A 72089-nucleotide genomic window follows, 5' to 3' on the forward strand; every position below is an offset into this window, starting at 1 on the left:
AATAAAAACCAAACCCGCAAAATTATAATTTGCGTAATCACTGGTGGTAGGACCTCTTGGGAGTCCGCACGGGTAGGTACCACCACCCCGCCTATTTCCGCCGTGAAGCAGTAATGCGTTTCGGTTCGAAGGGTGGGGTAGCCGTTGTAACTATAGTGAGACCTTAGAACTTATATCTCGAGGTGGGTGGCGCATTTACGTTGTAGATGTCTATGGGCTCCAGTAACCACTTAACATTAGGTGGGCTGTGAGCTCGTCCATCATCTAAGCAATAAAAAAAAAAAGTTCACGAACTTAAAAAAAAATTTTTTTTGTCTTTTTTATGTAACATTATTTTAGGGATTTGAGGGACTATACATTATTTATAATATAATTAAACAGAATCACCACCCATGGGTTAAAATTAATCAACAATCATATTTTAATAACGTCTACTAAATCTATGTGATTGCCACTTATTTACACTTGAAGATAAGAGAATGAACCTACAAATTTACACAATCTGAATAATCGCTTAGCTAAATTTAAATGTTGTTTCAGGTAACATTTCCCACCGGTTTCCGGTGCCTTGTTTACAATGTTAAGATAATGTTTCGAAAAACAAACATGCATTTAGGAGGGTCGGCCCGTTTATCTGATGCTGAGTGAAAAGATTTAGTGTGTGGGTAATCAACATATATCTAGGAGGGTGAATACACGAGGTAATCAGGCAATACATAATTATGTTGAGGGTCATTTGTGGATTAAATTAGACCCTATTTACCCTTACTGGTTGTAAAGTATATTGTGAGCACTCACAGGTACCACGGCACGGTAACTTTATCATACTACTATACTTTGAAGCTTGTGCTCCTGTTTGGCGGTTAAAAACAGCCAGTATTACAATAGAAATTAGATTTAGATCTCATATCACAAAATTTGTTATTTAAGGGAGACTCCATGATATTATGACATGAAAGTAACAGATTATTTATTAGAAGAAACGGATATGTAACTCCGGACTCTTTAGAGTAGTTAAGATGAAATGACCAGCAGCCCACTGAGTTTTTCGTCGGATCTTCTCAGTGGGTCGCGTTTCCGATCCGGTGGTAGATTCTGCGAAGCACTGCTCTTGCTAGGGCTAGTGTTAGCAACGTCCTCAGGTTCGAACCCCGGGAACTCACCTACTTGTTAGGTTACGCTAACATAACCTCACAAGGCTATCAGCTTAGGTAGGAAAAAATAAAGAAGAAAAAAGACTAGACGTGCTTATGTCCCGTCTATCGGAGCTTATAGACATCACAAATTGAATATAGCCTTGATATGTGGTCGATGTCTCAATTGTATTAACGGCTGGTTGGTGTCCTTCAAAGCGGAACGCATCGCTTTGTGGTAGAAAGTTGGATGGTGATACCTACCCGTGCGGAATCGTTTTACGGTCATTTAGAATGTTTGCGACTTTGATTTTCATTATATATGTTAAAATAAATAAATAAATATATATTTACTAACGATCACGCCACGTTAACTGGTCCCGTGCTAAGTTCGGAAAGAACTTGTGTTACAGGTACCAGATAACGGAAATAAATGTAAGATTTTTATTATACACATACATAATATATTTAATATAGGTACATCCATAATCCTGCAAAATACATTTTATATTTATCATACAAATATTTTCTCTTGGCGGAATTTGAACCCATTAAGTTGGTCCTTCATTGTGAAAATTGCTACCTGCTTGTAGAATTTCAATGTCTAAAATGTGTTAAATAGGTAGAATGGATGCATAGAATGGAACACAGTGGTAACTACATTAATAATTCCTCTTCATTAGGCAATGGCAGAATAATGTGCCTATTTTCTGCTCCTTAGTAACAGTAATGCGTTTCTGCTTATAGAATTTAGGAGTTATAAAGCTTAGGTATATAAATGCTGAGAGATCTCATTTAATTTTGTTAAAAATCGTTACCGAATTTTTAAGGACCTAATTAGGCTTGTCTTTGAATATTGAAGTGAATGGACCCTAAAATGGGGGGAATCGGGATGCTTTTTAAGTTAGACATTGATTTTTATCGTTTTTTTAATTGTAGTTATAGTAATAAAAAGGAGATCATAATGGTTCCAGTACTTTTTTCATTTATAATGCATTAAGACATAGTTTATTAATACATAGTTTATAAGACATAGTTTAGGAATAATCATAAACAGTTACAAAACTCATTTGTCCCTATTCACCCAGGCATCGGGACGAATCGGGTCGCTTAAGGGAACAATAAGAGTTTTTCAATAGGGCTGGCACTGTTTAGTTGTTAGGTAGGTACCTAACTTTAGGAAATTAACTTTTTGATGTCTTTAATGAGTTACAAAAGTTTGATGACTCAATTAAACTATTTAATATTCGTAAACACTAAATTAAAGTAATTTTCAGTTCAACAAAGTTAAATCTAACAACTCAACAAAAGTATTGTGACTTCCCAGATTTGTCCCTATTCCCCTCAATCTAGCGTATTCGAATTGCACGTGTGCAATATCGGATGCGCTGAAACAGAGGGTCCGCGAGATGCTGTGAAAATGCCGGCACCGAGCTCCCCATAAGAGTATATTGCCGCTCAATAGCGGGACGATATTGGAATTCCTAGCGAGATAATAATGTATACAAGACTTCATACGACAGCTTGTTTTGAATACGTAAAATGTATTTGCATAATTTGTCTTCACTGTTTACTTTCAATTATTAATTCATTTCGTTCTAATTCGAGTTTACCTATACATTCGAATTGAATAGAATTGTGTGTATCGATTCTCCGTATACGTTTCGATGTTCATTATTGTCTGATTACATTTCTATTGAAACGTCTCAGCTGAACGCGATGTGATTACTAACTTCCTCCTAACGTCTTATCTTAACATCCTTCGGGTATTTGTCCGCAATCCTTTTCTCTGTCTATTCGGTTTTCAGATAAAATAAATAAAAAACACAGTATGTAATTAGATAATTCTTTTATTAAAACATCTCTTGAAACCATCAAATAAAATCATTCCGAATCGTCTTCGATGACGATGCGACGTTTTTTTGAATTTCGCTTCACTGGTACTATGTCTTCGTCGTCGCCACTGTCGTCTGCAAATCAAGGAATTAATTTAAGTGACAAACAGTAAAGGTCATTAGAAAGGTCAGTGTGATCTTCCCCCCTACTCTCGGGTTCGGACTACGGGCAGAGATCGGACGTAGGTTGAAAAGTGTAAGAGTAATCCTTAGCAGTGTCCTAAAATATCCTTGAGCCCGTTCCAAACATATGTAGACCGTCAAGTAAAGGAAGCAAGCCCGAAAAAAAGTGTAATCGGAATTATTAGTAATTACACAGCTATAAAACAATAGAAATATGTAAACAAATTCAATCTACGGTATATCATTAAAATTTTTGCAGTTACCCAATTGGTCAAAGTGGTTAAACTATAAAATTTTTAACCAAAACGAATTTGTTTTTTTTTTAATAATCTTTTAGTGCATAAATCTTACCGCTGGTCAATTTAGATATATTGTTTAAAATTTCTTCAGTGTCCGGTGTGTCTTGTTGCAGAGTTCTCTTCGCAAAGGAGAGTACGTCCTCAGAGTCCTCCGTGAGCTCGTGTTCGTAATCCTCATCGATTTTGGTTAGCTTCTGTCTTCTGTTCTCTTGATTCGACTCCGTGCGACCGCGCTTCCTGTAGTTCGGTTTAGTAATGTCGTTGGCAGTCTCCGTACGTATGACTTTCTTCGTATCTGCATTTATTTCTCTAAGCTTTCGCAAGTTATTGAAGAGATCATCGTCGTTGCTCGATTCGTCTACAACAATTTCATGTAATTGTTTCTCAGTTTGGTCTTCATTTAAGGGACCGATTATTAGTTCCTTTTGAACTGCCCTTATAATTATCTCACGTCTTTTTCTGATCGTCTCAAAGTGTAAACAGCTCGGTATTCTCCAGTAGGATTCCTAAAAAAAATATGAGAAGTTTTCAAATCGTTATAACGCTACGATCTCTACGGACCGAAGATACTTTTATAGTTTAGTGATTCCTTTAAATTATTTATTAGTCTTATTATTAATAAAATATATCTCTAAGCTGTAAGACATAGTTATGTGTCTATATTTTGTATGAAATTTTGGAAGGTGCCGGCAAGCTTTCATTATTTTTGAAATATTTTTTAATAACTAAGATAAATTGTTCTATCGTTGAACTACATTTGTACTAACCCTAAACTGGCCTAAACTGTCAGCTGTCGAATTGTTTTTTTAGGGTTGCCAACACTATTCTGCACAAATGGCGACAAATTCAAATCTTACGTTAATTTTGAGACACCCTTTACTTATTATACCATGTTTGCATTTAAACCAATATGATTGAGTGTACTCAATTACAATGTTCAACCGGTTTTTTAAATTATTAATTGCGTAGACAAGTGAACGAGCTCGTGGCCCACCTGGCGTTAAGTGATTATCAGAAACCATAGACATCACAACGTGAATGGGGTCATCTAGCATAAGACTCTAAATCTATTCACGATTGTTTAGTAATTACGCATATTACAATTTTTGCAGATTTGATTTTTATTAAACTACATATTTATATTACGCCTTCATTGTGGAAGTCGTTCTTGAGCATGTGTCGAGTTCCTATTTTATCAGAAAAACCTGGTACATGTCTGCGGTTTTCGATCCCCGGGACAATCGAATCGTTCGATACGAATGCAGCGCGCGACTTGTTCTTTAGGCGACGACGACTTCAAATAAGTTTCATCTTTATTATTAGATATAAATCTAGGAATGGATATTTGAAGAGAGACCTGAAATAGTGAACCACTACACGTGAAGCGTTTAAGACGAAGGTTCGAGAACTGTTTCTCAGAGAGTTAGCAGAGTCGTCTAATTGATAATATTTGTTTATATATGTTTTTATATGTATATATTTATATATATATATATATTTATGTATATGTATTTATTTCAGTACTATGTATTATGTATGTTATATATACACATAATATATGTTTAAGTAACATCCCCTACACACTACACCTACCAAGCTTCATCTCTGCACTCCCCTAAGGTAGACTGTTAGAGAATGCCTATGGCATTAAGTCCGCCTTTATACTTTCTAGTATAAGAAGTTATAAAAAAAAAAAAAAATAGCCTCTAATAACTGCTATTTTCTTTAACAATAATCATATCTTGGTTCGTATCTCCGGTTGGCGTCATCAAAGTGACGTATGCAATTTTTTTAATTTTATTCTTAAACTTGTAAACAAAATTTACATACAGACACACTTCTGTTACAATTTAACAGAGATTTTGTACCACAATTATCCGTGAAAACGAAGAGTATTCGAAATATCATAAATTATGATGTGTACGAAATAAACTTCCTTTTTCTCCATCTTATCCCACTAGATGGGGTCGGCACAGCGAATTTTTCTATTACATTCTCTTCTATCAGCCGTCATCTCAACACTCACTCTTCTCTCTCTCTCTCTCTCTCTCCCTTTCATGTCGTCATTCACACACTCCATCCTCTTCCCCTCTACCTTGCACTATCATTTCCATACATCTCCTAGTCACATGCATCTTCTCTCTACGCTTCACATGTCCATACCACGCTAACCGTCGGCTCTTTAATTTGTTGCTTACCGTGGCTACTTTCACACTTCCTCTGATATACTCATTCCTTATCTTATCCACTCCTGTCACTCCTTACATGCTTCTTCTCAACATTCGCATCTCCGCCGCATGTAAACGCTAGATTTATTCGAAAAGTATTTCAAAATACCTGTTCATCATTAGGCGGGACCACACCGATCCCCAGCAGTACTTGTTTGAAGAGTTCGTTGTCCATGGCTTCGGTTGACTCATCGGTTATGGGCACCAGCGGTGTACCTTCAGAGTTCGGATCGTAGCCCTCCGCTTCTTGGTCCAGGGCTAGTTCTTCTAGATTTTCCGCCAGCCATTTTAATGCTTCGGATAATCCTACAGAGGAATTTAATTTTTCGATATTGTCATTAAAGAAATGAAATAGTATTGTGGCACTTTTTTATTGCATAGATTGGTGTGGACGAGCTCACAGCCACCGGGCGTTAAGTGGTTACCGGAGCCCATAGACATCTACAACGTAAATGCCGCCACCCACCTTGAGATATGAGTTCTAAGGTCTCAGTATAGTTACAAGTTAGTTAGAAGAAGTTAGAAACTTTATTCACAACTTGCTGAGTTTCTTGCCGGATCTACTCAATGGGTAGATTCCGAACCGGCAGTAGATTCTTTTTTTTTTCCTACCTAAGCTGATAGCTTTGAGAGGCTATTTCAGCGGAACTTTAACTAGTAGAGCTCACGGGGCTTAAGCCGGAGTGATGCTAACACCGGCCCTAGCAAGAACAGTGCTTCGCAGAATCTACCACCGTATCGGAAACACAACCCACTGAGAAGATCCGGCGAGAAACTCAGTGGGCTGTGTCTATGGGTTAATTCGAAGGGTTCGCGGTCTGCTCTCAACATCTGCAGATCGTTGAGTCTCACATACCATGCGCGCCCCCTAGGCGCGGGGACCTCGTAGGAGGCTCGGCACTCGGCCCGAAAAAAAAAAAAATTTAGGGTATAAAAAAAACTTTTGATGCGAGTACCAACGATTTACAATTATCAGAACGGACGAAACATGTGGGAACACAAACAAACTAACGAATGTTATATCAATAACGTATTAAGTTTGATTATTTTAGGAGGATCGAAAGTTTTTGTTCGGTCCTGGGGCAGGTATCGGCTTTCCAAATTAATTCTGTAACTAACGCACGTTCACGAACGACTTTAACTGGGACTATAAGAGTTACACTAACGAAACTGTATACTACCAAGACTGTATGATGAATATACGTGACAAAGCTCCTGTGACAGTCAGTGAAAGATTTACGCTTAGGTCCGTGAGGTCCGGCCCTAGGACGGCATGATTTGAGGTGCGGCAAAATTTTTGAAATGCCAAAATTTCAGAGACGAATACTAGTAAAGTTATTTAAAATATAAAATATAAATATTGGATAAAAAATTTGTTGTAAAATTAAGGGCGGCGCGATAAACAAGGACTAGGGCGGCATCAAGCCTAAATCTGTCACTGGTGACAATAGAAACAAACGTAACAAAACATTAAAATAATTGTTGTGAAATTCGTTCTCCAAATGCGAATTTTAAGAACGTCTATTCAAATAATTTGATCAAATTGGCTCGCTCAAATAGTTTGATCAAATTGGCATGATCTTCTAAGCAACCACAAACCTTCACGCAGATTTGAAGCGGCGTCAGTTCAATATCAAAGCGTCCAAAGAGTTGTTGTGCTTCTTTAAAAATCTCTAAAGCTGATTAAATATAATGATTACTGATAAATCTAGGCTACGGTCTGCACTTGGGTATATTTCTTAAAAAAAAATATTAGTTTACGATAAGTAGCATTCCGCTTATCTCTATTATGGAGGTGTTTATTTTTTATATTCTATAAACATGATTCACTTCTATATATTTGTATGAATTCTTCTAATACATAGCGGTTCGACATTATGCAATGTAGCACATCCGCACAGGAACACGTCCGCAACATCAACTGAGCGCTCGGAACACACAATCTCAAATTTTTAATCAAACAGTTTGATCAAACTGTTGGACCAACAAAAATACGAAAGTTCATATTTTTTCAAGCCATTTGATTGCTCATTAAATTTGATCAAAATTTCCAATAGACATTCATGCCAATTAGATCAAACTCTCTGAACAAGCCAATTTGATCAAATTATTTGAACGTCTATGGACCCATTAGGCGCTTATTGGTGGTGGGGTGTGAAGTGGCCTCGTGTTAGTGATTTTAATTTTGTTGAGTGATTAATTATTGCAGTCGATTTTTTTGTCCTACCTATTTGCTGATTGCCTGAGGGGCTATTCCAGCTACGCTATGTCTATTAGGGGCGCTCACGGATTAAACCTCAGAGAGTGAGCTAACACTGGCCCTAGCAGGAGCAGTGCTTAGCAGAATCTACCATCGGATCAGAATCGCGACCCACTGAGAAGATCCGATCAGAAACTCAGTGGCTTGTTTGTGGTTACCTAGCCGACGTTCCAAGCCACTGGACGATCGGACTATCAGGCTATTATTATAATTTTCATCAGTTTTTGCTACTTACCGTTGTCGACGGCGCTGACCAACAACTTGGCGACTTGGCTCGCATTCAATTCCACGCGTTTAGCTTTTGTCTGATTTTTAGTTTTGCGGGGCTTTGGTGCCGTCTGTTTGGACGGGAACGACGTGCGTTTGGTATCGCTCTCCGATTCGGATCCCGAACTAGAAGATTCATCGTCTGAAACATAATATTTCTAGTGATTTAATTTTAGTCCTATTTGAAAATTTCAGATTAAATAACGCGAAAAGTTTCGCTGCTAGAATTGCCAAAGAAAAAAACATAGATGAAATTTGATTAAACTCGACGGTTACAATTTCAGGAAAATCAAGTTTTTGAAGGTTTTGTTTAAATTTTGGTTATTATCAAAATTATTATAGTTATTCAGATATTCCTCGAAGTTAGTAGTAAAAGGCATATTTACTATTACAAAAATCCTTCGCTTTGTTTTCATTTTCCATTTATTAACATAAACAAATATGTTTAAATTGCTCAATAGTCATAAAACTTGAAGAGCAACGCGCCATGTCGTTTTCAAGATCCCATTTACGTTGATAATAAGATAGAGAAAATATAAGGAAAGTAAGGAACAAATTTCACGCAGGATTTACTTTCCAATAGTCTATTTGAGACTTATTGGAAGGCTTCAGAAAAAAAAGTTTAAGCCTGTACCCGCCTAATGAGAGAACGGAAAGACGAGCCACGGGCTCTGAAACGAAAATAATCAGTGCATTACATTTTGACAACGGTATAGTGTTGCTCTGAACGGAGAGCATCTTAAATATTTCTTTGCTTTTATTAACTGCTTAGTAAAATCAACGAAAAAGCTTTCTTGCAACGTACTTCCCTATCGCACGTTTTGTTTGCTGGTCGAGAGGCTGAACCGAAAAAAGTGTAACAGTGAATAACTACACCAAAAGTTGTCATATTTTTGCATTATCTTTTGCGTTATCGGAAAGTGCCTCAAAAAGCCTAATCTAAGAATCAAAAATATTTTATATATTCATAATAAATAATAAATTTTTGCATAAGTAAGTAAATAGTGATATAAAACAGGTCGCATTTATTCACGTTTTATGATTATTTTAATTATTTTATACGGACCCTTTATTTAACCATTACTCAATACAAACTCACAAAAAAAAATTGCAAAATTCCGCTCCAACCGAATGTCTATAAGACGACTTTCTTTTATTTGACGAATCAAACGAAATGAAAATGCTGTAATGACCCGCCTAATGTTTAAGTTATCGAGCCGTTGTTCACTTAGCGATAAAATACAAAAATCTCCACAGCATTGGTTAATCTATGATTGCTTTGTTGTCGGAATAGGCTGCGGTCTTTAATATTCCTTAGCGTCCGTACTTGAGATAGGAATTAGTAGGAAGATAGGTAAGGATACTATTAACGTCGTTATGACCTAAATAATAAGAGGGCAGGTGTGCGCTCGTATCGAACGATGCGACCGTGTCCGTGTTCAAATTCCGCAAGCGAATAACAATGTTTCTAATGAAATACGTATTTGGCACGTGTTGTCAAATGATTTCCATGAACATTGTAAGAAAAGGCCTAATTCTGCCGCGTTTGAAGTGAGGGGCAGCCGATATACATCGAGAATTCGGTTTTATTTTTCAAGCTGCGCGGCAGCCCTCACATTTTGATATTTATGTACTCTGGTAAACTTTTAATATAAGGGAAAAAATTGTACAGATTTGAAAAAAAAATGTGAACAATACCTTTACATTTTATTAAATATATAATGATATGGTATATTCAAAAAGTGGTCAAACAATAATAAAAGACTTAATACGTTTTCTGTACAATATTAAGAAAACAACATTTAAGGCCTTTATTTTCTAAAAAATATTGTATACAGTAGTATTCTTGAAATAAATAAAACTCGTTTTTTTTCTCAATGCCAGAGTTATTTTTTTATTTTTTTTATTGTTTAGAACAGCTCTCAACACATCTGCTCATAGTCTAGCTGACTGATTGCAAGCTAAAGAAAAAAAAAATGTTTAGATGGGTGGTCGAGTTCACAGCCCACCTGGTGTTAAGGGGTTACTGGAGCCCATAGACAACTGCAACGTAAAGGCGCCATCCACCTTCAGATATAAGTTCTTAGGTCTCAGTATAGTTACAACGGCTGCCTCACCCCTCAAACCGAAACGCATTACTGCTTCACGGTATGCAGTCGTCGTGGCCTAACGGATAAGACGTCCGGTGTATTCGAGTTGAGCGATGCACCGGTGTTCGAATCTCAGGCGGGTACCAATTTTTCTAATGAAATACGTACTCAACAAATGTTCACGATTGACTTCCACGGTGAAGGAATAACATCGTGTAATAAAAGTGAAACCCGCAAAATTATAATTTGCGTAATTACTGGTGGTAGGACCTCTTGTGTCCGCGCGGGTAGGTACAACCGCCCCGCCTATTTCTGCCGTGAAGCAGTAATGCGTTTCGGTTTGAAGGGTGAGGCAGCCGTTGTAACTATACTGAGATCTTAGAACTTATATCTCAAGGTGGGTGGCGCATTTACGTTGTAGATGTCCATGGGCTCCAGTAACCACTTAACACCAGGTGGGCTGTGAGCTCGTCCACCCATCTAAGCAATAAAAAAAAAAATAGGCAGAGTGGAGGTACCTACCCGTGCGGACTCAGAAAACGTCCTACCACCAGTAATTACGCAAATTATAATTTTGCGGGTTTGATGTTTATTACACGATGTTTTATTCTTTCACCGCGTAAGTCAACAACAGTCAAGTCGAGAACATTTAAGTACGTATATCATTAGAAAAATTGGTATTCGCCTGCGGGATTCGAACACCGGTGCAGCGCTAGATACGAATGCACCGGACATCTTATCTTTTAGGCCACGACGACTTCAAAATCAAAATTAAAAAAGTTTTGTATAAAAATTACATAAAAATGGTTTTTCTTTACATCTATAAAATCCTTTGACCTAAAATTGAAAAATAACTATATATATCTTTATAGTATATTATATTTATAGTTTTATATCCCAGACTCAGACGTGATGACTAGAATTTAGTTTCTAAGAGACTCACCGTTCGATTTATCGTCGCCCGAGCGGGTGCTTTTACCTTCAGAGTTCTTTTGTCTTTTTTTACGACACTCATTCTTATCATTTACGAGGCCGAGCTCCAATAACCTCTCCACGTAGCTTTTCTTCTGCCGTTTCCGGGGCATACGAGATATGATCAAAGCCATTGGATCTAGAGATGAAAATGATTTTTAAACGCGTTAATATATTTAAATTTAGGTATTATTAGTTTTTTTTTATAGATTACTTTATTTTATTTATTATTTTATAGATTAGATTAGTTTATAGATTAAAATTACATGCAGCGGCAGAATAACAGCGATAGTTTCAGCTATCACAAAGCTGAGCCGCGGCGTTTTTTATCTCCACTGTCAGTATAATTAATATATTGTAATATTGTTTAGATAGAATTAGAAATGTATGTCATATTAATTGAAAAGTTATTTGTATTGTGGAGTAAATAAATGTAATTATTATTATTATTATTATTAATGGCCGGATCGGTGTTTCATCCAACACGATCCCCATGTAAAGTCACTAATTAATCGAGTGAAAAATGTTTCTATGTCAGCGATCGTATAAATGTAGAATCCAGTTCTCGTCGCCATTACAAAAGGCCTTTTATTTACATTGACCGTTAATTGAGTAAAAATATATTAAAGAGGCCAATATTTGTTTTTGTTGATTGAAAACGTATTGTTGACGTCTGACGCTCATTTTCGTTGAATTCTTTGCAACATCGAATATTGAGATGAGAGAAAAAAATGTTTTGTGTTCGACGGAACGAAGAATTTCATTTAACATTTAAGATTCGTATCCCTAACGTAATTGTAATTTCAATCGTGTTTTTATTGCTTGTGCTGAAATTGATGTTGAATTGAAAATGTGACGAGCCGAAGTCACAAAAAAACATCAAAATTTCACAAGTATTTTAACAGTATCATTAGTACTTAAACGACACTCAATAAGCAATTATATTTCACGGCTGTCTTGAAACAGGAAGCTTTCGCTGCAATTAAGTTTACAAAGTAAAAGCTTCGTCGCTGCACGCGGTTTTATTGGCAGTAAATGCATAACTTTCAAGAACCTAAGCAATACATCACTTACCAGCGGAGTCGGCATACTGCGGCCATAGTTCCCGAAGCATTTCGTCCTCTTCTGGGCTGAACTCTTTGGGTACTCTCTCTCTCGCTCGCTCCTTGTTACTGCGCTTCGTAGGAGCTTTGAATATGAGTCCTAGTTCTTTTAGTTTCTTTATAACCGACCGTCGGGTTCGAGTACGGTCTATCAGGTTTTCCAGGATCCAATCGATGACGTCTAAATAACGTTTAAATGTTTTTTTATAGATATTACACATTAATTTCTGTGCAAGATTTTTTATATAACAAATGAATTAATTAACAAATAATTTATTAAATTGGTATAATGAGGTTCGTAAGAGAGTGTTAACTATGAATGTGGAAGGATATCGAGGAAGAGAGGAAGAGGGACTAAGAAGAAACGGATGGATTGCGTGAAATACGATATGGGTAAGAGGGGAGTGAGCGAAGAAATTGTATATGATAGAAGAGTATGGAAGGAGAAAACATGTTGCGCCGACCCCAGACTGGGAGAAGGGCAGGATAATGATGATGAATTTATTAAATTATTATAAATAATCAGCGTGTCATATTGTAGTTATAAAATTTAAGGAATTTATTACTGTATATTGTATTGGACCCTAAAACAGATATGGTGAATTGCAAATTGTCTAGCACAAACGGGTCTATCAATCATTAATTCTGGTCTGAAAGGCTGGCTAGCCGTTATGGTAATACAACTCCGACTTTGACCTAATGTACCCGGCGAGCGAGAGCACTCACGATGTGGCATTCAAGAGTTTAACATCTTAACATCATGGGTGCTCATCTGCCCATGTCTCAAATATACGAGTATAATCGGCAGTTTTATTATCCTCCCACAAAGAAACATACTCTAAACCAGTACAATAACGTTATTATCTCACTAAATAATAAAAATATATATCATGATAATATTTAAAATATTCAATTTTACTATTCAACTGTTAGCTGTGTGTTTCAAGTCGTTTTTAATAATTTGAACAATAAAAACCGTGTTTAGCTGATTCGTGTATTCGAGAGCCTAATTAAGTGTTCTCTTTAATGACGTCATAAACATGTGACTATAACATTATAATTTAAGGAGTTCTTAAGCTCAGTTCAATTCGCACAGCAAAGCGAAGTGTTACCGAAACGAGCGCTATACGATCATTTTGATAGCTCTGTACCCGTTTAGAGAAGCCCTCACAAAATGAGGGGCTTCATTACGGATCTTACCTTTCGGGTAAGGATTCAGTTTAAGAATGATTTCTTTCTCACGGCTCACACACTAATCCTGCCTTACATTTGAGTTAGTAAATGGTTTCAACACAATTCTGCTACATACATTTAACATCGTGTAATAAAAATCAAACCCGCAAAAATTATAATTTGCGTAATTGCTGGTGGTAGGACCTCTTGTGAGTCCGCACGGGTGGTACCACCACCCTGCCTATTTCTGCCGTGAAGCAGTAATGCGTTTCGGCTTGAAGGGTGGGGCAGCCGTTGTAACTATACTTGAGACCTTAGAACTTGTATCTCAAGGTGGGTGGCGCATTTACGTTATAAATGTCTATGGGCTCCAGTAACCACTTAACATCAGGTGGGCTGGGAGCTCGTCCACTCATCTAAGCAATAAAAAAAAAACATAATGTACCTAATATGTGACCAAAGAAACGACAATGGAAAACGAATTTGGCGAAAGGTCGTTTTTATTGTTATCGTATTGTATATTTAAAACAGGCTGACGTTGTAGAACTGTAAGAATTATATCAGAGAGAGCCGCTATTTGAGTAAATAATAATGGCGACTAATTTAAATATTTACTGTTTTATTATACTGAATTGTATTATATAATTATTGAATTTGTACAATGGATCCATATAGCTTCGTATATAGTTGCGAATGTAATCAAGTGTGACTTAACAGATAATATTGGTATAACGTGTTTGCTTTGTCGTATGTGTTTTCAAAGGGTTTATTTGATGACATCACCTTGATGTATGTTATTAATGTTTCAGGCGTGTGTGATTAATTTTTGATTAATCAGTTTTGATGAAAATGTTGACATCTGTACTATGAAAATACATTTGATATAGATTGAAAGTGTTACATTAATATTGATTAGTTTTGGTTACGAAGTGTTGCGAAGCTGCAGGGGTTGGTTCTAATTAATACTGACGCATGACAATCGGCAAATTACAATAGCCGTAATTGCAATGCACTTGAGACTAAGTGGCCAGTGCATGTTGGTATATAATTTCCGGTATTCCGTATGCAATACATAAATCGATATTATCGGTATTCAAGTACGGGATAGTAGAATACCGGGGCGATAGAATGTCGGGGCGCGATGAAGTACTTATCTCTACAGGTGTTGCGTTGCGGATCACGTCAACTCTCTCTTTTGTTTTGTCAAGAATAAAGTCGTTTTAAATCATTTCAACGCTTTAGCTTTAGTCAGAGGGTATTTCTTCTACACACAGACCAGATTTCTGAACGGATTTGTTAGATTTTATTTGCTTAGGATAAATTAAAATATTTCTGATTTGTTCGACTCGTTTTTGTGACTAAAAACTTTATCGCATTTAATTAAAACTTCTTTTACAGGTTAATCTCACGTTTATTACTTCAGAAGTTTCGAATAGGTTTACAGTAATATAATTTTCCATAGAGAATTAGATGATGGTTAGCACAATATTCTACCTTGGGGCGGCTGATGGCTTGAGGCTGCGCTTAATGCTATTGTTTCCAATACATGTGGAATAAAAGCTTAACACAGTTGTAATATCAGAATATTGAATAAGTCATCAATATTTTAGAACTCTGTTATGGTCGGTAGTAATATCGTAAAATTGCCAAACCATAAACAGAGAGCAAAAAGTAAAAAAAAAACAGTGTGGTAAGTAAATACACAGCGATCATCTGTTGGCATGTACTTTTTTAATAGCAGGGGTAACAAGCATACGCCTCGCGTGTTGTTAAGCTATCACCAATGGTAGTTTCTTACAAAGCTTCTGTGAGTACTTTTTAATTATTTTTTTTGCCCGCGCATTCTAGGCAGACGAGCAAACGGTCCACTTGATGGTGAGTGGTTACCGTCGCTCATGGACGTCAGCAATGCCAGGGGCAGGCCCAAGCCGCTGCCTACCGATAAATCCTTACATCAATGTAACTTCATTACACCTATGATAATTCGTTCCTTAAAATTTCACTCCGAAGACCTCCTATATCGATCATTCTCATTCAAGGGATCAAAGCAAGCTAAACCTAAAGTGTATTTAGGGAGATATTGTATAATTAATCCAAAGAATAATTAAAGGATCTTTCATGTTCAAATGCCACTATATGAAGGGTTTTTCAAAGGAAGATGAATCACGTGTCTGTGATGAAGATTATTAAAGTAATAACGTTCTTTTATCCTTTTAAGCCGTTGGTACAACGTTATTACAAAAGCATAACACAATTTAATATTACGTGTTGGAAGCATAGATTGAGATGCGTGTACGTTATCAAGAAACATATCTCTAAGCTCCGAAGTTGCCCTAAAACTTGACAATGTCTTGTTTTCCGCTGAACAAATACATCATCCTATTATGATGGTGGCATTACTTATGCTGCATTAGATATAGGCACCTAATTCATTTTTATTACATTACGCGCGACCCCTCGCCGACGTACGTAACATCAATGTTTGCACGGAATGGTGAATCTTGTTTTTTTTATGTTAACATCAATAATGGTCTATTTTGTTGAGGGGCCACGAGAAAATCCAAGGCAAATGTTTTATATGACATAGGCGTTTCTATATTTTGTTTGATATAACAAGCTTCGGCCTCTGAGTAAAATGAATTTCTCAAAATGAAAATGTTATCTAAATAGTCGTTCAATTGATTAGATTTGAGTTTAAAAAAAACATGGAAATATTTTGCACATTTATACGTAATATTAGAGTGATAATTATTATTATATTATAATTATTATATTACAATAATAATTGAGGTGACATCTGTCATGTACTTATTGTCAATTTGTCAATGTTTTTATTGATGATCACTTTGTTGGTGCAACTAAATAACACATAAACACCGAATATCATATAATAAACAGAATATCTTTGAACCTTGTAAACGCAGCAGAAAATAATCCATCTATGTTGCGAACATCGCAGCGAATGGGAGTATTTATTGCGATACAGATCTATACACCACATTGTACGATATATTATTTCGAGCTTGTACGTGTAGGTTTTTGGGCTCTTGATACTCTCAAACAGCCAAGATATAGATATGAATTTAATACCACGTGAAAAGTAAAGTGTGCCCAGATGAATTCTTGACACTTATAGCGTTTGACCCTGGGATGTATTAATGGTAATTGTCAACAATAGCCATTGTTAAGATAAATCGTAATCCGTAAAGTGAGCCAAGTACTTTTCAAAATTATCACATACAACACAGATGGACTACCCTTAAGTTTATTTGGAACAAAGAATCTTTAATATTAATACTCTGCTCCCTTAAATAAATAACTTTTTTTTTCATACCTATGCTTATATCTTTGAGAGGCTATTTCAGTTTCTCCTTGACGTGTAGGTGTGCTCACGGGGCTCAAACCAGAAGTGTTGCTAACACTGATCCTAGCAAGAGCAGTACTTCGCAGAATCTACCACCGGATCGGAAACGCGACCCACTGAGAAGATCCGGCAAGAAACTCAGTGGGCTGTGTCTATGGGTTAATAAACAACGGTAATGAAACCATAGCGCGATGTAAATCGCCGCCTACGAAATCCAAAAAGAAAATCGGAACTAATATCAAATTACGACCCAATTAAAAGACTATTAAAATAATAATCCGACGGAAACGCATTACTGATATTATAGTCCGTTCTACGGTTAAGGCCGTGTCATTTATTAATGAAATTCAGAACTGAAATTTTGTTACAATATTGTTATAGTTCAACTATTATCCCAAAGGAATATCAGAATAAAAGATATATTATGAATTAACACTCAAGGAATGGCCTATATTTATGTAAATTTTCATTCAAGCCTGGCCAACGGTTTACATGCAAGCTTCGTAACAAATTTCACAGTTATAACATTCGTAGGTATAATATTCGTATTTTAGTTAATCAGGAAATACATTGATTACGGCATCTAAAGTACGTACTTGTTTTTATTGGAAATGAAACGTTTCAATTGTAATATAGAAGGTAAATAAATTTATAGATTCAAATTCGAAAAATCCAAATTATCTACGAAGCGTTGTTGTATCTGTTGATAGTATGATATACGAATATATGGCTGATACCAAGCTTTTGTAGTGTCTGGAATATGATTGATGGCTCCACCCCCACTTTGTGTAAGGCGATCACTGCAATCCTATTTTCTTTAACACCTCATTCCATATTGTAATTTGATAATGAACACGAAAAAAAATGTGAAATGGCGAAAATCGAAAGAAGTTTTTAAAATAATATAATATACGTGTTCCAATTACAAAATAATTAAAAAATTAAATAATAGAAAAGTTTTTATATAACAGTATTTATGGCCAGACTAGTTACTTTTGAAAGTCGTCATGAATATATTCAAGAGATTCATTCCATTCAGGCCGAAGTGACAGAACGTCTTATTTTTTTTTTTTTAAATACCCCCACCATTCATTACCATTACCCTATTAAAGTTGCGAAGGAGTAATGCATTTCGTTTCGATGACCCTAAGTGCATGTCTCACGCTGGGTCAAAGCGCGTTATCTGATATTTAGGGGCTCCGGTAACCACTTAACGTCAGGTAACGATCGTGTGCTCGTCCACGCATGCAGTAATATAAATAGTCTATAGAGCCATCGACTTTAATATGATCGCGTATCTCCGTAGATCGTTCTGCGTTCTACATTAGTCCAGTTAAATTAATGAAATGAGGACAAGAATCTCGGAATGAGAGATAGTCAACTATAAACTTGTATAAACCTTTATTTTGACACCCTAAAATTTGTCTCAAAACCTACATAGCATAGGGTAAGTGTCATTAAATATATGGTAAATGATATGAAATGAATACATACTGAATTATTTAAAAAAATATGATAAATGTAGAAACAAACAGAATGCAGACAAAAAGAAAGGGGGGCATTAAAATAAAGTTGACCCACTTCAACTTTAAATCGTCAATGCCAAATGGTAACTTAAATAACTGCATCAAAATGTAAAAGTGAAATGAATGTTATGAATACCTTGATCTGTTTCCGGGTTGGTCTGATTTTCCATGTAGAGCCGTCTGAGTTCTTCTTCTTGTTCTTCGGACCAAACGCCTTTGCCCAGTTTGTCTCTTCAAATAATCAACATTTCATTAATAAGATTTATAAGTACACTAGCGACCCGCCCTCGCTTCGCTTCGGAAACTGTAATATTATTATTGATTTCTCCACTATTTAATGCATGTTATTATACATATAAACCTTCCTCTTCAATCACTCTATCTATTAAAGACAACCGCATCAAAATCCGTTGCGTAGTTTTAAAGATTTAAGCATACATAGGGATATAGGTATATAGGGACAGAGAAAGCGACTTTGTTTTATACTATGTAGTGATTATCGCGTCGCCTGTAAAGTCCTAGAAAACTATGTATTACCGTGTATTGTATATTTTCTTAATTATTGTATTAAAATGTATTTGTATTCGAATACATAAGCCGCAAATATGAAGTCCAGAGAATAAATACATTTACGAATAATACATACCTCGTAATTACGTTACTATCGCTGGCTGTCATAAACTGATAATGGGATTTATTAGTGTGGTATTTTTTTGATCTTATAAATAATCAGCTTTTACCTGCTGTCGGTGTAGAGATCGTATCCGTATTCAATGTCCAATGCGTCTTTGGAATTTGTCCAGAACAACAGTTCTATGAAGGTTTTCGGGTTTTTAGAGGCTATTTCGGTGAATTTTCGGAAAATATATATACCGAACTTCTCTAATTCCTGTCGAAACGTTTAATTAATTTTTAATTATCTATAATGTTTTGTAATTCAGTTAATAGAATCAACTGATATCTTTCAATGAATCTAATGTCGCTTTTGTGTATAAAAGACGTTTATTTTGTGCTCTGATAGAAATCAAATTTTGCGAAGGTTTAGATTTTTCGATACACCGCGAGGGCACGAACGACATCCCCGAATCTACGAGGGGCGATAAAATCTGTCCCCCGGTCTATTCCCGGTCGAGCCCCGAGTTAGAGCGAGACGGAAACATCTGATTTTGTTCACACGTGCCTCGTAACTTGTAATAACGAAAAAATATCGAGAGTAAGAAACAGTTATAGTTATCTACGAGTGGATTATCTGTTTTGCATTACGTAGGAGAATTGAATATAAGAAAAATATATTTTCGGTTATTGAAAATATCTTAACGTTTATTAAGGGCGATATTTTTCTACAGAATTTTCAGAGTACAAAGCTAGGTCAAGGGATCGTGTAGCGTATTATAAATGTAAACCTTCGCTGCTAGTGTATAAGAACGAAAATCCATTTTTAATTAGACACACAAAACGGTTTAGTATTTTTTCGGCTTTTATTCTTTTCTTTTATCATTAATTTTTTTTCCACTTTGACAAGAAAAAATTACAATAACAAAATAAAGCAGAAAATGTAATATATATAAAATGAATTAATATTTTGAGATGTCCGATTATAATTAGATTTCGACCACTTGCGTCGGGCCCTAGTTAGATTGGCTACTTAAAAATATTCGAGGTCTAAAATATTTAAGCGTTAATTAAATACCTTATGTTGCTGCATGGGATGGTTGAATATTTTTTGAAATATCAAAAACAAGCTGGCTTGAAACATCATGGAGGGTCGTTTACAATCCCAAGCGACTCTGTGCAGCATTTTGATGGCACAGTGATTTGTGTGGGGTAAATTTTTGTCGTATCGTTCCAACAGCGAGACGCATGAGCTCACAACTTTTGGATGGCAAAACCTAAAATTATCCCAACACCATATTTAATTATTGTTTATTCTAAATTAGGCTAGAAGATCTTACATGACAATAGTTTGTGTTCGGTTTTAATAATAAAAAAAGATGACATACAACACTCGTAATAATAAAACTGGGATATTACATTAAAAGTTCATAACTAGCACCATCTACTCAATTTTCTATCCTGGGTAGTAGTGTATTGAGGCCGTATGCGCTGGTAGGTATTGTCTCGTTTAATTCTGCATCATTGATTCAAATCTGAACCGTAGATTAGCTATTATTCTTTTTTTTGGCTACCTATGCTAGTTTTTACTGGTGGTAGGACCTCTTGTGAGTCCGCACGGGTAGTTACCACCACCCCGCCTATTTCTGCCGTGAAGCAGTAATGCGTTTCGGTTTGAAAGGTGGGGCAGCCGTTGTAACTATACAGAGACCTTAGAACTTATCTCAAGCTCAAGGTGGGTGGCACATTTACGTCGTAGATATCTATGGGCTCCAGTAGCCACTTAACACCAGGTGGGCTGTGAGCTCGTCCACCCATCTAAGCAATAAAAAAAAGCAACTTCGAGAGGTTATCTTAATTTTAGCCAACGTGCAGGCGAGCCTACGGAGCTTAGTCTGGTGACTTGGTAACACCAGCCCTAGCAAAAGCAGTGCTTCGCATAATCTACTACCGGATCGGAATCGCGACCCACTGAGAAGATCCGGTGAGAAATTCAATAGGCTGTATCTGTGGGTTCACGAAGAACCCTTAGTCGCATTCGACGAGAACGGTGACCGGTGCTTGTACTATCTAATAGCAACGATAGTGGATCGGGATGATCCGAAGTGACGTGTTTTGGGTGACGGCGACTGTTTAACGCGTGGTTCTCAGGATCGTGTATAACACTATTATTTCAAATAAGATGTTCATTTTATGTTTCAATATAGGTGTCGTCTGTATTCACGTAACGGTGTCGAGTAGTCACTTAACTCTAGGCGGGCCTTGAGTTGCTAATTACTGGAGAAACAAGTATGTCGTCAGCACGTCACACAAGGGAACGCACTTAGAAATACTAAACGTTACGTATAACACATATGGAGTCCTGTCGAACACGAAGCACCTGGGACAAATAGCTTACACAGCAAGATGCCTATACTAGAAGATACTGGTAATTTGCACATTCATAGTACAGACTAGTGGAGCAAACACCCTTACTGCCTATTGTTTATATTTAATTTAATCTATTGGACGGATGGAATGTTTACTTGAATTTTTTCCCTGCGATCAATTATAATGAGCAATACAGTTATAAGTATACTATAGAAAAAAGAATGAGACGAAAGACTTAGATATTATATAGTTCCAACTATGGTATGCGCTGTACTGAATGAATAGGAAAATTATAATACTAAGGCTTATTAAAATTTAAAAGACAGGTAAAATTACATTGCAGGAACTTATAAAAAATATGGATTTAATTTTTTTTTCTTTATCGACAGTGTTTCAAAAAGCTTAAAAAGTTTTTATTTCCAGCATAAATGATTGCTTTCATAAAATCACTTTAATGGCAGAGTGCGCTTGCCAAATTGCGTTATACGTAAATTACGATGTATAAACATTGTTCATTCATCGATTACTTTTAATGTTTTGTATTTTTAACCGAGCGCTTTTGAAATAATTTTAAAATACTTTTAAATACAAACGACATTCTAGTTTGAATTACGCATAACGAATTAACCGTTTTAACCCATAGACATAGCGGTAGGCAGCGGCTTCCCATAGCGGTAGGCAGCGGCATGGCTCTGCCCCTGGCATTGCTGAAGTCCATGGACGACGGTAACCACTCACCATCAGGTGGGCCGTATGCTCGTCAGCCTACAAAGGCAATTAAAAAAAAAAAATTTCAAGACCGAGACTAGCCCAACCTCGTGTGTACATTAAGCAGTTATGTCACGGTAATTACAAATTACACACTTACAAATTTTTTAAGCACAAAAGAGAAGCATAATCTAATTGTCGTTTTACCTTGGAAGCAATGTACACAGTGCGACCTGACCCAATGAACAAATGTTCCGCTTCCAACTGGGACGTGATTTTATCACAAACGCAAACAGACAAAGATTATTTAACCAATTTTCACGAGGACTCCCGAGGGAGGGAGCACACCTTTTAATGTTATACTCGTACAAAAGCCGCCCGCTAACCATTCTAACGCAATCGTATTTACTTAGGCTTGAACTGACCTGTGCGTCATATATGATATTTTATCGATCTAATCGAACAAAGAACTCTATAAGCGTTCCACCAACCACACGACGTATGTTTGCAAAACAGTTTCGCTTGTTCTGGGATACTGTTTTTTATATTTTGTATATCTATGGTAAAACTAAAAAGTAGTGGATGTGTCCCTAAAATACTCCCATAAACTCGGTGAAACCGATTCCGACGAGTAAAAATTTCAAGAAAACTTATACATCTGTAGCTTAGTAGCGATCGAAGGCAACAAAACGAGCCGAGTTTGTCTTATATCATTTAATATGATATAAATATAAATTGTTTTAGTACAATTATAATGAAATTAAAGTAACTGATGGTGAGGCTTGTGAGCTCATGCAACAAGGTACCACCGTCCCTAACATTTTTGCCGCGAATCACTGATGGGCTCCAGTTTGGAAAGTGAAATACAATACAGTTGTGACTGAACTCACATTTCAAAGTTGATGGCGGAATTTACGTTTACTCTTGTCTATGTATAACCATATAACTACATGGGAGTCGTGCGCTAGTTTATCCAACTAGAGATTTCATAAATGTAAATATGTATTATAAAAAAAAAAACAAAAAAACAATAAAATTAATTTCATTTTTTTTTATTATCTTGTCGATATCGGTCAGGACATCAGAGCGAAGTTATAAAACTGTTGTATTGACATCGGTCCTTAACGCATGCGCTATTTTTTTAAGTTAACCAGACGTCTTGAAGTCAATAAAAATAAACAATATACATCAAGCTTATAAAGTCGGGTTCAAAAAAAAAAACTTATTATTACCAGTTCCAAGTAAAGTTATATGACGACGACGTTGTTAATTACGTATGTTTAAGGCCCAGGTAAAATATACCTATTTTCATTTAAACTGAGAGAGATTCGAAGTTTTCGCCAGGCACTGATAAAATATTAACCATTATCTCATACGAACTGAGTGCTCACGGTAATCTACCGTAATGTTTCTCGACAGTGTAAAATGTATTCTCAGATTGTCGTAATTTTACCACAACGTAATAAGAACGAAGAGCTAGAATTACGAAATTATCTTGATAGTGGTTTTTTTTTAATATCACAAATTCTATGGCATTATCTATTCATTAGTGACTAAGCTAACTAGGTACAATGGGAACTTTAATTTAGAGAGACGCTTTTATGAATTGTAACGATCCAAGCAATTGCGTTAATGTTTTGGAAAATGTAGATTTTTTATTACTATTATTATTTCCTGATTGTGATAATATATTACCAGTATGTACATACTAGGCTGCGATTTTTTTTCCGTATTGTATTTTTTTATGAAATTATAAATTATATGATAGATTGCCATAAACCAAATAAAAAAGACAAAGGGAGGTGGCTCATATGGCGCTGTTAATTAAAAACAGATATTTCGGACATTCACACAACGGCCCTTCCCCTCTTTAAGCCGGAACGCCTGATTGCTTTATGGCAGAAACAGTCAGGATGTTGGTACGCACCCATGCGAGCTCACACTATTAATTGTACAAATATTATTATCTTAATATGGTGCAAATATATTCTTTCAGATCATTATGATCACTAACGCAGAAAAGCATTTGGGACGATATTGTTTGTAATAAAAAAAAAACTTTCCTAAATTAAAAGTCAATATTATTATTTTTATGTCAATCTTTTAGATTAAGCTTTCTCCCTTCTTCCTAACTTCTGCAATAGGGACAGTGTCGTTAATCCCGCCACAGCGCTACGTGTGGTCACTGCGTCACGCGAGTGTGACCATATAATGTATAATTTTATACAATGTGCACTAAAAGGTACCTTTGAACGAAGTCTTGAAAATCGAAATCAGTCTCGACAATGGCAGTCGACCTTTCTTCTTCGTCTGAAACAAATTAGATAATGTTATTGATATCAATTTGTTTGTTGCTTAGTTACGTGAATGTGCTCAATGCCCAGTTGATGGGTGGTAGAAATCGCAACCTCGAGACATGAAGCAGAGTTCTCAATGATGTTGTAGTTATATGCATGAGTGATTCGCGGCAGAAATGTGCGGGCCTGTAATACGCTCTATCCGCATCCGTACCCGCACCCGCACCCGCAGTGCACTGCCATGATATTTAGAGAATACGGATTTTAAAAGCACTAGAATATTGGAAGCGCGATTGATTGTTTGTTTGTTTGTTTTTCGAGCAGTAATAGTTTGGAATTGCTGATGTCCATGAGGGACGGCGACCACTCATCATCAGGTTGGCCGTATGCTCGTCTGCCTATAAAGGCAATAAAAAAAAAGGGAAAAAGCGGAACACACTAGTACTCAAAGCCCTAAAAAAACATTACTTGCCTTCCTCCTCGTATTCTGAACCTTGGGTTTCGTCGACTTCGTCAATTTCTGTGAATCAAACGCATAAGTGAATACGCCAATATTATTATGGATATTTTTTTGTATATGTAACGTTACATACGTTACATATAAAAAAAAAGTTTGCGAGTATGTGAGTTTATTATTACAATTAAAGTTTTTGACACTCAATCTGGCCACAAAGTCAATCATCAAATTCATTGATCGCGTCATCACGCGCATTATAACGACACATTTTTAACAGAACCAAACACAAACATCGGGTTTTATTGATTCGGTTTCCGCGACTAGAGGACCCTGGTATATATAACATACAAAATTCAAAACCAAATAGACAGAATCGTCAATAGACACAGACGATATAAAATTTACTGATCGCGTTATCAGTCATAGAAAATTCTGTTTCATAGGCGCATAATATGCAAATTAACGTAATGAAAACAAGGGTAAAAAAAAAACGAATCGGGAATCCCTGACACGGAAACCTAATGAGGCAAACGGATTTACCTGTGACATCTGTCACAACACCCAAATCAGTGTTATAAATCGTTTCCAGCATACTCAGCTCTTCGTCTTCAGCGATGTCGCTAGCACCGAAAATACCGTCTTCGGGCCACACCTCCCTGGACAAAACGGAGTCGTCGTTAGTACGTCGGTGCGGGGTCGGTACCGCGCGACTACTAGCCAGTGTGCTTAGTGCGAGTTTTTTAACGTTCTCGATCGCGTAAAAGTTAACTCAAATTTGTATGGAGTTGGAACAGCGCCCCTGGCGGCAAACGAAGAGAAGCTTAAAACACTCGCACTGAAGGCTTCGTTAAGGGACTTTTTGGCGGGAACGCGAGGAGTGAAGTTGTGTGATTTGTTTTATTTTGTCTATTTAGTGTTTCTTCAGGTTTAAATATGTAATAATGGTGGTTTATTAACTGTTTAATATCTGTGAAAGTGCACAAATGTGGGAAAATGAAACAAAGCTGCTGGACGTAACTTCTCGGGTTCCTCCAAAAAGTCCACTGAAAAAATCTCAGTAAATGACCACCATTTTACTGCGATTATATTTCATCCCATATCATCTCATTTCATTAAATTTCATCCCAGTTGATTAATGTCTCAAATTAATCATCTTCATTTCATTTCACTCCATATTATCATTTTTCATAAAATTAAGAAAATAAAGTAAAATAAGACATGACTTAAAGGTCTTAGTTACCAGGTCATAAAATCTCTTAAAAATTAAAAGGCTTCGTTAAACAGAACGCGTACTTAGCGTTGCGTTTTAATGTCGCGCTCTATTCATGTCACATAAATTGACTAGATGAGTCCAACGCTCCTTGACGCAACGCCTTCTTCAAATCATAGTGCCTTTCGACAGCAGTGTGAAAATTTTAATTTATTAAGATGAAAGATTAAGAAATTTATTAAGATGTCGAGTGATTCAGATGTGGCATTGTATAAGCATGAGTATTTTCTAACTAATTCTATCAATTTTTCGGGCATTATCCAGTATTTTAATACACATTCACTCGAACGCTAAAATGAAATTTGTAAAAAATTACAACGCCTGACGTGAAAGCGTCCTAACGCCGCGACTGAGCGTCCTGCTAGCGGTGGCGCTCTGTTTGTCAGTATGTTACCATAGTAGTACAACACATCTCGGCGTCATAGCGCGCCCTCAGTTTAGCGCTCTGACGCGCGCTAAGTACGCGTTCTGTTTGACGATGCCTTAAGCACACGCGTACCTCGCAGCCCTGAACATCCCGACGGCGTTCTCGAACTTGTACTCCCGCATCGACTTCTGTATGTTCCTCATGCAATCTTCCCTGGAAAATAATTAACGTTTTTACCCGATATAACACAATATGCCGCGAGAGGCGGAGAACTTTATAATTAAAATAACGTTGCCGCACCAACTTATTCCAAAGGATTATTATACCTTGGAGCTGTTTTGTTGAACAAAAAGACAAACATTGACATCACTTTTAATTTGATCCTGTATGTTTCGTTTTAATGAATTTATTTAATGAAACTCAGTATTAGGTAATAACTTTCACAATAATTAAATGCTAATGGAACCTTACTTAAATTACTTTTTTTTATATTAATAACAAGCTAGTCCGGCAGACTTCTTAGTGCCTCAATCGATAAATAAAAGACCTAAACATTTGTATAAAATAAACTTAAAACAAACAAAAGGAATCCGTCCGACGGGGGACACATCAAACGAAAAACAAAATTGTTATTTTTATTTAATTCCGAGCATTTTCATATTTATCTACCTTTTAAAGCTTTTCAGGACTTCCATAAATAATTCAAGACCAATATTTGCCAAATCGGTCCAGCCGTTCTCGAGTTTTAGCGAGACAAACGAACATCAATTCATTTTTATATATATAGATAACATATTGTTTTTTTCTAGATTTGATCTGCCTTTATTGAGCCACATTATGGTGGGGGGTTGATGGAGCCTATAGACGATGAGGATATCGTCGCTCATCTTGAAACGTGAGATAAAATCTATAATTGTATTGTGTGATGGCAATTCCATCCATCAAACCGTCATGAGTCATTGCTTCGTGGTAGAAATAAGTAAAGATGATGGTATCTACCTAGTAGAAATAAGTAAAGGTGATTGGTTCACAATATTTCTAAATATAAAACGCTGAAATTCAATCTGGAACAATGACGTGCGCGAAACGGTTTTCTAACTAATGACCTCTAATTAATTTTGAACAATTCTCTTAGGAATTTTAAGCAAGTAATTGTTTACTTTTGCTGGTCTATCGGGACATCGGAGGCGGCGTCGAAGGGCGGCGGGTACTCCTCCGGGCCTGCGGACAGCACGGCCGCCAGCTGAGGCCGGGCCTCCTCCCACGCGGGGGCTCCTGGCTCCGTTGGCGGAGCTCTTTGTGCTCTCGGTTTGTTCCCTATAATATTATATTGTAATCCCTGTAGACGAAGCTTCTAGAAAATCCTTTGAAGCCCACGCGAAAATCTTTCCTTTACATTTATTTTTTGTTGGGTCTGATGAAGATTTATTAATCTTGAGTTTGAAGGTTGAGTAAAATTAGATCTCATTTACAAAAGTTATGTATTTTCTGCGACTGCTGCTACTAATCTACCTAATCATCTAAATCAGTTACCAAACGGATGTGTTCACGGCCTACCCAATGCGAACCGGTAACCATAGACCCGGTTGAAGTTCCAATGGTATTATAGATATAATGGCTACTACTTTTTTGGCTAATATAATGGCTTTTACTGGTGGTAGGACCTCTTGTGAGTCAGCACGGGAATGTACTACCACCCCGCCTATTTCTGCCGTGAAGCAGTAATGCGTTTCGGTTTGAAGGGTGGGGCAGCCGTTGTAACTACACTGAGACATTAGAACTCATAATATCTCAAGGTGAGTGGCGGCATTTACCTTGTAGATGTCTATTGGCTCCGGTAATCACTTAACACCAGGTGGGCTGTGAGCTCGTCCACCTATCTATGCATTAAAAAAAACTCGCATTACTGCTTGGCGGCAGAAATAGGCAGGGCGATAGTACCTGAGCGAGCTTACACATAACTAACGATCCACACGTAACATATTAGCATATCTATAACCAATAAACAAGAACCTGGAATTCAGTAAAGCAACTAGAAGCCAAATCAATGGATACATGTTGTACTAAGCTCAATTGAAGATCATTGAACATACCTTTTAATAGTGTGTATATATAATACTGTTTAAAACAAAATAAATGTAGGTACATCGCGTATGTAATAACACAGTACCGTTTTTGTAGCGGAAATGCCATTATATTGGATAGCAAGCAGGCATGTTATCGTATCGCAAAACCGATCAGTTTGATGAGGGTGAAGATGAAAAACTGCGTTTGATAAATGCCGTTTGCATGCACATAAACTTTAATAGGTAGTCGAATTGCTATACTAGCATAACTATAACAATTGATATCGTCATTACAATTATATGTACATTAATTGTAAATTCTCGCATTTAATGAAGTATTTAATCGTGAAAGAGTAAAATGCTAAGATTCCTTTGTGTCTATTTCCTGATACTACCTATACATATGTAAATTTATTTGTTAAGCACATACTTGTCTAAATTAGCTCTAGTCGAACCCGGGCGATCTTTGATTTGAGTTTGATGAAATCACTACTAAACTTCACAGAATCATCCGCTAGACTAATCTGAGGATTTCATCGAAAAAGCTCCAGCCATTTCGAAGTCTTAAGAGGATATACAACAACACATCGAATTTCTTATTCATAGGATTTGCTGGAAACAAAAGTTTCAATAACAAACACGAACTCACTCTTAGATTTGGATTTCTTCTTGATCTTCTTCTGCACCACTAATCCGGTCTTCTTGCAATAATGTTCAAGCATTTTCAAGAACAAATGTACAGTTTCGACTAAATCCACTAAATAAGACCTAAAAACATAATTCAATTAAGCTCAATATCCAACGGCACGTGTATTCGATAATCATCCGTTCGGATTGGGTTCGAGTACCTGGGCATTTTATTTTCGTCGTAGTTAAGAAATGTGTTGAGTATGAACTCTCTGTACTCTAGGACGTAAAATATATTACTCTTTAATACTTTAGCGGATTCTTTGACCGTTGGATCGGTGCTTTTGTCCATGGCCAGTAAGGTGTAGAGGAGTTCCTTGTAGGCGCGCAACGCCAGGTGCAGCCTCCTAACCCAGACTCCGAACTTCTTTTTTTCAACTTTGATCATATCATAGTATTTCTCCATTTGTTGTTGCACGTAATGGAACATAGGAATTGACATAGTTTCGCTAAAAAAAACACGTTTATTTTATTAAACTTGCATATCATTTGGATTTGAAATATGTTGCGTAAATTGTCGTTGTTGTTCCACTAAAGCAGTTGAAAACGGAGACAGTTCAAGCTCCACGGACCTTGGGCCGGATACACGAACTTGTATCTGCACTATACCACTCTACCTGGAATCGTCAGGGTTATCCTGTGTGCCGCCCCAAAGAACATCATTGCGACGTACGATCCAACTTCGTCCTTTACTGTACTTATTTATTTATCAGGCATTCACCAAACGAAGTAATACTTAGGGTCCGTTCACACAGACCAGCTTGGGGAGGAGAGCAGATTTTTATCACGTTGGAAATATAGTTTTGAGTAATTGTAGTAGTTTATTTTTGCATGTGCATTTGTTTTTGTCATTACGAATGCTTCAACGCGCTGCGTGTGGAGTCAACCGGCTCAGATTGCGTGTGCGTTCGCTTTCAGATCTCTTCCAGCCGGTCTGTGTGAAATAGTTGACGGCTCCGCTCCGGCCAATTTCAACGTCCGACGACGATCGGGTCTGTGTGAAAAGAAAAAAGCGGGCCGGTCTGTGTGAAGGGAACCTTAGGCGCGCCTGCCCTGGCATTGCCAACATCCACAAGCGACGGTGACAAGTAACCGTCAAATGGAACGGTAGCACGTTTGTATTCGAAGGTAATAGTAAAAAATAAGAACGAAACAAGCCTTGAGAAGCTATATCAGCGCCGCTTTAACTAGTAGGTGACCTCACGGGGCTCAAACCTGATGACGTTGCTAACACGAACCCTGGCAAGAGCCGTGCTCCGCAGAATCTACCTCCAGATCGGAAACGCGACCCACTGAGAAGATCCGACGAGAAACTCAGTGGGCTGTGTCTGAGGGTTAATTTACTCGTCGAGTCCTTCGTCGCAAGCGACGGGTTCGACGAGAACGATGACCGGTGCTTGAGTTACCTAAAAGCACCGTTAGTGGATCGGGAGGACGGTGATCTTGTAACGATTACATTGGACATAGAGATATAAAAACTTTTTAGAGACACATTAAGATTTCAAAATGTTGAGTTGCACAGAGAAGTCTTGAGGATGTCTCGTCACTAAAGATGTTAGTGGGTTTAATAGATTCGTTCTAAATATCGGGATAGGACTTGTTATACTAGTTTATGTAAGAGTGCAAATACCCAATGTGGGTGCCGCTTCCACGAGGTGGACCGACTATTTGCTAAAGGTCGCGGAAATCTGCTGAATGTCGGCTGCATGAAAGAGGTAATTGTGGCGAACCTTGGGGAGGTCTATCTAGCAGTGAATGTCGGTATGCTGATTATGACAAGTTTATAATTTGGATTGTAAATCTTCAAATATCCATCCATGTCAATATCTTGTACGAGCAAGCACAATTCTCTTCTGACAAACCTTTTAGTGTAATTAGATTCAAGTTAATTTTTCTTTAACGATGTCAGCGTGTTCCTCCAGTCTTACCATTACCTATACAGTACCACTAATACAGCAATAATGATAGAAGTTTTTTTTTTATCAAGACACAACAGTTGCTTAGGTATAAATTGATCTCGGTTCACACATGAAACAGGAGATAATCGCATAGCTACGTTAGTGTTACATCACTACCCAGAGCCTTATACCGGTACACTACGAACGTTGCAAAATCTAATTGATAATCCTCCTCCTCCTCGCTTCGTTGTCCTCGGAACTGAGGGCGATGACCTCCCTGTATAATTATATCCTGAGCACTATACTGTGTTCTATAAGCTCCGTGTGCTTAGTGCGAGTTTTTTAACGTACTCGATAGCGTAAAAGTTAGTTCATATTTGTATGGAATGGGGTCGTTTGCGTACGTTTGCCGCTAGGGGCGTTGTTCCAATTGCATACAGAAATGGCTTAACTTTAACGCTATCGACAACGTTAAAAAACTCGCACTAAGCACACCGTTCCGTGCGGCGTCACACACGGCCTCCAGCATTCGATAGTACAATAACAAAAATACCTGATCAATCCAACTTGAAAATTGTGTCCTCTATTAAATTCCATGAAGAATTTAACCGCCCACAAGTAATACGACTCGTCGTTTTGCTGGGCCTTGGCTCTGACGAGTACGTCCTTCACGTAATGCATGAGTGAATTGTAGGAGCCGTTTAAAAACTCAATGCAAAACTCTTTTAAGAATAATCTAAAATGATAACAGGTTATTTACTTGGTGTACGAAAGAAAATCTACGGCTATAAAATTATCTGTATTGATAAAACTAAGCGATTTTCAAATTAAGCAATTACCTATGTCAAAGAATTTGTTTTATTTAGATTTTAGATTTTATTTTCGACTGAATTTCGTCGATTATGGTCATTATAGTAGGTAGGGGCTTGGCTCTACCCCTGGCATTGCTGACGTCCATGGGCGACGATAACCACTCAGCATCATTGGGCCGTATGCTGCTCACAAGCCTGTCAGCCTACAAGGGCAATAAAAAAAAATCGAGAGTGCATTGAGACAAAATTTATAATCGATTCGAAATTAACATGTATAATGTAACCTAGCAGAATAATGAAGATCTAGGCACACTTGGCTACAGTCGTCTTATTTGCAACCTTGCATTAATCGGAAGCGTCGCGCGCTCACCTTATCGCGAAAGCGGATCGCCTCTCTAACATTCCACTTTCCATTGGCCTCCTGTTTTTTGGTTTCACCAGTTTCGATTTTTTCCCGCCGCTAAAATCTAATTTCGATATGTCGTTTAATGGCTTCAAGCTAATTATCTCGTTGTCCGATATAGATTTCATATTCTGCACAACATATGTTCCTCCGAATCGAGAGTGTCTGTGATTATAATTTTTTAAGTTTCATTAAGCTATTTTATTTTCACAGTTTATTTAAAAAAAGTTTAAATATATAAGAAAATCTTTTATGAACAAATTCACATACTTTTATAATTAAAGGAAGAGATAATCCATATGAAATATGAAATTAAATGTTGTAGGTTTATTTGTTTGGTGACAAAATTAATAACTCTCAAAATTTTACAGCCATTTATCATTTTCTGTTTGAATTGCTAATCTAAAATATTGTATAGAAAAATGACATAGGAAACTTGTCTGCTGTTTGGAGCAAAACAAATTTAAATATTGCTGAATAATCACCCTTATCTTTTGAAGTCGTCGTGGCCTAAAGGATAAGACGTCCGGTGCATTCGTATCGAGCGATGCACCGGTGTTCGAATCCCGCTGGCGGGTACCAATTTTTTTAATGAAATACGTACTTAGCAAATGTTCACGATTGACTTCCACGGTGAAGGAATAACATCGTGCAATAAAAATAAAACCCGCAAAATTATAATTTGCGTAATTACTGGTGGTAGGACCTCTTGTGAGTCCGCACGGGTAGGTACCACCGCCCCGCCTCTTTCTGCCGTGAAGCAGTAATGCGTTTCGGTTTGAAGGGTGGGGCAGGCGTTGTGACTATACTGAGACCTTAGAACTATATCTCAAGGTGTGTGGCGCATTTACGTTGTAATGTCTATGGGCTCCAGTAACCACTTAACACCAGGTGGGCTGTGAGCTCGTCCACACATCTAAGCAATAATAAAAAAAACTTAATATCATTAATTGTATATAACACAAAGTAAATTCTTTTCATCTAATCGTATCAGGTTTGCATTAACAATGATGAATAAACTCATTATTGAAGGAATTTTATTCAAAATTTATTTTAGTACTGCAACAATGTTTATTACGATACCTTGTGGCAGAGTACTGCTTAATTTTGCTGAGTCTTAGATTATTTTCTGTCATTCTTAAAGATAGTAATTCCTGTTCATCTTTTAATTTTTCATCCACACTCCTTTGTAATGCAGCATCAGCAAGACTGCTTGGATTTTGTTCTCTCAATAAATGTGATATTATTTCAATTATATGCATAAAGTACTGCTTTTCATTCTCTGATGACATGTATAAAATAATATCTAAAATACCTGATTGATTTAGGCTCCATAAAACCTAAAATTATTTAAAAAAATTAATACCTAAAAAGTACATTTAATTTTAATGTAATAGAATTTTTAGTATATTTGTTTTATGTGCATTTTAGATTATTTTTAATAGTTTGACAGTAATCTTCTAACGCAAATTATAAAAGCTCATAAAATGAATGAATGAAATGAATGAATGCTCTTTGTCGGCCTATAAGGGCAATAAAAAAAAATTACATTTATCAAACAGTAATGGTACATGCCAGAGTATTCTTTATTAAATTAAATTAAATTATTATTTACCTGATCATGTATATTAGCATCATTTTCAGGCCTTTTCTCTTTATCTAAATCAGCAGGAACATGTAACACATTTCTGATTAAAATTAATATTCTTTCAATTATCAATCCTGTGTCCTCATCTCGCTCTGACCAGTCCTGTTCAATGTATGATAATGCAATATAAAAATACTCAAATTGTTTAAGTATTGATTTTTAAATAATTTTTGATTTTAACGGCAGCCTGTTGCACTTTCAGTAAGTTTCATCTTATGTATGCCCCTGAGCCCAAATGTTCTATGAAGCCCTGTCAAAATGGCCAGCCAAATCTCTTGGCTAACATTTACAACACCTGGCTTTCTCTATAGTCAGTTTCACATAGAAACTTATAAGTATGTGTTAACCCTGAGGCATTGCTCCACTACATAGTGCATTCAGTTTTGGATTAGTCCTCCAGTACATTATGGGCAACTGTCATTAGAATTTTTATATATGATTCAGGTCCTATCATTGCTTTATTGGTGCAATATTGCATTGTAATATTTGAAGTGGATAAACAGGTAATGTTTTTATAAATGTACAGTAACTTTTTTTTTTTATATTTTATACCATAGTGAGAGAGAAACCTGTTTAAGAATAACTGCTGTGTCTGCCAACTTTGAGCAGTCATAAGTTAAATAAAAGTTATGTTGCGATTATTATGGTTATTTTTACCTGTTTTCTAACCTATGTAAAATTTTAAGTTATAAATTTGCACGATGATCAGTATTATTATTTCTTAATGATGTACATCTTAACATTAAGAAGGTATTTTATCATCATCACAAACATACAATATCTGAGTATTTAGAAGTCACCTAATATTCATTTGTGGATTACCTAAGTTATAAATTTTTTCATATGAGCAAGGAATAAAATTTTACTGACAAGATCAATTCCAATGAGTCTTATTAAATATATCTTACAATAAATTGTTTTTACTGTAACTTACAGTTTCTAATATTTTTGCTAGTTTTTGTGAGAAAACATTCCAAATATCAACTTTGCTAAATGCTTCTTCCTTATATGCTTGTAAATGTGTGAGTATTTGCAAATAGTTGTGTCTCGCTGTTCTTTCGGTTGGTACTTCTTCTCTGTACAAGAGCAGAGCTGGGTTTGTCAAGTTTACTAAAAGTCTGAAAGATACAGATATTGTTTAATCAGATACCATTTAAATTGACTTAAATAGTTGGAAGTTGAAGAATTTACCTTAGAGTTACATCAAACAGTTCAGCATTCTCCCAATGATCTATTAACATCCGGAGTAAATCAGTTTGTAGCACTTTTGTTTGGCCCAAATGCCTTCTTATTTCATGATCTTCACCATCGCGACGCAAATATCGAATAAGATCTTTAACGGTATTAATGGTAAATTCATCAATTAAGTATTTACCGGTTTTTTTGTCAAAAGTTCCAAGGGCATTGCAAGTAGCAGAAAGTTCAGCTGATAATAATGAAGACATTTTATTTATTGAAAATGGTATGTACAAATTATTTTACTTCGTATAAGATCTTGGCTTTTCACTATTCACAACAGGAAATGATCATTTTATCAAATGATTGTTACATCCGAGAGTATTATAATAATAAATATTTACAAAACTATTTTGTTTTGAATATTTTTTAGGTTATAAAAGTTCACCCAAATAAATATGACATTTAAAATGACATGACTTTTAAAAGCCCGCGAAACGAATTTTCGTTCTGAAACAAACAATTTTCAGGTAGATGTCGACGTTGGAAATCAACACTACGATAAATAAAGATAAACAAGCCCTCTGAAACTGTTGAAAAAATTACATATTAAAGAAAGAAACACTGATTAAATAACCACATTAGGGGCTCGGTTTTGAAATCTATCAAGAACTACACATTTACGGTTACCAAGGCAATGTGAATATTATAAATATACACAGAGAGGGTGTTTTCATATTGGCTTCCATATTGTCTCTACTTAAAATAAAGTTTTGTACAAAAAATATGTTGTTCATCAATTGGTAGTACTAACTACTATTTTATGTTTTATTTTTTTTAATTCTGAGTGCCAATCACTATAGCACCCATATTACGCTTAAAATATGTACTTGAAACACACTATGGGTGAATGCAGCAGTTATGTTGACCACGGGAATAACAAAAATGAATTGGCTACAGCTATAATTTATCCATCATGTCCTGTCTTATTTATTTCATTAGGGATTGAGTAAACAGATGGATTATTCATCATCCTCATTAAGATTCTTTAACATGTTTCAAATCATGTCAGCTTTTCGCTGGCTCGTAAGCTTTTTTTTTTATGATTGAATGATTACTGGTGGCCCGGAGGCCTTTCCAGTTTCACCAGGACAGGTGGGCGAGCAAAGGCTCAGCCAGGGGAGTAAGCTTGTTCATTTCCCTTGGCACCTCCTTGTCCAGGTACCCCAATTAGATTGCCATTGTTGGATCCTCCTCATTTATTAAGGGTCTAAATATAGTTCAGCGTGTGTGCCGATCCTATTCCATAATTCAGCAGTGACAAGTACAAGACCGATTCATATTGTCTTAATAATTGTAACAGTTCTTGGAGTATATGACAGCATCCATTCCTGTAGTGTACAGACGGTTTTAAAATCAGTTCAGGTACATATTAAAACATTAAACGATAAAGCCTTGAATGGTGAAAATTTGTTGTCATTAATTTATCCATGCCTTATATAGCTTAGGCTTTGGAAATATAAAATCGTTTTTTTTTATTAGTGGAGGAGCTCACGCTCCATCTGGTATTAAGCGGAGCTCATAAACATCAATATTGTAAATACCAGCATGAGTTCTAAGGTTCAGTTTTATAGTACAACTGTTGCCCCGAAAACCGAAATGCTTTTTTTTATTGATTAGATGGGTGGACGAGCTCACAGCCCACCTGGTGTTAAGCGGTTACTGGAGCCCATAGACATCTACAACGTAAATGCGCCACCCATCTTGAGATATAAGTTCGAAGATCTCAGGTATAGTTACAACGGCTGCCCCACCCTTCAAACCGAAACGGATTACTGCTTCACGGCAGAAATAGGCAGGGTGGTCGTACCTAACCGTGCCGACTCACAAGAGGTCCTACCACCAGTAATTACGCAAATTATAATTTTGCGGGTTTTATTTTTATTACACGATGTTATTCCTTCACCGTGGAAGTCGATAGTGAACATTTGTTGAGTTTTTTTGTTTTTTGTTGCCTTTGTTGGCAGACGAGCATACCTGATGGTAAGTGGTCACCGTCGCTCATGGACGTCAGCAATGCCAGTGGTAGAGCCAAGCCGCTTGTACTCTCCGCAAACCTCGTTTGAAGAAGGACATGTCATAGCGCTCGGAAACACCGTGGAGGGGAGTTCATTCCAAAGCCGGATGGTACGTGGCAAAAAGAATCTTTGGAAACGCACTGTCGATGAACGCAGGAGTTCCAGATAATATGGATGAACTCTGTTCCGAAGGCGGGAAGTGCGATGATAAAAAGGAATAATTCCCCAGAGCATTCCCCATGGACCATACGGTATAAAACACAGAGAGAAAAGAATTCCGTAGATCCAGAGGTACCAAGCGATCCGCGAGAGCGGGACTATTGACCATCCAAACAGCCCGTTTCTGTATGGAGTCAAATGGAAGTAGCTGGTATTTCATTAGAAAAATAGGTACCCGCTTGGGATTCGAACACCGGTGCATCGCTCAACACGAATGCACCGGACGTCTTATCCTTTAGGCCACGACGACTCACGGGATACTGACTCACGGGAGAAATAAGCAGAGTGGTTGTATCTACCCGTACGAGTTCACAAGACGCCCGTCCACTATTATTGTGGTGTTAATGTTTGATCCTAAACTATACTACGAGAAAAGGTATGTATACTGAAGTTAAGTAAACATGTATGTTTAGTTTTTGTTGTCAGTAGGTAATTGACTATGGATCGGTGCCGTAGCACTTGAACACACTGCCTAAATACTATCTAAACTGCACATACCTAATACTAAGCCGCTGTAAATCTTGGGTTTTGCTTGCTGGCCATTGCTAGCGGGACGAGATAATCCTGGCTATTGGTGCCATGCCAGAACTTATCCTGAACATTGGCCACCCGCCAGGGATAATGGTCCCGACATCCAATGGATTTGCGTACGGAACACAATGTAAACTTTCATAGTTGCAAATTAATGATAGGTAAATAAATCCAGTATCAGTGTTATATTAGTACCGCTAATAATGTTTCTACTTGACTTAATTGGTTGACTTAATTCAGCTCAGTTCATATGTTAACTTATAGGCCATTTCTTTTAATATTGTTTTTCTCTTTATCCCTATTTTTCATTTTGTCACATGATATACACAATATGTTAACAACACAGATAATCATTATTTTCAACAGATAGCTTACATTTTAGCGCTTTAAACATTCAAATAATAGCTTAGAAAATATTTGAAGCCAATAAAGGCGGTTTATTCATATATTTTCTTTTCGCTTATGTGAACTTGATAACTTAGTTTTTAACACTTTAATAACCAATATAAGTTTAAAATTTTTGATTAGACGTTCAATCTTTCTTTACCACAAACTAGGATTTTTACTGTTAGAGGTGACAAAATAGGATCGCATAACAAAAGAATCTGGAACAGTACAAAAGTAAAAATACTGCAGTACCCGTGCTCTAATGAGTAAGATGCCCGTTGTACTCTGGTCTACAATTACCAATAGTAAACACATAAGTATCTAACACATACTCACGAACGAGTTCAATGTCGTAAAAAATGGTGGTAAGGCATGTCGTGTGCAAATACCACCAACATGCCTATTTCTGCCGCAGGTTCTTTTGCGTTCTGTTTTCAAAGTTGAGACAGCCATTACCCAATACAGCTGTTATTGTAGCCTCGAAGTTATGAGGATAGCGCCATTCACATTATGACATGTCTTTTGTAATCACATAATACCATGTGGGCTATGAACTAATCTGACGAACTACAATTAAAATAAATGTTGTCATTAATTCATTTGTAATGTTCCCATGAAATCGTTTGAAATGTTCCGGTCATCCCCTGTACTTTATACAAATAATAATTTCCTTAGGTAAGTAAATAATTTATTTAATGTTAAAAACGTTCTAATTCACTCGAGGAAATTTTATTTTGACTGGTAGTCCCTCGTCCTTGTGACCCTTTCTCCGCTCGGTAAATATTCTTTGATACTTGTAATTGATATTTGGTTTTAGGTTAATTTTCTGGATCCAATAAAACATCGTGATGGTGAACGAGAAAATAGGGAAATGTTTATAAAGATCTACTAAGGAAGTAACATCGCTCCTGACTCTGATAAAAACAGCAATTAACACGCTTTTTGTTTTAGATACAGAGGTTTATGGTTGATGAATAACGAGCAAAATCTGTTTTATAATCTATTGTGTTCGTTTGACTTCGGTAATTTGTAGGATGAGGAATTGTAATTAGATCAATTAGTTCAACCTGTTTGAGACGGAGACTGAAAAAGAATGGATAAATTATTTACTAATAAACTTTTAATAAACAGAAGCTACAAAATCTTGCCACTTTACTATATGTGTATGATGTAATGATGTAAAATTCTAAAGAATCGATAACAAACTTCTATTAATAAATTTTACAAAATGTTGAAACTAATTTGTTTTAAAAATTAATGATTGGTTAACTTCGACTTGTAGATACTTTAACTGCACAAAATAATTGGCAAAGGAAACATGACACTTTTCAACCGGCCATTATTATTTCATAATATGTTCAGTGAGTTAATAATATTATAAAAACTTAAATCTACCAAATAAATATTTAAAGTGATTTAGTCTTTCACAGCACGAAACGAAAATTCCATTTGCTCACCATTTTTCTCCATTATTATGATACTTTTTGCAGTCGCGAAACTTTTTGCGACGAATAAAAGGGTTTACCTACGGTTGCGAGACGAAAGACCTCGTGCTCTTTAGGGACCCTGAATACAATGAATGTAGCATAATGAAACTGTACCCGTAGCGATTTTATCAATTATTACTGACTGAAGCTACTCAGTCTGCGTATCTATTACAGAATGATTTGAATTGTCTGAAAGTGATTTATTATTCATGAGGAGGATAGAATAAGCGCCTATTTCATTGAAAGCGAATTTTGTGCGCCAATTTTGTTTTAAATTGTATAATTACTATTGAAACTTTATGCATTAAACTTGTGCTTCAGATTTCGTTTATCAGTTTTATAAAAGTTACATAATAATTTATCTTCTAAGTTATACTTCATTTGGCACATTTTGGAAAACACATCTAGTGTATTAGTATCGTGTATTGAAGTTGCGCGCGTCAATATAACACTCAATAAATGACTCTGTGATTTAATTATAAAAATGTCTATTTGAGGCTATATATGAGTCGTCTATTATCAAAGGTGGCAATCTGTGCATTTGGACAAAACATTTTTATTGATATGTCAATACAGATTTATTTGAATATAATCGTCTCCTTCAAAGAATACGGTTCAAAACCTGCATTAAATAAAGGTTAATAGTTAACCTGTTATTTATCTAAGATGTCGTTCCGAAGAGTTTTGTGACTGCCAATGGAATACAAAGTCAATAATTCGTTTTTCTGATTTACCAATCATTGTCCAAAAGTCAGATTGCCGCCTTTGATAATAGTCGACTCATATAAGCGTTATTAATTAGGAAAATTGTATAAACATAAATAAATACATCTTGTGAATGTTGTATTGGTAAAAGATTTAATTACGCCATAGGTGGTGTTTGCCAATATTTAATTGCCAATATTTAATAATTTTTTTTTAATTTCCTTTTCCACGTTAAATTGGTTTTAATAATGTGCCCGTCAGATTATGTTTCACAATGTTCCTTTATTTGTTGTTATATACTGTTTATGGATATTTTTTGCATTAACATAATATTCTTAGTTACATTCCTAAGTGTTTCGGGAAGGAAACAAACAAAAATAAATAGGTCTTGTTAAATTACATCTCATTAGGAGAGGCGGCGTAAATCAAGCGCGAAACGATTGTAAGTGAACGCACCGAGTGCCTCCCCCAGCCACCCTAACTACCACCTTCTGGCATTTTAACGTTGTCATCTAAATTGTGCGAGTAACGTCTTTCTAGCTATATTTACTTTTCCTTACGGAGTCAGAGCTTTCATTTACGTCATTTACGAGGAATATTCACGTGTGCCGTATATCACTTTAATATTTCATCTGCTTACATTTAAAAGCTTTTGACGTTGACCTATTCGTCTGTAATAAATCCCGTTCCTGTTCATTATTTATTAAAATTGTACAAGCGGATGTGATATGACATTTCGTACGTAATACATTAGATTAGCATTTGAAACTGAATATCATAATTTTTATTAATAATAGCGCTGACTTACATAAAATTAATGTAATTTACACCACTTTTGCGCTTCAATTACGTTTTTTATATAAAAGTTTTTTTTTGTGTTAACGTGTGTATTATACATATTAAGTAGGAGTTTTCTTACGTCTACAGTTTGCCAAATCAGAAGAAAATACTAGTAATGGTGCATAATTTGATTAATAGAAATAAAAAATACATATTTATAAACAAATACTTTAACTTTCTATATACTGAAGTCGTCGTAGCCTAAAGGATAAAACGTTCGGTGCATTCGTATTTAGCTATGGACTGGTGTTCGAATCCCGCAGGCGGGTACCAAATTTTATAATGAAATACGTAGTAAAAAATGATCACGATTGACTTCCACGGTGAAGGAAGAAAATCTAGTAAGACCTCTTGTGAGTCCGCACGGGTAGGTACCACCACCCTGCCTATTTCTGCCGTGAAGCAGTAATTCGTTTCGGTTTGAAGGGTGGGGCAGCCGTTGTAACTATACTGAAACCTTAGAACTCATATCTCAAGGTGGGTGGCGGTATTTACGTTGTAGATGTCTATAGGCTCCGGTAACCACTTAACACTATGTGGGCTGTGAGCTCGTACATCCATCTAAGCAAAAAATACAGACTAATCTGCAACTTCATAGGTTCAAAGATCTAACAATAATGTCTCCACGATGATCTAGACGCGTAATACTTAATATGTCCATTCCTGTGACTTAGTATTTTTATTTAATGTCAGTTTTAACTAATTTTCATATTGAAATACTAAATCGTTAGGGCTCAATCACATAGAACAAGTTGTGTGAACAAGTTGTGCTTTATCACTTAATGAGGTTCAATTATTTTCAAGAACAACAATCAAAATTAATAAGGATGTTACGAGGCTAGTTTATTTATTGCCGTTAGTTAAAGCAGGCAATAAAAGAAGTGGTCATCCGTCAGACACTCTAGTCCTCAGTCAGAGGAATGTAATCAAGACATTCGTCACAGGCAGTCACAGGCCCGCGGGGCGCATCGCTCAAACCAAAACCGTGCCAGTACACCGTGAAAGAATGATTACATTTTTTCCTCTGAATGATGACGCTCTTTTTTATTTTCCGTACAACTTTCATGATTCATGAAAGTCGATTACAATACATTTTTAACTTAATGTTATCTACTAGGTATTGACAACATAAAACACATCAAATGATTTGTTGCTAGTTTTTAACTAGCACTATATAGTTTAGCACAGTTTATTTCAATAACAGTACGCATCTATATATTAATACGTGAAGCAAAAACTTTGTATCCCTTTTTACGAAAATTTCGAGGACGGATGAGTATGAAATTTTCCACACTTATAGAGAATATAGAGAAGGAGTGCACAATGCTAATATTTTTTTAAAGCTATGCATAAAAGATACATTAAATTAATAAAGAAAACATTACACACACTACCATGTATTTGACGCACACACGCATGCATACTATTTATTTAATGTTAAACTTTTGTTCTTGACGTCTGTGGTCAAATTGAGAATAGATTAAATATTGTTTGTCTTTATTAATGTTTTTTATAGTGTAGTCTTGGCGAAATTTGTGATTATAGAAGTATAAAAAACAATCATAATAGTGTACAAACTTACAATTCCAATTAATTAATTATAGTCGAATTTTGACTACAGAGGGGCCACTAATAATATTAATTTTGCATTTCATGATTTTGTCTGAAATTTTACAATACATACGATTTTAAGGGATAAAATTTTGTCGTTATTCAGTAACCGCCGTGGTAAGCCACGGAGAATAAACCGGTACCACTGACTACCGGGCATTCATGCACGACGCTAAGCGTTACTCATTTTTCTATAGTTGGAGGAAAATTGCTGTCGTATTTTCGGCTCACATGTCCTTAAGCCGGAGACAACGAGATTATCCGCGGGGAAATAAAACGAAGACACGAGTATCATCAATCTTTTCCCCAACAATCTTGTTGATGGAACTAACTGAATTGGTAATTATCGTAAAAATGCCATCACTCGTAGGTTTCTTAAAATAAAATATTATCTTAACTTACTTACTTAAAATCGAAACACAATATAGTTGTAATGAACAGAATATAAAGCAGTTTTAAATATAATTAAAACTAGTCTTACGGATTAATTTCGTGTTTTTAAGTGTCATTTACGAGTACATAATCGTATTATTTTTTAATTATGTCAACGATTCGCGAAAACTGAAGCCAGTAGATACTCTTAGCTAATTTAAAATTTTATTTTAAAATGATTTAAAGTTACTTAATAGTGTTTTTAAAAAAATCTAAAAAAAAAACTGATATTAAAAAATCATCATATCGGAGTTTAAAATATTAAAAAATCATCATATCTACATCACGCCGGAGTTATGAAGTTGGAATTATGAAATTGTAATTGTTCGTAGTATAAAAGCAATAAAAGTAATTATGGTTGAATAAGTAAAAGTTGGCCGCATTCCCGCAGCCGTCGTCCTGGTCTAGCAAAACTTGTACCAATTATAGCTACGGTGACCATGATGACGTAAGAGTTCTAAATCTCTTTTCCTGCTTAAATATCGTAAAATAACACGTGGCTTTGGATTCAGTAAAAATAATAATTGATGTTTAGCTTTATTTTATGTTTGTGTAATGCTTCAAATAGAATATTCGGCACTTCTAAGCTCACGTTGATTTTAGTTCGGTAGTAGACGGTTCGATTGATTTTTTCGACATTTCGTTAAGTACAGCATAGTTTGGCACTTGTGACCAATTATACATATAAAGATCAGGAAACACTTAAACTAATTAGTGTGTCCGTGTTCCCGATTATTATTATAAAGTTTGTAACCGCGTACGTGCAGGGCCACCCTGTTAATTCCGAAAGTCCCCCGTTAAGGGGCGTCGCTAGGTCTTATCTCTCCGCTTCCGTCGGCGTTGACTTACATTTAATTGTCCAAGTTTTATTGTAGCCACCCTAATGGCAATATTGAGGCAAGAACTGATACCGAAGCTTTGAATAACATTACTGATACCGACTCATATCTAGTTAACTGTGTTTCCTAACTAGGTTAGGATTTCTTTTTAAGATTACTTGGAGGTGGTTTTTTTCTACCCTTTATCTTTATTTTTTTTAAATAGCGCACCTCGAAGCACTAATATTTGTTTTCTTTAAAGTTAGATGAGAGGTTATAGCGGGTAAGACATCTATGAAGTCGTAAAGTTAAAACCATAGACTGCAATAAGGCGACCATCGCATCATGATGCTGCACTGAACTAGTGCCCGGAGAACAATTCAATTTATTTTTATAGCTCACGCTGATACGGCGACCGGATCAAGTGTCTAGAAGCTAATAATGAAAAACGTGTCTTATTCAAACATTAATATCTATAATATTTTGATGCTAGTTTATTTGGTAAATCGCAATTATTTTAATGAAAGAATTTCATAATTAGTCATGTTCTTAGTTATAGATGCTCTATAGTGTATTCTACAATCATTATAAAAATGAATTAAGCACGTGTAAATATTATTAGAACAATGTTAAAATATGAATATTTTTTTGTAAATAAAATTTTTCAATTTTTTTCGGTTTTTCACGTGTTTAACATTTTATGTAATAAATAGGTTTTCATTAATTTTCACGTAATATATTCGACATTGCGACTTGTTATTATTTCGAAAATGTTCAGGCTTACGTAAAATCACTTGTGGCATCCCAAAAACATCTCGTTCCGGAGAACTCCCCTTTGTAAATCACTCATGTAAGTAACTAAACCAAGAAACCAACGTAGTTTGAAAAATTATTCTCTGAGGGAAACCCTTGCTGCAACCTTTTTGTATTTTGTGTTCGAGCTAAAATTCTAAGTAAGGCCTTCAATTTAGTTGTCCAATGTTAACTAGGTATACAAAAGATATATAACATAAGTTATTTAAATTTGTACTGGTGGTAGAGCGTTTTGTGAGCACGCACGGGCAGGTACCATCACCCTGCTTATTTCTGCCGTAAAGCAGTAATTCGTTTCGATTTAAAGGGCAGCCATTGTACTGTAAAACTGAGACTTAGAACTCGTATCTCAAAGTGTATGGCGGCATTTACGTAGTTGTTGGATTAAAGGAAATTCTAAGTCGTCAGATTTGACATAAAAAGAAAAGAATAAACACACAGATTTCAAGTTAAATAAAAGCTGATAAAACGAAACAAACATTTACTAAAACAAATATGGAGTTCAGGAAAACGACTATTTATTTTAAGTTAATATGGTTTCTCTTACCTATGCTGATAGCCTTGAGAGGCTATTTCAGCTTCGCCCTAACGTGTGTAGGTGAGCTCACGGGGCTCAAACCGGAGTGTTGCTAACACTGACTCTAGCAAGAGCAGTGCTTCGCAGAATCTACCACCGGATCGGAAACGCGACCCACTAAGAAGACCCGGCAAGAAACTCAGTGGGCTGTTCGGTAATTTTTATTTTATTGCGAGCTCACAGCCCACCTGGTGTTAAGTAGTTACTGGAGCCCATAGACATCTACAACGTAAATGCGCCACACACCTTGAGATATAGTTCTAAGGTCTCAGTATAGTCACAACGGCTGCCCCGCCCTTCAAACCGAAACGCATTACTGCTTCACGACAGAAATAGGCGGAGCGGTGGTACCTACCCGTGCGGACTCGCAAGAGGTCCTACCACCAGTAATAATAATAATGTAATCATGTAATAATATAATTAATAATATGTAGTTAATATGTAGTTTGAATATTAAATGTAAAATGTTTGCGGACCACAGAGGTATATTCAACTGTATGCGTGGTATGCACTGAAAGTTGCGTCACTAAAAACCACTTCTAGTGGTTAGGTTTGTTAACATAAAATTCACGGCATTTCATTGTAAATATAACGTTTCTGAACGTTTGAAATTACTGTAATGGTTTTGATTTCAATAATTTTATAATAGGGGTATATATAGGGGTATATATAGGGGTATATAATTATGATAGTTGCAGTTGACCTATACGGACGTCAATGTGCGTAGTGCTATTTGAGTTCATAGCGAGACGACAAAATGTCAACGAAAGTGTTAAAATGCTCCAACTGTAACATTGTAATTAATGAGGTGCTTGCATTTGTGCAAAATAAGTGTGAAGTGATGAACGAAGAAAGCTTAGTGCAAATATGTGCTACTGCGTTTACAGAAGAAGATGTAGAAAAAGCCAAAGGTCTGTTGTATGACTCAGTGCAAACTTCAATTCGTAATATTACACGTAAGAATAAAGGTAAAAAGAATAGGAATTTGGAGGATATAATAAGTATTTTCAAACAAACAGACCCAGAAAAGATTCCAATATTCGTAGCAAGAGAGTTGCAAAAACTACCCCCGGTTACTTTTGATCACATCGATGTAACAAAATTATTGAAAGATCTTTTAGTATTACGAAATGATGTAAATAATATTAAAGATAACTACGTTAATCGTGAGGAATTTATAGTATTAAGCACGGATTTCCAGAGCTTGATAAGCTCATCAGTAGATAATACGAAAACTTTTAAAGTAAATGATATGAGAAAAAATGATGTTTTATGTGTCACTGATCTACATAACAATCAACCAAGTAGGGTAGTAACACCGAGGAAACAAAGTTCATTACAATATGATAAAAGAAATAATTGCTTATGTGCATCTACAGGCGCAATTGATCAAGCGCCCCTTACACCCGGGCGCGCTAATGATAATAGTGGTGATATGGTTTCGCATCAACAAGAATCTCATAAGCAACAGCTGACATCGGCGCCATCTTCACTATCTTGTGTACAAGCTATTCGATCAATAGATAAGAATAACATGCAGTATAATAATATTATAAATGCATCACAAAACCAAAAGACAATGGCCGAAGTCTTAAGGCAACCAGGTGTATGGAAGCAAAGCAAGCCTAATAAGGAATGGATTGAAGTGCAAAATAAACGATACAAAAATCGGTTTATTGGTAAAATGGGAACGGCGTCATATGAACTTCAATACAAGTTTAAAGCCGCAGAAATCTCGGTACCCTTATTTATCAATAATGTGGACAAAAGTGTGGTAATGAATGATATAGCTAGTTACATACTGCACAAAACGCAGGTGTCTGTGAAGATAGAAAAAGTCGATATGAAACGAGAAAAAGAATATAATGCCTACAAGATTTTTGTTCCACATAATAAGTTGACAGTTTTCTTGAATGACAATCTTTGGCCAGAGGGTGTAAAGTTTAGAAAGTTTATTAATTTTAGAAATAGAATTAACGAACGAACGAGTTTATCTACCACTCAACATGATATACAAAGCTAACTATCTATTGCATTTTGTGAGTTTTAATTGTAGATCTATCCATAGATCTATTGATTGTGTCAAGTCATTATGTAAATCTGCTGATATCATTGCACTCCAAGAGACGTGGCTACTTCCGCATGATATTACTTTCTTAGGAACAATAGACGAGGAGTTTGCATTCACCGGCAAATCAGCTGTAAATACGTCCACTGAAGTGCTACACGGGAGGCCGTACGGCGGTGTCGCGTTGTTGTGGAGGAAAAGTTTGTTTACATCGGTATCAGTAATCGATTGCAATAATGTACGTATGACGGCGGCAAAGTTTATGGTGGCGGAACGTGCGTTTTTAGTATTTTCAGTTTATATGCCGACAGACTCAGCAGATAATTTAAATGAGTTTACTGAGTGTCTTAGTGAAATATGTACTATTATTGAAAGCCATAACCTTGAAAGTGTTTACATGTTGGGAGATTTCAATTCACATCCAGGTGAGCGTTTTTGTAATGAACTGCTGAGTTTCTGTGACGAACAACAGTGGCTATGTGCGGATATAGAAAGACTAGGAATAAATTCGGACACATACACATATATAAGTGATGCTCATCATGACTGTCGTAGATGGTTGGATCACTGCGTGCTCACGAAGGCTGCTATGCAGGCTGTTGTTGATGTAAATATAAAGTATGATGTTTTTTGGTCAGATCACTTACCTTTGGAGATGACATGTAATATAACAGTGTTAGAACCTAAAATTACAAATATAAAACACGAGGTAAATAGGGTTTTGTGGGGTATTCGGGATTCCTTTCATATTGATAAGTATCAAAAACTGTGTCATAGTAAATTAAGAGACATTGACTTCCCTATTGTTTTTCGGGAGTGCAGTGATAAGATGTGTGAGAACGTAGAACATAGACTTCATATTGATAAATTATATAAATCTGTGATACGTATTTTAAGTGAGTCAGCTGTGGCGACCTGCTGTCGCGGGACTAGTGGGAAGCGCAATTATGTCACGGGATGGAATAAGTACGTAAAGGAAGCTCACGCGGAGGCTCGATATAGGTTTCTGCTGTGGCTACAAAATGGTAAGCCCAGTTCTGGCATGACTTACACGCAAATGTGTGAATCTCGGAAAGCTTTCAAAGCAAAGTTAAAGTGGTGTCAAAACAACGAGCGTAAGATTAAGATGGACATAATCGCGTCCCATCATGTAAATGGTAGCTTCGGAAGCTTTTGGAGGGAAGTAAATAGGTTGAGTCCTAGATCGAGTCTTCCGTCGAATGTTGAAGGGAAAAAAGAGCCGGTAGATATTGCCAATCAGTTTTTAGAACATTTTAAAATCTCATCACCGTTAGATCCATCTACTCGAGCGCATTGTTATGACGTCAGTGGCCCTGAGGTGCGTTTCTCAGCCCGTGACATTGCTGCGGTAGTCAAAAATATGGCTAGGGGTAAGTCTCCAGGACATGATAACCTTAGTATTGAACATGTACAAAACGCGGGTGTTCACCTACCTAGAATTTTGGCTTTATTGTTTAACTTATGTTTAAGTCATTCTTATCTCCCGGCGGAAATGATGAAGACTATAGTCACGCCCATTCCTAAGAACAAAACAGGTGATCTGTCAAACATCAATAACTACAGGCCGATTTCTTTGGCCACAATTGCAGCTAAAATTTTCGATAGCTTACTAAATAGTTGCCTAAATAAACAAGTGCATCTTAATGATAGGCAGTTTGGTTTTAGGAATGGGTTATCGACTGATACTGCGATAATGACACTTAAGAGTACTGTGCAGTATTATACTGGGAGGAAGACGCCTGTGTACGCATGTTTCCTGGATCTGTCCAGGGCTTTTGATCTTGTTCGATATGATTTACTATGGAATAAGTTAGCTAGGGAAGTAAAGCTGCCGCCTGAATTAATTAAAATTTTTCAGTATTGGTATGGCAATCAAAATAATAGTGTGAGATGGGCCGGTGCGCACTCTGATGCGTACCGTTTAGAATGTGGTGTGAGGCAGGGGGGTCTAACCTCACCTTTGCTATTTAGCATATACATGAATAAGCTCATCGATGAGCTCAGTAGTGCGGGTGTCGGCTGCATGATCGATGGAGTTTCTTTTAACAATATTAGTTATGCAGACGATATGGTATTGCTGAGCCCATCTATGAGTGCACTCAGGAAACTTTTAAAAATTTGTGAGAACTATGCTGAGTCCCACGGGCTGAGGTACAATGCCAAGAAGAGTGAACTGCTAGTGTTCAAAGCGCAGAACAAAACTTACGAGAACGTACCTCCAATCTGGCTAGCGGGCGCAACGCTTACACAAGTCAAGCGCTTCAAGTACCTCGGTCACTGGGTAACAGAGGATGGTACGGATGATTGTGATATAGATAGGGAGCGTAGGGCGTTGATAGTAAGATGCAATATGCTGGCCCGCAGATTTACTGGTTGCGATAGCTATGTTAAACTTACAATTTTTAAAGCTTATTGCCAGAATTTTTACGCCAGTAGTCTGTGGACCACATACACGCGGAGAGCTTACAATGCCCTACGCGTTCAATATAATAATGCGTTTAGGATGATGTTGTCACTGCCGCGCTTTTGCAGTGCATCCACAATGTTTGCGACATCTCACACCGATGACTTCTTTGCAATAATGCGGAAGAGAAGTGCATCGTTATTGCGTCGAGTTCGTGACAGTGGCAACAGTCTTTTGAGAATCATATCGAGCAAGATCGAGGGACTGCTGATCAATAGCCTTTGCAGTAGGCATTTGGAAGGAGAAAAAAATAAAATAAAAAATGTAATGGTTTAAAATGTATATATATAATGAGAGTTATGTGTTAGATTTTTTAAGTCACTAACATAGATATAAGTAATTACTACTAACAAAATGTTATGGTTTTAAAAAACAAAACTGAAATAAAGAATTAATAATAATAATAAATAATAATAATATTAGAACAACATAATAGACTCCGCATATATGGAAGCGGTTCTTCGTTAATTAATGTTTCAGGTAGTAGTCATTAGTAACAGACACGTTACTTGTGTTTAAATTTTAATCATTTAGTGATTACAATAAAATATCTCGATTATTTATTGAAAATTCAACTGAAATATTCGGTTTTTTTTCTTATTTTAATGGTTAACGTAGGTCCAAAGAAATTAGTTACGTATGTAGATGTCAATTTTAACTTTTACTCATTTGATTTATAAAAGTCAGGTATCAGACACAAGGACCTTAAATGCTTAAATGATAGTTTTCCTGGCTACTATACATTACAAATGTTGGCCATCTACTCGAAAATCGACCATAATTGTTGATAACTCAAGATTTCGATTCATTTTATGTATTCAATTTTCACATTTGTTTTTGGATATGAAAACTATATGTTGCTAAGTTTGAAAAAAAAGGAACTGTTTCCATATTTTTTATTTTTATTCTTTGGCTTAACTAATAATACAAAGTCGCTTGACAAACTGCATAAAAAGGTACTGAAATACTTGTGGTGTATATAATTTTGTGCTCTTCACTCGACATTACTTGATAGCACTTTACGGATTAACTAAAATACCCCGTAAACGTCAATTAATGCTCATTAGGTTGTCTGGATTCGCCGGTCCACAGTAATTTTCGAGTTGAAAGCTGCGAAATAATGGATATTCTATGTTAGCTCCAAATAACTACTGCCTGGATAGTTTTGGACTATTTCGAAAACTTTGTTTAACTTCAACTAAAATACACACATTATTAAATTTGTATAAAACTTGCGGCAATTTACGCGTGCGTGATCTATTTTATAACAGTTTTTTGTTATTATTCGATTCCCTTGTTGGAATAGTGATTCTGATAATCACAGGGTCCAAATGTTATTCCAGGTCAGTAGCTTCGTCAAATATATGTGGGGTTTGATCTCTAGGTCTCCTAGAACTTGTCTTGCATGTTGATTTCTGGTACCACCACAAAACGGGAGATATTACTTGCTTGGAACACGGATAACTTTTGTTTTAACTTGACTTGGATGAATCTTTAAATTCAATTCCTCTTCTTGAATCGCTGTATTATATATTATGAAATTGTTTCATTGTATGTAGGTATAATATAATTTTAAAGTCTTTAATGGCCGCTGTAGTTTATTCGCATAGCGTGTTTTTCTATTATTTATATTTTCATCAGTGTGTTGAATTTCATGAACAATTTGTATCTTAAGAGTAGAGGTTTTTTTTTTATTGCTTATATCGGTGGACGAGCTCACAGCCCACCTGGTGTTAAGTGGTTACTGGAGCCCATAGACATCTACAACGTAAATGCGCCACCCCCCTTGAGATATAAGTTAAGATCTCAGTATAGTTATTACGGCTACCCCACCCTTCAAACCGAAACGCATTACAGCTTCACGGTAGAAATAGGCGGGGTGGTACTTACCCGTGCGGACTCACAAGACGTCCTACCACCAGTAAATATTATAAGTAGTATAATGGTACTTTTACAAGATGGTCCTACAAAGCAATATTATGGACCTACTTCGTTTCTTTCGAGCTGGGAATCGAAGCTGCTCCCGACATCCCCGCGCGACGTGGGCGCATGATATCTGCGAATTACAATCTACTTCGCGCGCCTATTTACTTTTTCTTCTTTTGTATTGTATAAACACAAAGAATTTCGGTATGTAAAATATAATTACGAATAAATAGACACTTCCTATCAACACAGTATATGTTTACTTTTGTTACCATATTTATAGTGTATCTACGTTTAATTAACTACTTGATAGTACATTAAGGTTCAGTAACAGAGTTGGTAGAGAATTTAATGATTATTATATCTTGTAGCAACTACGGATTTATAACAGAGGCTCCCTATATTGTTTGTTAATTAAAACTTGTTCAGACGAGTTTATTGTTATTGTTATGCTCGCTATCCAGTAAGTTAGATCTTTTGACAGGAATACAAATAGATAACGAATAATGAGGGCTTCCGACAATCGCGTTGGTGTAATATTGTAATTGTATGGTCCGCTCGTAGTTTTTGTATATTAGCGATAGAAAGATAGCAGCAGTATTTTGACGTGTATATTATAAGTACGATAGCGTTAAATGTGTTATTGTTGGTTTCTTTTTTTCTTTACTTTTTTTTTTATTGTAACCGATTTATATTCTAATTATGTAAGCCAGATTCCTAGTGTTAGCGGCATAAGTTTAAATCAATCTATCATAGTATTAAAATCTAGATAGCAATCTATCATAGGACGTCTTGTGAGTCCGCACGGGTAAGTACCGCCTATTTCTGCCGTGAAGCTGTAATGCGTTTCGGTTTGAAGGGTGGGGCAGCCGTTGTAACTATACTGAGATCTTAGAACTTATATCTCAAGGTGGGTGGCGCATTTACGTTGTAGATCTCTATGGGCTCCAGTAACCACTTAACACCAGGTGGGCTGTGAGCTCGTCCACTCATCTAAGCAATAAAAAATAAATAAAAAAAATTGATGGCCAACCGTGCTTACGTACTCGATACTGGTTAGGATTATTTGAAAAAAACTGGATTAATATTCTAAAGTATTTCTAAACCCTCTTTACCTGTAACATCTGAAAGAATAAGACCAAATTTTAAACATGTTATAAAATAGCAATAACATGAATTTAGTTTATAATTATGTAGTTTAACCATATAACCGGTCAGCTGAAATAAGAATAAATTAACGGTTGACAATATCACAATTGAAACCTCCAACGTAGTTTTAAAAAAAATATTCGTTTTTTCGTGTTGTAATGCGACATGTTATGGTATATTTCAAGACATTTAAGCCATGAAAATGTATCTACGAGATACTATAAAGCATAGTCAAACGGATTAAAACTGGGATAAGTCGATGGCCACTATTCAGTACCGATGCCGACCCTCCTGGCAGAGGCCGTGCTCTCTCACCTGTTCTGATGAAACTGGAAAGGTCTCCAGGCCACTAGTAATCGCTCCCTCCTAAAAAAAGCTATGATGATTTCAGAAAACATTCCTTTAAATTCTTGTATAGATCAAGCTTTATGAACATATTCTGAGTCTGGCTGAGAGGTCAATTTTTTTACTTAAGCTCGTGTAAATAACCCCCTTTTTAAAATGTATCGTCTTGCCTGTTCAGCGATTAGTGATCCTCACTACTAATGTTTAGTTGAATACATTTTGGTATATGCATAGGAGAACAGCTCGGGGCCGCTAAGCGTGAAAAATAGATTTTAGTTTCACTTAAATTTGTGTTAAGTAATTTAACAAATCATTGAGTTCAGCTAAAACGTTAACTAAGTGGCAAGATCGTTATAGTGGCGTTAAATTAAACCACTAATCTATGGCGTTAACCGCGAGCAAACATAATAAACGTCGTATAAACATCGTGGCCGATTGCACTGAGATACAGCAAAGGATGGACTCTGGGAGAAAACTCGAGAGCTTACTCTATAAGCCCCCTTGTTTGTCTGTCAACACAAATATTGAAAATCCATTAGCAACCACCGTTCGAGCGTAAAAAAGTCGATATTAAAAATAACAAAGAAATCGGGCTGTTTACAGCTAGCTCCCTCTGTAAGGGGAGTTACTTTGAGCTGTTTGTTATTTGCGAGGCAAAATAATTTCGGCGGTTTATTCCTTGGATTATAATCTGACAGCCGGTGCTTTGATAAAAACCATTTTTTTCTGTTTGTTTAAAATACTTAAATATTCGTTTTAATTTATGTCTTTTTATTTAATTTTGAACATTTATGCTTAAAAATATTTTTTATGTTGATGTACGTATATTTATCTATAATATATCTACTTTAGAACTTAGAACTCATTTGTCAAGGTGGCTTGCGGCATTTACGCTATTTATGTCTATTGGCGGTAACCACTTAACACCAGGTGAGCCATGAGCTCGTTCACACGTCTAAGCAATAAAATCCGGTAAAAACAAATATATTTATTGGAGCTGAGTAGACAGTATGATACGCGAAAGCATCGAACGATCAAATATCATGGTAAGATACCTTAAAACAGAGATGGGTATGTACCTATTTGTAAACAATTTCCTAATTCCTCTGACATTACTATTATTCGTGTAATTAATGGCTTAACTAAGTATTTAGAAAATCATTTTAAAGGAAAACAAATACGGACCGATAAATCGAACGTATATAACATAAAACAAATTCTTAGGAATAGTTAAATACATGTGCATTGGAATTAGCCGGCTCGAATGTTGCCTAGTGTAACAATGCGGTACAAATTGGCTGTAGCGTGAAGCCACGCGTATGCGAGAGGAGCTCGGTACGTTTGCTTCTGTGCACAACACCGACTAATTGCGACTGACGTTACTGGCGACAAAAGTGATATACCATGACTTTAGTACAGCCAGATTTAATAGTGTAAATGTTCATAGTACATGCTACGATTTTATTGATGAATTCCAGAATAAAAGGAACTATAACAAGTATGTACATCCAAGCCGATGCCTTCAGCTATAACACTAGAAGTGGACTTAGGGACCCTGGTAATCGTACTCGTGCAACCTAACACATGTATCAGCCCGCTGAGTTTCTCACCGGATCTTCTCAACGGGTCGCGAATCCGATCCGGTAGTAGATTCATACGCGAAGCAGCTGCCATTGAGTTGTTAGGTCTCCTTCAGAGGCGCTCGGGCAGCGGTTAGCAAATCCCACCCCTCCTGGCTCAGCCTTTGTTCGCCCACCGGTCCTGGGAAACGGGAGAGGCCTCCGGGCCATCAGTAATCCCACATTCATAAAAAAGCATCCAAACTCTGAATACGAAATATTACTCATCTAAGAATCGACCTAAGACTACATTTTACAATATTCACTAAGACTGGTGGTAGGACATTTACTGGTGGTAGGACCGCTTGTTAGTCCGGACGGGTAGGTCCACCGCCTTGCCTATTTCTGCCGTGAAGCAGTAATGCGTTTCGGTTTGAAGGGTGGGGCAGCCGTTGTAACTATACTGAGACCTTAGAACTTATATCTCAAGGTGGGTGACGCATTTACGTTGTAGATGTATATGGGCTCCAGTAACCACTTAACATCAGGTGGGCTGTGAGCACGTCCACCCATCTAAGCAATAAAAAAAAAAAAACTTCCAGCTAACGAGTCGAATTATTGCGAAGCAATTTTAAGAATATTAATTCACTAGAAATGAATGTTCTGAAGTTCTGATGGTTCTTAATTTTTCAGTAAGAATACAGACAGCGGACGCAGGCGTAGAGAATATCTTAAGTAATGTATTGTAGATAGGCATAGTTTGCTAATTGCGGCAGACGTGACTGGTGACAATAGTAATACATTAAATGGCTTTAGGAGCTTACGCACGTGCATTATTGCCTACAAGAGTAGGCCTCTAATACCCCCATTTAATAGGCTTGTGACCTGCTTTGATACGAATTAAATGTAGCTATCTTGCTAATTTGATAACTTTTAGAATGGCCTTCACTGATAAATATTTATTAATCTGCACAATTCACATGAAAAAAACACTCAAACAGTGAACAAAAGTAAGTAAAAGTAAATAAATGTCAACAACTAATTAAAGGAAAACTGACCTGAATTAAAGAAAATAAACTTATCATAGAGTGAGCCAATAAGTTGTCTATACAAATACTATACCAAAAAAATCAGTGTTTCAATAGTAAGCTTTATTGCTAATTAATTAAGATACAAAGCCTTACTTCAACGGACCCTCATAATGAAGTTATATTAGTATGCGTAGCATGAAGTGCGATAGTTAGGTTATTACGTAATTAGTACGGAATAATATTATAGTTGCCTATAGTCAGACTTTAGTTAGTGAAAGCATAATCAAGTCGAATCCAAAGCCAAGAGGTATTTAAACTTACTTGTATTCTATTACAACTAACAGGTGAATTATTAAATTCAAAAATTAATTTATTGATAACTTAAAAACTATAAATTGACTTTCCATGCAATGAAATGAAATCTTTTAAATCAATTCTCATCTAATAAACTTGTTTTCAAGAGAGATATTAAAGAGATTAGTACAGTGAAAATGCACCGACAAAAAGAAAAAATGTTTTTTTTTTACGTTTGTTTTTCTAATTATTGTTGTTATATCCTTAGGAACATGTCGATAAAGTTGTCGATATATCTTCAAGCTTCTGCTAGTAGTTTTGAGTTAGTCTTGTTACGAGCCCGGAAAAGTTGATATGTACCTACCTACCGTTTGTCATCTACTCCCTGCTGTTGGTAAAAATGTAAACAACCTGGCTGAATCATTTTAGATTTTTTGTGGATAATTTCTGATCATGGAATAATTTTATTCCAAATTTTATGTTTCATTACGTTCACTTTATAGCTAAAATTATAAATATTCATTTTAAAATTAAATAAGCATTCGTCTCTTAGTGCTTTTCTAGCACACGTTATGTAGGTGGGTTATGTATTTTATCGATTTACTATATCCTCTTTCAATTCAACATTTGAAATAGATTTAATCAGTGTTGGATATCAAATTAATTAATCCTTATATTATGGAGTTGGCACTTAATATCCCGGGGTGATGTCACGTGTCCCGACTATGTTCGGGGAGTAAAATCCAGTTATCTTCGGTGATTGGGCCACAACGACTGGCAATGCGATTAGACGAGGGATCAATATCGAACTAAGTGGAACCGAGGCTCGAAACAATATAAGATGTATGAAATTAACGACATTGTTTCCAGACGAATACATATGTACATATGTTTAACGTATAGACCATTTTACAGTTTATTTTTATTATGAAAAAATGAACTTAAATTTAATATTGTATAAACTTTTTTATGAAAGTCGATATTTACTGTTGATACACTCACAGCCTTATAATTCTATATCATGTAACATAGTAATGGGAATACTTTATTAATACGCTTTTATTAGCTTCAGACATATGTATGTTAGTATGTATGTTTGTAACGGAATCTTTGAGCATGATTTTGACTCCCTTAAAAACGTCAGATTAACTCGAAATTTGGTATACTTATTACGGACCGATGACAATATTAAAAAAAAATATTGAAAAAATTGTAATTCAACTAAAAACGAAAAATAAATAATAGTTTAAAAAAAACTAACAAAATACGCTTTTATAGAAAATCCAACTACTAAATAGAAAATTAATTTTAATAAATTTGACTTAAAAATAGTGTAAGAAAAAATGATTTGATTGTAAAAAAGCGTGTGGTGCTTTTTAGAATATTATCAAAATAACCCTTCTACTCATATCTGTTCAAAAAATATTTATATCTACTGATATCATGCGCCCCACACTTTTTTTTACAATAAAACTATTTTTAATTCAAATTTATTAAAATTTATTTTCTATTTTGTAGATGGATTTTCTATAAAAGCGTATTTTGTTAGTTTTTTTTAACTATAAATTATTTTTTTCTTTGTCAATCAATATTCGCAAGTCATCGTGGCCTTAAAAGTTAAGACGCCTGGTATATTATCAAGTGATGCGACTACGCCGGTATTCACATCCTGAAAATATAAATATCAGTATCTTTGTACTGATATTTATATTTAAATACGCACTGAACATGTTCATGAACGAGTGAAGATATAAAACAGTGTAATAATAAACCTATCCGTAAAATTTAGTAATTTTCCAACACTATTGGTGTTGGCGTCTTATAAGCCTCCACAGAAGGTACCTTTTCTGTCTATTTCCGTCAGGTAGCAGTCATGTGTTACGGTTGGAAGGCTGGGACAGCAGCCATCCAACAGAATTGATACTGCAACCTCATGTTTCAAGGTGGGCTACTTTAAACATAAATTTTTAGGTTTACTTTATTATGTACATAGGTTCTAGTAACTTCTTATACCGGATAGGGGACTGTGAACTCGTTCACCCATCTGTACAATAAAAATACCGTCTGCACGTACATTTAATACCTACCCAGCCTTAATTTTCTTATTTAGTATTGGCAGGGCGTGTTGTAAGCACTAATGTTTGAGGAACAACACGTAACCCACATTTTTGGGTCAAATCATAATGTACTGTCTGAAGAGCACTCTCATTTCCTTTTCAGCGATGGCGCTTTCTAATATCTATGGCCTCCGTTAATAATATACTAAGGGCCCATAAATAAGCCCATTAAAAGTAATAAAAAAACATGAAAACCGCCTCCAGCAGTAAAACAGACCAATTCAACCACTACAAAACATAATTTGAGAATTTTATTCTGATTTAAAACCAAACTATTGTTCCAATTTCGATTAATTTCCAATGTGACTAATCTGAAAGTATAAAAAAGTATTATTACAAATCGACTTATAAATGACGAACGAAAATCTTGAAATGTGCTTTTTTGAAGTGCTTTAATTATTTTTTACTGCTACTTAAACTTTTTACGCCGCGGTTAATAACATAGGCTAATGGCATTATTCGTGATGAGCTATTAGATTATAATTTATAGGAACACTGTCAAAAAGTGTTGTTCATAAGAAAAAAAGATCGTATGACACGTTTTCAATAACTCATTATGATTAAGTCTCTTAAATGTTCTATCATTTATTTATTTACTACTAGCTGTACCCGTCCGCTTCGCTGGGCATTTAAAATTAACATTATTATTTCTCCCCCTCATAAAGATTCTCAACATTGACGCCCCCGCAACTAGTGTAGGCAGCCCAATACTCATATAAATATTAGCCTATCCATTAAGTACATGTATTTTCTACATGGATACCAAGTTTCAAGTCAATCGGATGCATGGTTCAGTAGTTATAACGGAAAATCCGTAAAAACCACTGTAGATTTATACCTAGTCAGGTCATAAATTCTGTCACATGTTTAATGTAAAATAATTGAAACAAGTTTATTAATTATGTAACCATTCATATACCAAAATGAATTTAACAAAACATAGATTCTTATGACAATAACGTTTATTCAAAATGACCTCCGTGATTTTGAATACAGGCCTTCAATCTGCGCGGCCAGTCGTCTATCGCAGCACGAACGAGGTCCATGTCAATATCGGCGGCTGCCTTAATCAAGGATGTCTTGAGTGACTCCAAATTGGGATGAGGCTTTGAGCACGCCTTTTCTTCCAAGTGTTGCCATATCTTGTAATCTAACGGATTCAAATCTGGACTGGAGGAGGGCCAGTCTTCGTGCCGGATGAAGTCGATTTCACGCGCCGCCAGCCAGTCTTGTGTGCTCTTCGCTCTATGAGCTGGCGCCGAATCTTGTTGGAATACCCAGTGCCTGTTATTGAACATGGTATGAGAAACAGGTTCCACAAGGTTCGTCAGGACTGTATTTTGATACACAACTGCATTCGTTTTTACACCTTTCTCACAAAAATGTACCTCTGTTAAGCCCCAATAAGAAACTACCAACCATACCATGAGTGAGGATGGAAAATGACCTCGTTGGACACGCGGAATACGGTTGCTCGCTTCTTCACTACTGTGTGCGTACACCTTATCATTTTGTTTGTTGTAGCTCTCTTCTACGGTAAAAATTTTTTCATCCGAAAAAAGAATTTCCCGATATTTTTTTCCCGCGTACCGCTTCAACAAAGCGCGGCATCTCTTCAGTCTCAGGTCCATTAGACGAGCATTCAAACGATGTCCTGTTTTTCTTCGATATGCCCGAAGCCCTAAGTCTTCATTTAACACCCTTTTTACCGTGGTTCTGCTTAACCCCATCTGAAGGGCCAACAGTTTCTGCTTACGTTTGGGATTTCTTTGAATTCGCGCCTTCACAGCTTTTATCACTGCTGGAGTCCTAACAGACCGAGGGACGACCACTTCTTGACCTGTCATCTACACTAGAGTCTTCATTGTATCGTTTGATGGTACGATAAACGAATCTTTTGGTTATATTCAAATTTTTCAGTATGTTAAAAATTTGAATTGGCGCGTAACCGCAACGATGCAACGCAATAACTGCAACACGGTCTTCTTCAAGCGTCCACTCCATATTTAAAAATGAGTAAAATTTTAAAAGTATACATTTTTATTTTCATGAACAAATCGAAATTCGAATTCAATAAACCTTTTTGTGGCCAGCATTGTAAAAGAAAAGTTTTTACTGTGTGACAATACTTATGACCTGACTAGTTATATTAGTATAGATTCCTTCCTTCACTATTTATATTGTCAACGTGTTATCAAGAGGAATACCCCGTTTTTTTTCTGTGTTTACTTAAAGTTTCAACTGGCTTGTACTGATTGTTTGAAACCACGAACATTTCAAAGTTTAGTTCCGTTATAGAGCCGAAAATATTTTACTAACAAAATTAGCTATTATGATCTGGAAAACGATTGAAATATTGCTGAATTAGATTGATCTAGAAGCAGCACTGATGAAAACTAGAATAGGTGAAAGTTCACTTGACCACTGTCATGGCCATAATACTACACATAGTATAACTGAATTATTACTGGTGGTAGGACCACTTGTGAATCCGCACAGGTAGGTACCACCACCCTGCCTATTTCAGCCGTGAAGCAGTCATTAGTGTGTTTCGGTTTGAAGGATTGGACAACCGTTGTAACTATATGTTAGAACTCATATCTCAAGGTGGGTGATGGTATTTACATTGAAGATGTCTATGGCCTCCGGTAATCACTTAACACCAGGTGAGCTGTGAGCTCGTCCACACATCTATGCAATAAAATATTAAATTGGGTATCAAAAACATTATGTATTTTCAGATAGCATTTACGCAGTCGGAAGTGATTAATGTCCGTCAGCTGTCTTCCAACTTACCAAATTCGTCGTGATATATGAACTTGTTAAAACCATAAATAATTTAGTCCAGGTTAGTAAATAAACATAATTCATTAGCATTTCGACTTTGGGATTTTTTTCTCATCGTATTCCAGATGATAAGTTCCCGGCCCATTTAACGATAAGTGGATTCGGATAACGGTGTCCGTAGAAACGACAACTGAATACCGCCCGCCGCCTATGTTCGTCTGATAGGTTAGTGATTCAAATTTCAAAACTGGATTTTCCAGACACTCGATTTTCAGTTTTGTTTCTGAAACATTTTTCATGAAAATTGTACTTTTACCAAATATGTGTTTGACTATTTAAATCTACATTTAAACATTTATTTTATATATTCTACGGATAGTTTAACAATGCGCTCGTATCAAAAGGAATGTTTCGATTCAGAGGAAACCATAAATAACGATTACGTCTGAAGTCGGTGCTTACGTAACTTCAAAGTATAGCCCGTAAGAAGTTCGTTGTTCTCAAATACATATTTATACCTATGTTGAAATAATGAAACATCTCAACACGACGTCTTCGTTGAGTCTAAACTTTTTAATGTCGAATAAAGTTTGTTTTGTGTATTTACCCTTAGCTATTGTTTCAATATACACAAGTGGTGTAATTCGGGGGAGGCTTCTGTCCAGCAACGGACTATTGTGGGCTGATGTTAATTATAATAAATTTATTGAGTCTTATGTTTATGAACGCATGATTTAAATAAACATAGAAAATGTATCATAGTATAAATTAAGGACATACTAATAGGTATGATAAAGATAAAGAAGATAAAGAAACCCCGTGTATTTTAATAGTTATAATCATATAATCGAACTAAATTATCTACATATATAAAAATGAATTGCTTTTCGTTAGTCTCGCTAAAACTCGAGAGCGGCTGGACCAATTTGGCTAATTTTGGTCTTGAATTATTTGTGGAAATCCAGAGAAGGTTTAAAAGGTAGATAAATATGAAAATGCTCGGAATTAAATAAAACTAACAATTTTGTTTTTCCTTTAATGTCCCCCGTCGGACGGGTTATTTTTGTTTGTTTTAAGTTTATTTTATACAAAAGTTTCGGTCTTTTATTTATCGATTGAGGTACTACGAAGTCTGCCGGGTCAGCTAGTAATATTTAGTAAAAAAAAGAATATCAAAATGTCGTAAACGTCAAATAGTAGAAGATGAAATAGAAGTAAGTAGAATGAATCTCGAAGTAAGAATGAATCTCGTCGTAACTTAAAACGACGACGACGACTACGAAAAGGAGTTTTACGAGAATCGGTTACTAATAAATTGCTCTCAGAAACAAACCGTACCGTTCAGCGTATTCCACAATTTTGAATTCAAACAGTAATAGAGATACTTCGACGATGGTGTTTGATAGCCTCCTAACTCCAGATGGCTGCGAGTACTTTTAAATAAAAGTTTCGAGTGAGATCATGTATCACGAACAGACTTTATTCGCTGATCCTTTTATTCTGTGCAATGAAATTTTTACTCTATCGCCTTTAAGATACGAGTCTTCGGATCGAACTGGAGTGATTCAGCATTTTTGTTTTCATGTTCTTTTTTTTTTGATGAAAGTACATCGCGTTCCTAATTCACGCAAGAATTCATACTGCGCTAACTTTTTTCCAGAAGTAACGACTTTTGAATCTTGGCTTGCGAAGTATACGTAAACTTTTTGCAAACATATTTCCACTATTTTCTTGATATGAATTTTGTTGTAAATTCACTTTTAATTGCATAATTTAAGCGAAATAAAGAGAAAAGAGCAATTTTGTCAGAAATCCGAATTCAGAGGAAGTCTGCTATGCAGGGCTTCCTAATTTAACTTGCGGTTGGATAGTGAATATTCTTCTCGACTGTTTTATAGAAATAAATTGATTAAGATTAATTAATTTAGATTAAGATTTTATTTGAAAATATTTTTATAGTATAAAATAAGCGGACTTGTTCGCGGTGTACCTGGTAAATACTTACCGCGGAGCCTCTACACATTGTAACGTGAATAAGGCCACCCAAATTGTAAAATGAGATGTCAATAGTGCTGTTAAACGTGTATTTCATTCGTCTAACGAGAATATGTCTAGTAGGACTTCTTGTGAGTTCGCGTATGTAGTACCACCGCCCTGCCTATTTCTGCCATGAAGCAGTAATGCCTTTCGGTTTGAAAGGTGGGGCAGCCGTTGTAACTATACTTGAGACCTGAGAACTGATATCTCAAGGTGGGTGGCGCATTTACGTTGTAAATTTCTATGGACTCCAGTAACCACTTAACACAAGGTGGGCTGTGAGCTCGTCCGCCCATCTAAGCAATAAGAAAAAAAAATGCAGTTGGTATCAGTTATTGCATTAGCATTTAGTTTAAGATTAGTAAACTTATTGTGTTGATGTTGGTATCCATCCAATAAATAAAATAAACTAAAAATAATAAAACAAAATAATATAAGCTCATGGCAGAAATAGGAAAAGTACTAAACGGCGCGGGCACACAAAATGTCCTACCACCAGGGACTTTTTTTGGTTTATTTGTTTTCGTTTTACGTGTTCACGCCTCGATTCTATAATAAAGGTTGAAACTATGTACGTTTGTTTTCTGGGAAGGCTTGTGAGGTACTATCTTCAAATATGATGGTTGAAGCGTGAGTAGTTTCAGCAAATAGATGTTTCTACACATAGGTAGACAGAGTGAATCCACTCGGAATTGCAACGCTTAACATGTCCAAAGATTTGAGTGCTTATCTTCAGGTAAAAACAATTTCAAACATACGCAATCATAGAGTTTATGGATGAAATGAATGATATGAATAAAGATAACGATTATTTATAGTTTTTTTTTATTATTTTTAATGTTTTTATTGCCTTTGTAGGCCGACGAGCATACGGCCCACCTGATGGTAAGTGGCCACCGTCGCTCATGGACGTCAGCAATGCTAGAGGCAGAGCCAAGCCGCTGCCTGCCATTAAGAAATTTAATTATCTTTATTCCTATGTACAATTTGTCAACATTTCTATTAATTATCGTAGAAATAATACTGAATAAAGCGAGAGGATTGTCGTATTTCCTATAGTTTATCTCAATGTTTTAGATACCATCAAATCGACTATACGGCTGATCGAGAGCCGGCCTATCGCCCTGGTTCCCTGCTCTAAGATAACCCTTTCAACAGTTTGGGATGAATTAACAAAGGATCAAACTAATCAGCACGGCTTATAAAGATTCAGTTAAATTAATCCAAACGTAAATCTGTCAACACATTTTACCTTCATTAAAGGATCTCTTGTCGATTTGTATAAGTAATTTATCTTTTTTCACTCCCTTCTTAGAGTTAATACAAAATTAAGATTTTTAGACTATCACAAACATATGTTGGGATACGAATTAAAACATAAGAATGAAATCTTAATTATAATGTAATAAATAAGTTGTAATGTAATAAGCCTTTCTTAGCCGATCGGTATGGGCTCACAAAACGCGAAAAGTATCTAATCATGCAAACTGAAACAGGCTTAATTTCTTGATCATGATCTTGATCAAGATTTCATGATCTTGTTCCTTTACCTAGGAAAACTTTCGGAAATTGTAAACAAATACTTGAATTATATCTATTCAATAAATTTATTTGGATAAACTAGTACTAGGTCAACGATCGAGTTCCGGTATATCTATAGCTGTATGACCCTAAAACTAGATAGGCTGCGGCTTAACTCCGCCCCTGGCATTGCTGAAGTCCATGGGCGACGGTAACCACTCACAATCAAGTGGGCCGTATGCTCGTCTGCCTACAAGAGCTATAAAAAAAAAAAGAAAAAAAAAGACTCATTCATCAGGCATGGCCGTAGCTTGCCATATTCCATTTGCAACCTAGAATTGAATGGAATCTTTTCATTTCGGATCCTCCCGATCCACTAACGGTGCTTTTAGTTACACCAAGCACCGGTCATCGTTCTCGTCGAACCCGTCGCTTGCGACGAAGGGCTCGACGAGTAAATTAACCCACAGACACAGCCCATTGAGTTTCTCGCCTGATCTTCTCATCTTCTCAGTGGGTCGCGTTTCCGATCCGGTGGTAGATTCTGCGAAGCACGGTTCTTGCTAGGGTTCGTGCTAGCAACGTCGTCAGGTTTGAGTTCCGTGAGCTCACCTACTAGTTAAGGTTATGCTGAAATAGCCTCTTAAGGATATCAGCTTAGGTAGGAAGAAAAAGAAGGAATCTTTTCAAAATCTGGTAGAGGCTTAAAATCTTATCACACAGAGTCATCATGCAAAATATATTCGTCGCCTAATCCGACAGTAGTACAAAACAAGCGCGGTTGGCTGACAAGCTTTCGTTTCCGCAACCTAATAGAATCAACAGTGTGTGTGCTACTCGACACAATGGCTGTGTTATGAATACGTAACGAGACATTAGCCCGCATATGTTGTGAGCGTTTATTACATACAGAAACATTACAACGCTTTTGCGATTCTCAAACATTCACTGTTAAATAACGTCCCAGGGGGATCGGTGGTACTTCACCGCCTCGGGTGAACTTCAGTGCAGTTTAAACCGATTGCGTCGTCGACCTGAACGCTCGCAGATCTAATTAATTAACGTAAGAGGCTTATTTACACTGGAGACAATTTAAAGGGAATGTTTTAGCGATAAATTTATATCGCACGGTTCGTGTTTCACCTTCAGCCATATTTAAATTTATAGATCTTCATTTTGTTTTGTTACAACATACCCATGGGAATGATTTTATGATAAATAGTCTAGGCATTTTTGGTGTTTGAGAAAATATACAAACAAACACTGTATTAAGTAACGTATTTAAATATTATAATTATCGTTAATATAATCGCAAGAACTTGATTCTCTTTGTCTTTTTTCTCACCCTTGTCATTTATAAATTTATATTTTTAATTTTTAAACAATTAATTTAATATATCTATATTATCAAAATAATCTTATATGCATTATGTAATAACTACATTAGAACTAAGTACGATTTCAAAAGTTCAACAACTAATACCAAGTATTATTGATGATTAATATTTGGAGTTGGATTTATGTTTTTTTTTTGCATCTCATGAAGCTGCAACTCAATTTCAAGGAAACGATCCTACAGTTCTTGAGATTGGACCGGTTACGGTTCCTTTTAACAACAAAAGTAAATGAAGGAAACGTAACTTGCAGGCCAGACCAAGCCGTAACAAGGTATTTAAGTGGAAGTTACGATATACCGCCGACTCCAATAGCCGCTATAAATAACGCTATATCTACGAAGCGCCACTGCCAAATTGCTTGGCAGTCTTCTCAGACTTCCTCTTTGAATAAAATTATAATGAAACTAACAATAGAGTAAAGTAAACTCATAAAATTGCTAGCTGTTCAAACACATTAAAACACACACAATAATAAATAAATATATGTACGATATACACATATATATGAACAACATAAGTTTTATTATTCTTTGTGAATCAAAGTACGACAATAATTAATTAATACATTGAAATTTAAAAACAAAAATTAACAAATAATTGAAGAAATATTATTAAAACTAAATTACATTATCACATGCGCAAAGGAGTGAACTATAAGTTTTCCACAAATTGTAACGGATGGCATAACGTAGAAATAGGTCACTGACCACGCAGAAATAGTAGGAACCTACAGAATGCGTGAAATAATCAATATGATGCTGTGTACAAACTATTGATTTTATTTGAACGATTAGGCCTTGACACATCATACCTTATACATTACTATTTAAGTCAATAATATCTTTCCAACATTGTTTTGATTTGATATCGAATGAGGTCACTAGGTAAATTGTTGTTTGATAATAAATATATAATAAAAGTACTAAACCCGAAAGGAATTTTTCTGTATTCCGAACACGTTTTTAAATCACGGAGTTTTATTTTCTACGAAAATCGACTTTTCATCGCAGCTCAGTTAATAAACACTCAAACACCTCTCGAACTTAGTTACGAGAGTTTGTGTTGCCTCGTTGTTTTAATTACACGGGGAAACGATTTTTTCAAAGGAAAATTATAAAAATCCAGGACTCATTAGCTGACAGCTGTGCGTCAATTAAACGTAAAATATAGTCCTTGGAGACAGGCCCCCGTTCCCGGCTTCACCCCCTCTCTGTCCTCTACTTTGCTTGTGTTAAAATTCAACCCTCCCTCCGCGTTCTCATTAGTGAAATTCTGAATGTACAATTTGTTCTGAAACAGACACCAATTGCTACTTTTAAAAACATTGCTATTCATTTCAGGCTAAACTAAAAGGCTTTTCATCAGCCATTTTGTTCGTCTTTCATTTATTTAGGAAAAAATACAGTAAAAAGATTGATGACTTCATTAGAAAAACAATTTCTTTTCATTGCAAATTCAAATTGAAATTAAAACCCACTGAACGATTGAAAAATTGATAGAACATGTACCCATAAGTGATTCGTGTTTATAAATGCGATTTAGAAGTAATGAATGTTTTCAGTCCATTATTAAGTGTTTTTGCAAAAAAACTGCTTTGAAAAAGGCTGTTTTTATTTCTAAAGGGGTTGGACCAATTACAAACACATACCATATAACGTAAAATAACGAGCATAAAAAACAAGCACAAGTTAACTTGTTTCTTGACACGTATTTGTGCTGTAGCCACTACTTAAGGAAGTTTAGTTAAATTCTTGTATAACGTATGAGGTGTTAAGACGAAATTTATATTGTGGGCGGAACGTGTCTAGTTTAATCCGCAACCAGGATTTCAAGAAGCCACACAATCTAAGTAAGCCGGCCCCGTTAGAGCTTTCATTTCCATTATTCGCTCATGGCCTTCGGTTTAATCCGACTTCGCGCGCAAACGATTCCTTATTTCTTGACTTTGTAACTTTTCCTTTTGAAAAAAGTTCGAAATGAATGCCAAGAAAATGTTTTAAGAAATCCATTTTAACTATTATTACGGTTTTGCGTCAAAGCATTTTCAGTGTTCAGTTATATTATTGCCTTAGTATTTTACTGCCTGGAAATAGCAACATTACGGTAGAAATAGGCAGGAAGCTGCTACTAAGGCATGAAGGCTGACGATATGCCTTTTTATTATTTTTTACACATACGAATTAAGTGCATAGTCGGATACCAGCTAGTACCAGTTAAATTGATATGGATGACCAATTGAAAAGTTCAAGCAGGGAAAGATTGAAAAGTATTGAACAGACATAACTTACAAGATCTGGGAAGGTATAACTATCAGGTATATCTATAAGGTAACACTTTCGCACGTGTTCATCTGCGAGTTTTAAAACAGAACGTATAAAGTTACTTTTTAATTTATTGCTTAGATAGTTGGACGAGTTCATGGCCCATCTGGTGTTAAGTGGTTACCAGAGCCCATAGATATCTACAACGTAAATGCCGTCACCCACATTGAGTTCTAAGGTCACAGTTTTTACTATACAACTGCTGTCCCTCCCTTCAAACCGAAACGCATTACTGCTTCATGCCGGAAATAGACATGGTGGTGATACCTGTCCGTGCGGACTCACAAGACATCCCACCACCAGTAATGCGTCCTACCACCAGCTATACGTACTGCCACCAGTAACTTTCTCGTTTGGTATCCTCTTGCAGACGATGATCTTGTTATCTTGACCCCTTGATCTTGTCATATCGTCTTCTCGCATTAAAACTGTATAATCTCAAAACTTAACTAATCTTACAGGAGAGTGGTTTAAAAGGTTTAACATGTGATATTTTTCATATTAATCATGTTTGCAACATTTATTTTTTATTTTTTACCTGTTACATTATCTGTCTTTTAAAGTAAGATAAAATTATGTATTAATTTTGTTAATAGTAGTCAAAACATAAGTGAACAAAAAAAAAAAAACTAATTTTTTTCCCTACCTATGCTGATAGCCTTGAGAGGCTATTTCAGCTTCGCCCTAACGTTAGTAGGTGAGCTCGCGGGGCTCAACCGGAGAGTTGCTAACACTGACCCTAGCAAGAGCAGTGCTTCGCAGAATCTACCACCGGATCGGAAACGCGACCCACTGAGAAGATCCGGCGAGAAACTCAGTGGGCTGTGTCTATGGGTTAGTTCGCTCGTCGAACCCTTCGTCGCAAGCGACGGGTTCGACGAGGACGGTGACCGGTGCTTGTGGTGCCTAAAAGCACCGTTAATGGATCAGGAGGATCCGTAATGACGTGCTTTGGGCGACGTCGACGGTTTACCATTCGGTCTACTGGGTCGGGTATGTAATTTCCAGCGGCTACGATGAGAGGGTTCTCATGTCGTGCCGCCTTCTCAAAATGGCGCAGCGATGCCGACTGTAGATACTTACTAAGGGAGTCGAGCTCCAGGTCGTCGTGGAGATCCACATTCCTAAGGAACCAAGGCGCTCCGACGGCTATCCTGCAGAATCGTGATTGAATAACCTGAAGGGATTTCAAGTTGGTGCGGGCTGCGTGAGCGAACACTACGCTTGCATACGTCATGACGGGGCGTATACAAGTTTTGTAGAGAGTTACCTTATTACGGAGGGACAGTTTGCTTCGACTACAAAGCATTGGATAGAGTCGTCCTAGAATAAACGCGGCGCGGTCGCGTACCGTTTTTATATGGGGACGGAATGTCATCCCTCTGTCGAGGGTGACGCCTAGATATTTGACCTTCGAGACCCACGGAATGGGCTGGCCAAAGAGAGTGATGGGACTAACGGCGGAGGTGTTTGCGCGCCTACTACGGAGTGGGATGCTCGAAGTGATGTTCGGAGGGCGACCCCTTTTGAAGAGCACCGCTGCGCTTTTCGTGGGGTTGATGTCTATTCGCCACTTCCGGAACCACTGTCCCAGGGTGGCTACTGCGATCTGGAGTCGCCGATGAAGCAGCGACATCTTCCTACACGAGTAGTAGATAGCCGTGTCATCGGCGAAGAGCGCTAGATGGGTCTCCGGAGACCGGGGTATATCATTGATATACAAACTAAATAATAACGGGGAGAGCGCGGAGCCTTGCGGGACTCCGGCGGTCAGTTGACGGGGACGAGAACGAGTTCCCTCTACTCGATATCGAAACGAACGGTTCGACAAGAAGTCTCGTATGATGAGCACGAGTCTGTCTGGCACTCCCATGTTGTACAGTTTATAAATTAAACCGTTGTGCCAGACTTTGTCGAACGCCTTCGCGATGTCGAAGAAGAGGGCGCCGGTCGGGATTTGTTTACGCCTATTTAGTCCTATCAGAATGTGCTCCGTGAGGCGGTGCACTTGTTGTACGCACGAGTGTTTTGAGCGGAATCCGAACTGTTCGTCAATGAGAATTTTGTTCGCGGTAACAAAATCCCAGAGGCGTTTCCTAAGGAGCCGTTCGTAAATTTTTCCTATCGTCGAGAGGAGACTAATCGGACGGTAACTAGAAGTTTCGTTTGTCGGTTTGCCCGGCTTATGTATGCCGATAACGTCCGCTTCTTTCCACACCGCGGGAAAGATGCAGTGCGTCATAGCGGCATTTAAAATTGTAGCCAACATTGCTATCAGTTGGACTGGCAAAAATTTTAGCGCGCGGTTGTGGATGCCGTCGGAGCCGGGTGCCTTCCTAGGTTGGAGGTTGTGGATCGCGTCTCTAACTTCGTCAGTGGTAATGGGGGGTAACGCGTCCGAGGGCGGCAGGGAAGCTCTGCGCTCGACCTCCCTGTCGACTAACTCGGTGTGTTCGGGGTCCACGTGTTGAGTGCTGGTGGTGCACTGCTCTTGCAGTGCATCGGCCAGCAGCTCAGCCTTGTCATCGTCATCGAATGCCGGTGGTTGGCCTGAAGGGCGTATGAGGGGAGGCATAGTAGCGGTAGTTTCGGATTTGAGAGTCCTAGCTAGTCGCCAGTATGCTTGGTGGGAGGGCGCGAGTTGTTCTAGATAACTATGCCAATTATCGTTACGCGCGTCGCTTAAGCGGGAGTGGACTTCGCGTTGTAGACGACGCATCCGAATCCGGTTTGAATGCGAGGGAAGACGATCGTAGGCCCGGATTGCCGCGTTCCTAACTCTTAAGAGATTCCTAAGATCGGGGGACAGTCTGATGCGGTGGAAGCTGTCCTCCACATCGACTTCTTTTGAAGATCTAATGATCGCGGAAGAGATGTGATCGGTAATGATGTTTATGGATTCGACGGTGTCCTCGGGGGATGGATTCGAATCCGGGCCGCAAGGGAGGATTGGCGGAGCGGCGTCGGCTAGGCACGTGCCCAGCTTATTCCAATCCACCATGGTCCTCGTAACAGTGACTGGGTTGTGAGGGCGACCGAGCTGCATAACGACAGGTCGGTGGTCTGAGTCGAGCTCTGACATTGCTTCGATGGAACGTAAGCGCAGAGTTACGTTCCTAAGCAATGCCAGGTCTATAGTGCTCGGACGGAGCGCGATGTTATACGGATAACATGTTGGAGTTGGGGGACCGACTATTTCAAAGGTGAGGTCGTCTATAAACGCGTCGAGACGCCTACCGTTGACGTTTGTACGATGGCAGTTCCACCTAGTGTGGTGGCAATTTAGATCGCCTGCCAGGATGACAGAGTCTCCCATGCCGAACAGTGACTCGATGTCACTGCTCAGAAGG

At 36.7% G+C, this 72089-nt stretch overlaps 1 protein-coding gene across 2 annotated transcripts; it reads right to left on the bottom strand.

Annotated features, from left to right (window-relative positions):
* Positions 1-2963: 2963 nt before the first annotated feature.
* timeout (circadian regulator timeout) lies at positions 2964-35696 on the bottom strand. Of its 2 annotated transcripts, none has more exons than XM_028175241.2 (22): positions 35220-35696; positions 34963-35146; positions 33996-34130; positions 33464-33720; positions 32348-32545; positions 31719-31901; positions 29429-29716; positions 29230-29348; positions 27675-27831; positions 26647-26727; positions 25418-25533; positions 24893-24940; positions 24370-24433; positions 20124-20322; positions 19174-19322; positions 18570-18664; positions 12342-12551; positions 11239-11406; positions 8174-8347; positions 5788-5984; positions 3503-3956; positions 2964-3103 (listed from the first exon to the last, which is right to left on the bottom strand). In XM_028175241.2, exons 1-22 carry the CDS (start codon positions 35471-35473, stop codon positions 3018-3020), a joined length of 3816 nt encoding a protein of 1271 aa, XP_028031042.2. In that variant the 5' UTR covers positions 35474-35696; the 3' UTR covers positions 2964-3017. The 2 variants fall into 2 exon arrangements, with proteins under 2 accessions (XP_028031042.2, XP_089585855.1); XM_089729729.1 differs by having other exon boundaries at positions 24370-24430; positions 35220-35619.
* Positions 35697-72089: the final 36393 nt, after the last annotated feature.

Source organism: Bombyx mandarina, chromosome 09 (assembly GCF_030267445.1).
Source record: "Bombyx mandarina strain Sakado chromosome 09, ASM3026744v2".
NCBI lineage: Eukaryota > Metazoa > Arthropoda > Insecta > Lepidoptera > Bombycidae > Bombyx > Bombyx mandarina.

Bases quoted from the DNA above. Each gene is read 5' to 3' on its own strand.
- timeout (XM_028175241.2), bottom strand. From the start codon at position 35,473: ATGTCTTCATTATTATCAGCTGAACTTTCTGCTACTTGCAATGCCCTT. The intron at 31,902-32,347 runs GTGAGCGCGCGA...TTATCATTTTAG, and splicing joins CGATCCGCTTTCGCGATAAG to ATTATTCTTAAAAGAGTTTT. The intron at 27,832-29,229 runs GTGAGTTCGTGT...ATAATATTATAG, and splicing joins GAAGAAATCCAAATCTAAGA to GGAACAAACCGAGAGCACAA.